Source organism: Zingiber officinale, chromosome 2B (assembly GCF_018446385.1).
Source record: "Zingiber officinale cultivar Zhangliang chromosome 2B, Zo_v1.1, whole genome shotgun sequence".
NCBI lineage: Eukaryota > Viridiplantae > Streptophyta > Magnoliopsida > Zingiberales > Zingiberaceae > Zingiber > Zingiber officinale.
The window spans coordinates 90,043,159-90,104,106 of NC_055989.1; the positions used below are offsets into that span (position 1 = coordinate 90,043,159).

The 60,948-nt window shown below is 39.6% G+C and overlaps 4 protein-coding genes across 6 annotated transcripts; 1 reads left to right on the forward strand and 3 right to left on the reverse strand.

Annotated features, from left to right (window-relative positions):
* Nucleotides 1–5,155: 5,155 nt before the first annotated feature.
* On the reverse strand, nucleotides 5,156–6,347 carry LOC122049273 (transcription factor MYB86-like). The gene is made up of 3 exons (XM_042610679.1): nucleotides 6,104–6,347; nucleotides 5,859–5,988; nucleotides 5,156–5,756 (listed from the first exon to the last, which is right to left on the reverse strand). The coding sequence occupies exons 1-3, from the start codon at nucleotides 6,243–6,245 to the stop codon at nucleotides 5,312–5,314; spliced, it is 717 nt and encodes a 238-aa protein (XP_042466613.1). The 5' UTR covers nucleotides 6,246–6,347; the 3' UTR covers nucleotides 5,156–5,311.
* A 39,363-nt stretch (nucleotides 6,348–45,710) lies between these two features.
* LOC122046299 (guanosine deaminase-like) lies at nucleotides 45,711–50,644 on the forward strand. Its single transcript, XM_042606910.1, has 5 exons — nucleotides 45,711–45,960; nucleotides 46,815–46,874; nucleotides 48,422–48,612; nucleotides 50,108–50,212; nucleotides 50,319–50,644. The coding sequence occupies exons 1-5, from the start codon at nucleotides 45,945–45,947 to the stop codon at nucleotides 50,505–50,507; spliced, it is 561 nt and encodes a 186-aa protein (XP_042462844.1). The 5' UTR covers nucleotides 45,711–45,944; the 3' UTR covers nucleotides 50,508–50,644.
* Nucleotides 50,645–50,819: 175 nt separating this feature from the next.
* Nucleotides 50,820–53,879, reverse strand: LOC122046298 (probable polygalacturonase). Of its 2 annotated transcripts, XM_042606909.1 has the most exons (7): nucleotides 53,563–53,879; nucleotides 53,371–53,480; nucleotides 52,566–52,892; nucleotides 52,348–52,468; nucleotides 52,051–52,225; nucleotides 51,868–51,938; nucleotides 50,820–51,789 (listed from the first exon to the last, which is right to left on the reverse strand). In XM_042606909.1, the coding sequence occupies exons 2-7, from the start codon at nucleotides 53,386–53,388 to the stop codon at nucleotides 51,122–51,124; spliced, it is 1,380 nt and encodes a 459-aa protein (XP_042462843.1). In that variant the 5' UTR covers nucleotides 53,389–53,480; nucleotides 53,563–53,879; the 3' UTR covers nucleotides 50,820–51,121. The 2 variants fall into 2 exon arrangements, with proteins under 2 accessions (XP_042462843.1, XP_042462842.1); XM_042606908.1 differs by having other exon boundaries at nucleotides 53,371–53,879.
* Nucleotides 53,880–57,061: 3,182 nt separating this feature from the next.
* Nucleotides 57,062–60,151, reverse strand: LOC122046300 (protein CHUP1, chloroplastic-like). 2 transcript variants are annotated; one of them, XM_042606911.1, is made up of 8 exons: nucleotides 60,014–60,151; nucleotides 59,062–59,595; nucleotides 58,564–58,929; nucleotides 58,341–58,472; nucleotides 58,027–58,208; nucleotides 57,820–57,931; nucleotides 57,453–57,596; nucleotides 57,062–57,385 (listed from the first exon to the last, which is right to left on the reverse strand). In XM_042606911.1, the coding sequence occupies exons 2-8, from the start codon at nucleotides 59,554–59,556 to the stop codon at nucleotides 57,299–57,301; spliced, it is 1,518 nt and encodes a 505-aa protein (XP_042462845.1). In that variant the 5' UTR covers nucleotides 59,557–59,595; nucleotides 60,014–60,151; the 3' UTR covers nucleotides 57,062–57,298. The 2 variants fall into 2 exon arrangements, 1 of the variants encoding a protein (XP_042462845.1); XR_006130252.1 differs by lacking the exon at nucleotides 60,014–60,151 and having other exon boundaries at nucleotides 57,834–57,931; nucleotides 59,062–59,730.
* Nucleotides 60,152–60,948: the final 797 nt, after the last annotated feature.

The window sequence follows — 60,948 nt, forward strand, 5'->3', positions numbered from 1 at the left end:
TCTATGACACCTTATTCAAGTCATGGAAGTTGATGCACACCTTCCATTTGTTGGCTAGCTTGGAGACCAGCACGACATTAGCGAGCCAGCTGGGAAACTGGATTTCCCGGATATGGCCGACCTCCAATAATTTCTCTATTTCTGCCCGGATGATCAGGTTCTGCTTCGCGTTGAAGTCACTTTTCTTTTGCTTCACGAGTCGGGTGTCTGGTCGGATATGAAGTTCGTGTTGGGCGACGCTCTGCGAGATTTTGGGGAGCTCGTCGGTTGACCATACGAACATGTCATGATTCTGCCTAAAGCAGGTAGACAGCTCTGCCTTTCTCTCGCTCTCCAAATCGGAGACAATGAAGGTGGTCACTTCCGACCAGCTCGGGTGAATCTGGACCTCTTCCTTTTCTTCATAAACCATCGCAGGGGGCTTCTCAATGATGGTGTTCACCTCCAAGCGAGAGTTTTTCTGAGTGGTCCTTGCTTCTGATCTGACCATCTCAACGTAGCATCGCCGAGCGCCCAATTGCTCACCTCTGACTTCTCCCACCTTGTCGTCCACCGGGAACTTAATCTTCTGGCAGTTGGTGGACACTACCGCTCAAAACTCGTTGAGGGTCGGTCAGTCTAATATAACGTTGTAAGCCGATGGTGCGTCTACCACAATGAAGTTTGTGGTCCTTGTCCTCTTTAGGGTCTCCTCGCCAAGTGAGATGGCCAACTTGGTTTGGTCGATCAACAACACTTCGTCACCGGTAGCAGTTCTCTCCAATCGATTTGCAACTAATCGAATGCCTTCTTGTATATGATGTTCACGGAGCTCCCTGTATTAACAAAAGTTCGATGGATTCTATAATTGGCAATTACCACTCGAATGATCAGTGCATTATTGTAAGAAATTTCCACTCCCTCTAAATTTCTAGGGACGAAACTGATTTCGGGTCCTTCAGCTCTCTCCTTGCTGCAGCCAACAGTGTGGATCTCGAGTTGCCGAGCATGCTACTTCCTTGCTCTGTCAGAATCTCCGTCGGTCGGGCCGTCGGCGATCATTCCTATCTCTCCCCGAACAGTGTTACTCTGGTTCTCTTCCTCCCGTGTCGATGTTCTGATCTACTCGGCAGAGGCTCGGGGCGGGGCCTAGGTTATTCCTTTGTAGAGGTTGATGATGGTGTGGCTCAATCGTCCTCCTTCCTTCGCCCTACAAATCGACTTCGGTATTGTCGATCAGGAGGTGGTGATCGACGGCGATATCCATGCGGGGCCAATCTGCTAACTATCGGCGTTAGATCGTAGCAATCACGTGTATTGTGTGTTGCTGACTGGTGGAAGGAGAAGAAGAGTGGTGTCCATTCCTTGCCTTTGGTGGCCTTCAAGCGACCAGCCGCCACATGTTGTACGGCATGCATTCTTGGCTCTTGGTGGGATTGGGCTCCTCCCGATCGAGGCCCCTTGGGGGGTTGATGACTGCTCGGCTATCGCCGTTCAGACGCTCCTGCGGGCTCGGTAGGCATCTCCTTCTTCCTTACCGCCTAGGCTCCTTCCATATTGATATATTCGTTGGCCTTCTTTTATAGGTGGTCAAAATCCCTTGGCGGCCTCCGAATGAGCGACTGGAAGAATTCTCATTTGGTGAGCCCTTGGGTGAAAGCGTTCACCAATATGTCCGAGGAGACCTTCGGGATGTCCATCGCCACCTGATTGAAGCGCTGGATATAGGCCCTCAATGCCTCTCGGGGGCCCCTGCTTCTGCGAGAATAGATTCACGCTCATCTTCTGGTGGCGGCGACTGCTAGCGAAGTGATACAGGAAGGCCACTCGAAAATCTTTGAAGCTGTAAATCGAGCTGCTCGGCAACCGTTTGAACCAACGTTACGCCGATCCAAATAATGTGGTGAGGAAAACCCTGCACTTCACCCCATCCATGTACTGGTGAAGTGTGGACGCGTTATCAAACTTTTGGCCAAATGATCGTCCGGATCGATCACTCCATTATATTCCCTGATCATCAACGGGTTATAATGCTTCGGCAAAGGGTCATCCAAAATCCCCTGCGTGAACTGTTGATTGACCCATTCGGGGGAATCGTCTAACATTGGCGCCTTTCCCTTTCGTGCGTCCCGTACGAGCGCATTATCTGATGAAAATCCCCGGTCTCTATCCGCTTGGCCCCCCTCTTATGATGGAACCTAGGATAGCACTCGATGGAATGGAATCGGCGCATTAGGGGCTTCCCCATAGGTGTCTATCGGCTTTTTGTTTGGCTCCCGAGTGCAAATTTGTTCAGCTCGATCTCCTCGCTCAGCCTAGCGACCTACCGCTGAGGCTACAAGCTCCTGCACTTGGCGTTCGGGCGGTGTCTGTTGGCGCTCGGTTAGCGCCTGTTGTTACTATTGCTCCACTATCATCACCACTCGGGTCTGTATCAGCATGTCGAGATCCTCTTGCGTCAGCGTCACCTTTGTGAATCGTCCAACATCTTCCATCTTCTTGTTCGAATGCAGGTTATGTTCCCACAAACGGTGCCAAAATGATCCTATCCGGAAGCGTGAAGCTGGAACATCGGGGATGTGACGACTCTGCTGACTGGATGAAGACCTCGCTCCTCTCTGCAAAACAAACCAAACCAGGCAAAGGGTCTCTGGCGTTAGCTCTCCGACGCTCAATTAGAAACAGAAGAAGAGAAATTGAAAATAATAGGGACAAAGATAAATCTTACTTTCTTCATACTTAGCATACTCTTTTATACCTTTCTTAATGACCCTCCATCTTCCCCTATTTAACGATATTAATTACTGACAGATGGTATCTTTGTCTCGACTTCTTACATTCATGGAATTAGTATTAATCATCGGCACAAGACTATTTTGTGTTGTCTTCGTTACATTCAATGATAGATGGAATGTTCTCTTTTATTTTCTCTTCTCCTTATTAAGTATCTCAGCTTTTTCCTCTTTTATTATTTTATCGGTTCGTTATTAATACGTGCAATGTCATATCCCAAGCTGGACGAGTGGCCCATGCTCTCTTGCCGACCGAGCTGACCAAACATTGGTTCATCCAGATGGCCGACCGGACAATGGTTCCTCCAATCGGTCGATGTAGCCACTTCCCACTCGGGTCATGCGGACGAGTCTTGCTTAAACCCTGGTATTAATCGCCTTGACTTTGACCTATACCATGGTAATTGATCCGTGGCAGATAGGCTCCTCCTTATCGCCGCATCACTCATGCATGTTTACACCAACATAGGAATGGGATAAGTTACATAGGTTGAGTCAACTCCGTAGATTAGATCTGCTGACCTAGAATGAGATCACGATGACAAAAAGACGAATGCGCTCGCCCCCAGCGCCCCCACCAATCCGTCCCGGGGCCAACACGGAGAAGGTAAATCACGGGAGGCTATTAGTCTTTGAAATAGTGACTAGCACATAAGGGAGGCATTTACTTCGACTTTATCAAGATTCGAACTCCAAATCTCATGTGATAGTATCTTATGTGCTAATCACTAGATCATCCGGAGAGGACTTGGAATGAGATCACGAACCTAAGTATCATGGATCATTAATATTACGTGGGGCTGGCGATGAATGACGTTTGGTTTAAGCGTTATCATGGTTACATCAATGGATCATTAATGTTAGTATTACGAATACTTTCTATCATAGACTTTGACAACACTTACTATTTTAGACAAAAATTTATATTTCACAATTTGATATCGTCCATAACCAAATGAGGATGCAGAACGGAAGACAGTGACTAGTCTAGCAGGGGTTATGGCGTAAAGGATCTAATCATGGAGTTCACATGCTTTGCATCCAATAAGAAGCGAAGCACATGAGACTTGAGCTGCTGCATAAACTTGGTGGTGATACCCAGAACATGCTACCTCCTCCTTGGTTTTTTTTATTATTATTTTTATAATCGAGGTGTTTGAGCTTTGAGCTCAGTTAATCGGCGGTTTTCACTTTAGTTCGGTTATAATTTTTTGACTAGAATATTAAAATGGGATAATATATATATATATATATATATATCAAATCAAAGTTTATTTAAATTTATATTTGTTATAAGTGAAATTCGTAACAGTCAGTTTTTCAAATCCAAAAAAAATATCTTTTAGGGCATTCTCGCCTTATGCGGTGGCTTAGAATATTTTTATTATTATTTTTAGTAATCTATTTGAAGGTTTGTTTAGTTATCCTGAAACCATTTTATTGATGAAGAATATTTTCACCGCCTCTTATTTTTGGGAATGACAAGTTTATTGTTTTTCTATTTCTTAATCTTCTTCTATCGAATCAATATATTTTAAAAGATTATTATAAAATTCATACGTGAATCAAACGAATTCAACAATTTTAACTGTATCATCCATCCAATAAATCTGGCCACACAAGCGAGTCCAATTTCAACAATCAACTTCTCATATTTTGTATTCAGTGGAGGAAAATATCACGTGGTTAAAACGTTTTTTTGTTGCACAATTCTTAGTCTCTTATGATTGAGTCAATGGTCTCCATTACACAGTCATCGTCCCATTTGGTATACAAATTCAGTGGGGAAGATTGTGAACCCCATTGTGTATTTTGTTGACTGGAGCTTAATGGAACTTCCTCCAACACAAACACATGTTCTAGCAATTCATGCCATCCTCTTTTCTTTTCTTTTTTTCTTTTTTTGCATACAATCGATCACGTCCAGACACTTTTTTCTAAATTAAATCGGCAATTGATAAAAATGACCTTTTTAAAAATGAAATCGTGACACACTTACAATTACTTTTAAAAAACATATTCAATTTTTGAATTTCTTTTTTATTTTTCATTTTATCTCTTCCGTCAATTGTTGATGTTGACAATACCAATATGATTTTAATTTTTAAAAAATAACACCAATCAATATTAGTATGATGTTGTAGTTTGAAAATCAATATTATAACAAAGTTATTTTTTAAATACATCAGGCATAAATTAGAAAAAAAAAATTGAGAAATAAATCTCAAAGTTGGATGATAATTTCGTAATTGCAAGTGTATTTTGGTCTGGAATAAAATAAGAACTTCTGCGACTGCTCCAGTAGTTTTCAGATGATTAAAGCAAGAAGTGGACAGGTACATGTTGATAGCTGCATGCAGTTGTCTCTTCACATTATTGCGTCAAGTTGACATTGCCATTCTTCAGAAACAATATTATGAAATAGGAAAGCTGATGCAGACTCAAGATTCTCTTTTGTTCTTAAATCATCACAAAAATAAATAATAATAATGGGAACAAAAATCACAAAAAATAAAAATAAAAATTGTCAGCCTGACAAATTATTCGAAGTTCTTCTGCACATGGAGATTCAGCTGCTGCTGCTCCCTCCCTTGGTCGATCCCGTACATGAATCTGATGGTGCCGTCGAGGTACTCCGACCACTTGAGGTCCTCTGGGTCGCCTCCGGTGTGGATTTCAGCTCCTTCATTCGGCGGCAACGCCGGCCATGGAGCACAGCTCTGCAGCTCCATTGTTCCCGAATACCGGAAAGGCAGAAAGGAAGCATCTCGAGGTAGATTTGCAGTCGGAGTACTGAAAGTGTCGCCGCCGTTGCTTCTGTCGCCGGTGAACCAGTTCGAATTTTCGATCATCGACGGAGTGGCTAGCTCGTCGTCGGGCGGCTTCTCCGCTCGGAGCCTCAGCTTCTTCTTGATGCAGGAGTTCCAGAAGTTCTTGATCTCGTTGTCTGTTCTTCCGGGCAGCCTGGAGGCGATCTGAGACCACCTGAAGGGAGGAAACAAAAAAACAAAAAACAAAAATTCAAAATGTCACAGAATCGATCGACAGATAATTAAATTCGATCAATGTTCTAACTAGATCATCCACCTGTTGCCTAGCAGTTCATGGAGCTCGATTATGAGCCTCTGCTCCTCCTCCGAGAACGTGCCGCGTTTGAGATCAGGCCTGAGGTAGTTTATCCACCTCAACCTGCAGCTCTTCCCGCACCGCTGCAAACCTGAGAAATTGGATCCCCAATGTTTTTTCCCCCTCGATCAATCCATTATTCAAATTAAATTAATTAGGAAGAGCTAGATAGAACTAAGTAGCTACCATGCATGTATGGTGCGTACCTGCTAACTTGGCGACTGAACTCCAACATCCATGGCCATGCTTGGTGATGTGGTCGAAGAGCTTCTCGTCCTCCTCCGGCGACCACAGGCCTTTCCTCAGCTTCTGCTTGTAGCAGCCAGAGTGCCTCCCCTGCATGGCCATGCAATTGGTGATGTGGTCAAATGCATGTGCAGGCCGGTTGGATCATGTAACTGCCTCTCATTTCGACTGGATTTGATTATCCGATGGTGGGGCACTGATCGCTGGCCTTTAGAAAAGGATCTTCCAAGGATCGATCGAGATCTTCCATGACTTCCAAAACAGGCGCTACCATTTTTTCTGACGCAAGAAATTTCACAAGCAGGAAATATAATGCAGTGAAGTACAGTTTAATAAACTAGTAATGCAGTTCAGTTTGATCATGTTACCAAATGGAATAATAAAATTTGTATCATTAGACCCAAGCTTTTCATATAGTCGGTCTCACGATAAAATGTATATAGATAATTAAATTGATATGGGATGTTAAATGAAAATTTAAGCCTGACATGGAAGGTGAATTCAAGATGAGGTGGAGGTCCAACTCAAGAAAAGTTGACGGTTAAAAGATCATCCTTGGGTAGAGATTAACATCTCATCAGTTCTAAGGTCCCCAATTCAAGGACGGTCGGCCTGAGGGTCGGTCTTGCTTGAGGAACGAGCATCTCAATCCTAGGTACAGTCGGATAGGTCTTAATAACCTGACTGAATCTGAACAGCTCGAGATATTACTATAGTAAATAGGAACCAGTCCCTAGTTATGAGGATGATCCATCAAAAGGTTAGTTTTACCCTTTGGGGCTTAGTTTCACATTCTTCAAGAGATGAGCAGCCCTGTATACGACAGGAAGGTCATAAAACTGTTCGGGCTCCAGGGACTTGTTTCTATGATTTTACCCTGAACCATAACAGATGTTCGGGCGTCCATAAGGACAGGGCGGTATTTCACTCAAATCTCTAAAATCGTAACAAATGTTCGGGTGTCCCTAAAGAGAGGACGGTATTTTACTCAGATCTCTAGAACCATAACAGATGTTCGGACGTCCCTAATTAAGGACAGGATGATATTTCACTCAGATCTCCAGCATTACCACATATATATCAGGACAGTGTCAAGTGCTAGCCAGCCTTGTAAAACTCAAGATTTCATTCATTGTTCGCCATAACATTTACCCGGCTAGGACAACTCCCGACCAAGATATGCTTACAAACAACATTGTCAGAGAATCCTAACAACTTGTCAGAGAATAACAACCGTTTCTCAAAGAATATTCTTCTGAGATGATGCAGGTTCAGGGAACCTTCCTCGAAGGTGATTATGCTTCCCCTCAGTCGATATATTATAACCGTATATTCCTTCAACCGTCTCATTGATGGCGTCAGTTATAAAAAGTGTACACACAGGTAGCAGAAGATTCCTTGGACTGGTTATACATCTTCCGGAAAGCATATATTGTTGGTTGCTACTCGGAAAACCTAATGGTTCCACTATACAAAAATTTTGTACAAAGGTCTGAACCTTTTCCTAGCTACCATGTGTTCTTTTAAATTAAACTTGGATCGCCTGCGGAACTTAACACGTTTGATCCAAAGTTTAATCTATTTGTTCTTTTAGGTTTTGACTTGGATCTCCTACGGAACTTAACACGTTCGATCCAAATCACCTAAGTTATTAATTCAATTAAATATTAATTTCCATAATTGGTTCCCAGTACTGACGTGGCGAGGCACATGGCCTTCTTGGATATAGGAGCAACCACCACCGACTAGACAAAACCTTTTAAGGAAAGCTAATATTTAATTTCCTAAAATAACTTTAGGTTAACCGAAAGGAACAATCAAATCACAAGGAAAAGAAAAAACAAAGAACACAACATCGAAAACAAATTCGAAATACTAGAATCGTATGCCTCTTGTATTTGGTATTATTTCCAAAAATAACTAGTATGATGCGGAAAGAAAAAATACTAGTTATACCTTTTAGAAAGACCTCTTGATCTTCTACTGTATTCCTCTTCTAATCCTGGACGTTGTGTGGGCAACGATCTTCCGAGACGAGAACCACCAAACCACCTTCTTCTTCTTTCCTTCAAGTTTCGGCCAAGCAAGACTTTCAAAGGAAGAAGATCCTTTTCCACCAACCAAGCTCCAAGGGATGCAAGCTTTCTCTCCTTCTTCTCCAAGCTAAGATCCGGCCACCACTTGATCTCCAAGAGAAAAGAAGGTTTCGGCCACAAAGATGGAGAGAAGAGAAAGGGAAGGGCCGGCCACACCAAAGAAGAAAAGAGGGAGAAAAATAATAGAATTGTTCACCATGAAGCCTCCTCTACCTCCTCTTTTATAATCCTTGGTCTTGGCAAATAAGGAAAATTTAATAAAAACTTCCTTAATTCTTTTGCCATTAAAAAGGAAAATTTATTTAATTAAAAACAATTTTTATTTTCAATTTACAATGGCCGGCCACACCATAAAATCTCCAAGCAAATAAAATTTTAAACACAAATTAAAACTTCCTTATTTGCTTTCGAAAATTTATAAAAATTTCTCCAATAATTTTTATCCCTTCATGATTGGCTTATAAAAAGGAAATTTAATAAATTAAAATCTTTCTTTTAAACATGTGGATAAAAAGAAAGTTATCTCTAAAAATTAAAATCTCTTTCAATTTACAAATAAGGAAAGATATCAAATCTTTTCTTAATCTTTTGTAGAAACTTATAAAAGAGAATATTTAATTTTTAAACTCTCTTTTAAATCATGAACATATTTAAAAAGGAAAGTTTTCTTAAAATTTAAAATCCACCTTTTAATCAACAAATAAGGAAAGATTTTAAATTTTTAAACTCTCTTTTAAACATGTGGATGATTTACAAATAAGGAAAGTTTTTACTAAAAAATTAAAATCATCCTTTTAATCTACAAATAAGGAAAGAGATTAATCTCTTCTCTTAATCTTTTGTAGAAAGCTATAAAAGGAAATTTTAATTTTTTAAACTCTCTTTTAAAATTCTAGTGGTCGGCCACCTAAGCTTGGGACCCAAGCTTTGGCCGGCCACCAACTTGGCTCAACCATTTGGTCTTCGCCGGCCCTAGCTTGGGTTCCAAGCTAGCTTGGCCGGCCCCATTGAATGGGTAAAAAGGTGGGTATGTGGTGGGTATAAATCTTTATATACAAGAGGCTACAATAGGGACCGAGAGGAGGAATTGGTTTTGGTCTCCCTATGAAATTAAGCATCCCGTGTTCGCCCCGAACACACAACTTAATTTCATCAATAATAATTCATTCCAATAAAGAACTATTATTGAACTACCGCACCAATCCCAAATTATATTTTGGGCTCCTTCTTATTATGAGTGTGTTAGTCTCCCTGTGTTTAAAATAACAAATGTCCACTAATTAAGTAAGTTACTGACAACTCACTTAATTAATATCTAGCTCCAAGAGTAGTACCACTCAACTTCATCGTCACGTCGGACTAAGTCCACCTGCAGGGTTTAACATAACAATCCTTATGAGCTCCTCTTGGGGGCATTCTCAACCTAGATTACTAGGACACAGTTTCCTTCTATAATCAACAACACACACTATAAGTGATATCATTTCCCAACTTATCGGGCTTATTGATTTATCGAACTAAATCTCACCCATTGATAAATTAAAGAAATAAATATCAAATATATGTGCTTGTTATTATATTAGGATTAAGAGCACACACTTCCATAATAACTGAAGTCTTTGTTCCTTTATAAAGTCAGTATAAAAGAAACGACCTCAAATGGTCTTACTCAATACACTCTAAGTGTACTAGTGTAATTATATAGTTAAGATAAACTAATACCTAATTACACTACGACCTTCCTATGGTTTGTTCCTTTCCATCTTGGTCGTGAGCTACTGTTTATAATTTATAAGGTACTGATAACATGATCTTCTGTGTGTGACACCACACACCATGTTATCTATAATATAAATTAATTGAACAATTACATTTATCATAAATGTAGGCATTTGACCAATGTGATTCTTATTTCTAGATAAATGTTTATACCAAAAGCTAGGCTTTTAGTATACATCCTAACAATCTCCCACTTATACTAAAAGACTAAGCTGCTATATCTGCTGCCATACATCTGATTCCCAACCCTTCAACATGCCCATCAAAAAGATCTTGCCTTAAGGGCCTTAGTGAAAAGATCTATAGGTCATCATCTGATGCAATCTAGGCAGCAACAACTTCTCCTCGTTTATACGATTTCTCGTATTGGGTGGTACTTGCGCTCTATTGTGTTTACTTGCCTTATATAGACTCATGGTTTCTTCGAGTTTGCTACTGCACCACTATTATTACAATAAATTTTAATAATTTTTGGACAAACCAGAAATCATATCTAAGTTTATCTTGAGGTTATTAAGTCATTCAGCTTTTATGACTACCTCAGAGGCTTGCCATATACTCAGATTCTATGGTGGAGTCCAGAAAAACACCTATGCTTATCACTCTTCCATAGTTATGACTTTACCTTCTAAAGTAAACACAAAACCCCGAGGTTGACTTACTATTGTCCCTATCCGATTGGAAGTCAAAATCCGTGCAATCCACAGGGACCAAATCAACTGCCTTGTAAGCTAGTATATAATTTCTAGTGCCTCTAAGGTACTTCAATATATGTTTTACTGCAGTGCAATGTCCTTGTCAAGGGTTACTTTGATATCTGCTAACTATGCCCTTTGCAAAACAGATTTTTGATCTCGTGCATAGCATACATTAGGCTTCCGATAGCCGAAGAATAAAGATCTGCCTTCATTTCCTCTATCTCCTTTGATGTCTTCGAAGACATCTCTTTAGATAAAACTACTCCAAGCCCATAAGATAAGAAACCTTTCTTGGAGTTCTGCATGCTTAAAACGAGCAAGGATTTTTTTCGATATATGAAGCTTGGGATAAGTAAAATATTCTTTTCTTGTGATCCCTTATTACTTTGATCCCAAGAATATATACATTCTCCCTAGTCCTTCATATTGAATTGTTCATACCCTTTAGACTTAAAAGCTTCTTGGTTATTTTTCCTTCCAAGTAAGACTCGTAGGTTGGAAAGATTTCCACTACTAATGAACCCAAAAGTTCATCAGCTACCAATGAATCCTACTTAAGTTAATATAACCTAGCCTTAGATGCCAAAGATATAATTTGTTCATTTCCGAAGGTTGCTTTCTCTTAAAGTTAGAAGATGTGTTACTAATTTCCATTTGTTGTATCGTGGGAGTTTTTGGAGTATAAATTGTCAACCAACATACCAGAATAGATAACTTCCCTATTTTTCTTGATAACAACTTTGTTATCAAAATAGACACAATATCTATTCTATAATAGTTTAGAAACTGAAATCAGATTCTTTCTAAACTTAGTATGTAAAGACAATTTCTAATAATCCATATTTTATTCCCATTAGAGAATAAACCTCTCCCACTACAACAGCTGCTACTTTTGCAGTAGTGCCCATGTGGATGGTGTTTTAATTTTCATTTAGTTGTCGGGTTTCCTGGAACCCTGCAATGAATTGCGGACATGATTAATGGCATCTGTATCTACACTCCAGGTTCTGGTAGATAACACCACTAGACATGTTTCAACTAATGAATTAAATACACCTATATTGTTCTTAGTTCTAAGAAGACAGTCTACCTTAATGTCCAAGTCCTATTTCCAATCATTACAATTTGGACTACTAAGTCTTTTCTATAGTATAACAACTAGGGAATTGACAAACATTTTAAATCCTAAGAGTCACAAAAATATTTGGTCAAGATCAACTCCTTAAAATTCCCATGAATTTTGTATGCCACGATAGTGTGGACGTATACAAAATCAAAGAGGAGATTTTATCCATTAATTTTATTATCTCATCAACTTTTCTTTATGATGAATAAAATTAATAGTTGATCTGTCTTTGATCAAGTATTTGGTCAAAACTTTTGAATTTAAAATAACATTGATTCCTCAAACAATATTATTTAAATTCACCAACACCTCAAACACCGTGAATTTTGTATGCCACGATAGTGTGGACCTATACAAAATTAAACATTTGTAAGAGGAGGGGTTTACCCATTAATTATCTTGTCAATAAATCTTTATGACAAATAAAATTACCTCAAACACCGTGAATTTTGTATGTCACGATAGTGTGGACGTATACAAAATCAAACATTTGTAAGAGGAGTTTTTTAATTTTATTATCTTGTCAACCTATTTATTTGACAAATTAATAGTTGGTTTTCTTCGGTCACACAAATAATAGCAGTGACTCTGATGGGGAGGATACTATTAGACGTGCCTAAGTGTTTACCATTACTTGACACTAAGTCCATTAATAAGATTGTGCCCCTTCCGATGGGGAAGATCACACGCTCTTAATTAACTTCCTATAGTCATCCAAAATGGAAGTTTAAGCTAGTGATCCGCAAACAAGCTCATCCGATATGGAGGAAGGCACTCAGAGCCAACGCGCAAGCTTGTTGCATCACTTATAAACCAGTAATGGAGACCGTGGAATTTATTTAAAAATAAATCCCTCTCCCACTTAGTTATTTAAAGTGAGGAATTTTGACTATGCTAGCCTACTTAGCATGCATACTAACAAGCACACAAAACACAACATAAAAAGCAATAAATAGAAAAACTAATTTTCAACTATTATGGCTTTTTATCTATTGCTGTCCTCCGTGTGTCGCCAACGCTAGCTGCTACCATCTTTGGCCACCGCCACCGGGTCTAGTTGTCGCATCCATCTTGCTCCTTGTTCCGCTGCACCTCTGGTCCTCAAAAGGTTCCACGCCTTGCAAGATTCGATCCGCGACATAAATAGAATTTTACATTTTTCGACCCTATATTCCTCAAAGGAATGTACATGTAAACTATATCGAACATAAAATAAAATTGACATCCATCGATCCTATATTCCATAAAAGGAATGTACATGTAACTAGATCAAAAAATAAAATCCTAATAAAACTAAATACAGCTCCTGCTGTATTTTATAATACAATCATGCACACACAATAAAATGCCCTTGACATGTCCAAGGGTCCAATCACACACACAATATCTATAAGCCATAATAATTGGATCCTACATCCACAAAGTTAGCACATCCTACTATTATCCTGCCTAAATTATGTATGACATGTGCATAATTAAACTAATACTAAATACACAGAGGCAAAACCCTAGCTCTGATACCAATTGTTGGTTGCTACTCGGAAAACCTAATGGTTCCACTGTACAAAAATTTTGTACAAAGGTCTGAACCTTTTCCTAGCTATCATGTGTTCTTTTAAATTAAACTTGGATCGCCTGCGGAACTTAACACGTTTGATCCAAAGTTTAATCTATTTGTTCTTTTAGTTTTTGACTTGGATCTCCTGCGGAACTTAACACGTTAGATCCAAATCACCTAAATTATTAATTCCATTAAATATTAATTTCCATAATTGGTTCCCAGTACTGACGTGGCGAGGCACATGACCTTCTTGGATATGGGAGCAACCACCACCGACTAGACAAAACCTTTTAAGGAAAGCTAATATTTAATTTCCTAAAATAACTTTAGGTTAACCGAAAGGAACAATCAAATCACAAGGAAAAGAAAAAATAAAGAACACAACATCGAAAACAAATTCGAAATACTAGAATCGTATGCCTCTTGTATTTGGTATTATTTCCAAAAATAACTAGTATGATACGGAAAGGAAAAATACTAGTTATACCTTTTAGAAAGACCTCTTGATCTTCTACCGTATTCCTCTTCTAATCCTGGACATTGTGTGGGCAACGATCTTCCGAGACGAGAACCACCAAACCACCTTCTTCTTCTTTCCTTCAAGTTTCGGCCAAGCAAGACTTTCAAAGGAAGAAGATCATTTTCCACCAACCAAGCTCCAAGGGATGCAAGCTTTCTCTCTTTCTTCTCCAAGCTAAGATCCGGCCACCACTTGATCTCCAAGAGAAAAGAAGGTTTCGGCCACAAAGATGGAGAGAAGAGAAAGGGAAGGGCCGGCCACACCAAAGAAGAAAAGAGGGAGAAAAATAATAGAGTTGTTCACCATGAAACCATCCTCTCCTCCTTAAGAAGGTGGGTATGTGGTGGGTATAAATCTCTATATACAAGAGGCTACGATAGGGACCGAGAGGAGGAATTGGTTTTGGTCTCCCGATGAAATTAAGCATCCCGTGTTCACCCCGAACACACAACTTAATTTCATCAATAATAATTCATTCCACTAAAGAACTATTATTGAACTACCGCACCAATCCCAAATTACATTTTGGGTTCCTTCTTATTATGAGTGTGTTAGTCTCCCTGTGTTTAAGATAACAAATGTCCACTAATTAAGCAAGTTACTGACAACTCACTTAATTAATATCTAGCTCCAAGAGTAGTACCACTCAACTTCATCATCACGTCGGACTAAGTCCACCTGCAGGGTTTAACATAACAATCCTTATGAGCTCCTCTTGGGGACATTCTCAACCTAGATTACTAGGACATAGTTTCCTTCTATAATCAACAACACACACTATAAGTGATATCATTTCCCAACTTATCGGGCTTATTGATTTATCGAACTAAATCTCACTCATTGATAAATTAAAGAAATAAATATCAAATATATGTGCTTGTTATTATATTAGGATTAAGAGCACACACTTCCATAATAACTGAAGTCTTTGTTCCTTTATAAAGTCAGTATAAAATAAACGACATCAAATGGTCCTACTCAATACACTCTAAGTGTACTAGTGTAATTATATAGTTAAGATAAACTAATACCTAATTACACTACGACCTTCCTATGGTTTGTTCCTTTCCATTTTGGTCATGAGCTACTGTTTATAATTTATAAGGTACTGATAACATGATCCTCTGTGTGTGACACCACACACCATGTTATCTACAATATAAATATATTGAACAATTACATTTATCATAAATGTAGACATTTGACCAATGTGATTCTTATTTCTAGATAAATGTTTATACCAAAAGCTAGGCTTTTAGTATACATCCTAACATATATTCCACTGCGCAACAACTTTTGACATCTGACGTTCTCTATCATCTCATAATTGTGGAGGTCATAGAGGTGATATATAAACAGGGGGCATCTTTGATGGGAAGGTATGCACACTTCATCATTGTACTATGCACGCATCTTGCTATTCATTTCTATTGTTCTACTTCCTGCTCAGGCGATATATTAACTTGAGTGTCGGAGGCCTTCGTTAGGGACTCCTTCCCTAATTTTTGACCACTGACATTTTATTAGCTTGTTTGAGTGTGTGCAAGGAGCCTAGCGTACCAACCAAGGGTCCTTGATTCAATCCGGCGGTCTTTGCTCCGTCAACGATGCAGCTACCTATCAAGCACTCTTTCGGACAAGATCATAAATCATAGGGATTTATTAGAATAAATACTCATGTAAGTACCAATTGTGTTAACCCATGAGGACGAATAATTCTTGATCATGAGAATTATAGAACTTGTTAGGGTACCATTTGCCTCCATAGGTATAATTAATTGACAAAATTATTTATTAAACAATGGTCAATTCCCATGAGATTTATTCTCATAAGGATTAAATGTGGTTGTTTGGTATTATGATTTATTTTCCTTCATTTTGTTGTGAGCCCGATCAAGGACTCTTAGGGTGAATGAAATCACCTTGCTTCATCGTTAGAGTACCATTTGATGCTAAAATATATGCTTATGGCTTCTGCAGTTCCGCACCAATCTAAACGGACTCGCATCGGTTCAAACTTTACTAGCTAATTGAATTCCTCCCTGAATTCGTCGCCGAAGTAATGAGTATTGTATTGCGCCATGATATATTTTTTTTTTTTTGATGCATGAATGAGAAGATTACTTGGATTTAATTAGCACTCAAACATCTTAAATATTACACTAAAATGATCGCTTGATTAATAATTTTAAAAGTAGAATATCGTATGCTGCAATGGCAAGGCATCCACCTAAGCATCCACAGTTTGATCCCAGTTGATCCTGTCCAAAACTCGTAAAGACAAAAAACTGGGGATGTGATTACTGTGTTGATTAGATGCAGACCACGCTCCGATCTGTAAGCATAAGAAACGTCAGTGCCAAGCCAGGGAAGGGGTCTTCAGCGTTGGTCTTCTGACGCTCAAGTCAGTCACTGACACGAAGAAGAAGACGGAACAACAATTGCACAAGCGTAAATAGTGAATAATGCGTACCTTCGTCAATGTACGGACCCCCTTTATATAATACACTGGTGGGCGACGTGTGCACTTTTCAAGGCATGGGCACATTCTCCCATTGGTGGTGGACACATTCTCCCAATTAGTCATAGGTATGTTCTCCAATTGGTCCTAGACACGTTCTCCAATTAGTCTTAGACACGTGGTCATGAATACGTTCTCCAATTGGTCGTAGGCATGTCCTCCAATTTATCATCGTATGATCTGCCTATTGACCATGCCCCGTGTTGGTGGCACTATCTCCCAAAAGGATATCCCGAGATAGGTCAGCGATCCCACTGATCGACCGAGCAAGATAGCCGCTCGGCCTAGTACTCCTCCTCTTGGTCAGCCTTGGTTGTTCTTCTTTATGGTGATTGGATACAGTAGCCTGCCGACTCTTGATCGAACAAGCGCTCCAGTCTTCTAGTGTTCCGCCGCTCCGTACTGAGTGTCTGGCGATCTTACCATACTGTTCTGAGCTAGGCAGGTGGTCAGCACAGCCAAACCTGTTGTCGATCGAACATTGTCTGCCCGACCAGCCCTTGTGGTTGACCTTCACTTGGCCTCCGTAGGTGAGCCCTTTGACACCCTGGCGTTAACCACCTTGACTTTGACCTCCACTTAGGCAGTTGACCCGTACTAGGTGGGGCCCCCTTTATCACTGCATCACAAGCATTCCCCTCAAGTTTAGTCGAAGGAGGCTACAAGTCCGACTGACTAGACAAGTAGGGTCTTCGGTGACCTCCACGTCCGATCGAACCATCTGTGCCCTCAAGTTTTTGATCGGCTTACATATAGGCGTCGTTCAGCTTCATTTTGCTGCCCTGGGTTGGTAGCTGCCGCTCGGGTCATACCTTATAAGGCTGATGGTGAATCGGTCATTCGACTATGTGATAATCAAATATATATGTCGCTCGGCATGGATGACGACTACACTTAGTGAATTTTCTCTTTTTCCTATGCTCTCTCGAATGAGCACCCTATGATAATGACTGACGTCCTCTCAATTTTTGGGAAATCGTGCAAATTCTCGATAATTATGGCTGAGCATGTGGCCATACCTTTTAATTAAGTCTCATTAATGCCTTCCGGTATCCAACTACCGCGTGCCCCACTTTCTGCAGCTACAAGTTTGACGTGATAGGCGGAGCCACTAGATTTATAATCCTCCTTTTGCTCGTCGTCGTCTTCACCGTGCATTGCGCCTTCCTCTTCGAGCAGTCTCTACGATGCTTCTTCTCCCCTTCTTCTTCGGCGACCTTTCTCAGTAAGGTTCTTCTCTCCTTCCTTTGTCGAATCTGTGTTGTTTCTTCCCGATTTCTTTATTTTTGATGGCCAGTTCTTCGCAATTCCCTGTGCCCATCCTTGGGCTCTGGTATACTTCCACCAAGTCTAGGTTTGATGGAGATGACATAGAAAAGATGAAGTCCACATGTCATTTCCCCTTTGCTTATCAAGTTGTTATCCCCTTCGCTTACAACCGGCCACATGAATCGCCAGTCAACTTTTTGACCTTCTTCAAGGACTAGTTTAGTGCAGGCCTCTGGTTTCCCGTTCATCCCTTCTTTTTTATCATCTGTAAATATTTCCATATCTCCCTTCATCAATTAGTGTCGAACTCCTTTGGATTGCTGTACAGGGCAGTAGTTCTCTTCTGCCTGCATGAGATTCCCTTGATGCCTCGGGTCTTCCATTATATCTATTACCCTAAGTTGTCCCAGCTGGGGACCTTCTTGTTCCAGGCGCGAGTGGGCTCGGTCTTCTTTGATAAAATATCGTCCTCCAATAAGCATTGGAGGTAACATTATTTCTTTGTTCGTTTTCTCGAGCGGCCTGACTTCCCGACCACTTGGCAAATGGAAGTGATGAAACAACTGTCGCTCGGGAGATATCGAAGCTGATTGGATTATCTCCAAGTAGCCTCCAACTTGGCCGGTCAGAAGTATCACATTCATTGGCTGCTATTAGAGGGTGTCCTTTACGTGTTCGGCCTGAGCCCGATCCAAACGCGGCTCCGTCCAGCCTAGGTATGCTCTTTCTTCTTTTCATCTTTGAATCTAACTGATTTTGTTTTCTTTTTTACAGTCTGCATCATGTTGAGAGCACATCTTGCTGGCAAGAGCAAATTTGCGGATGCCGAGATCAATGTCGCAAGGGTGGATGAACTGGAGAGTCATGGCCTATAGGTGATCGGTGATAGCAAGGTGTGCGAGGGTGGAGCGAGTCAGAAGGCAACTAGTGGGGCAGTGGCCGCTACAGCTGACCTTCCTCCAAAATGGCCTTTGATGTTTCCATCGCAGTGGCTTCGGAGTCGACAACTTCCGGTGAACCCCTACAATAGCGCAAGAGGCGTCGTGAGGAAGCTACCTCCCGCTCTGCCACATCCGCCCTACAAACATCCACCCGAGCTGGCTCACACCCTACTTCTGAGCGGGGTGAGACATAAATGCCCGCTCTTCCCAAGCAAGGAGCCGTAGTGCTCCATACTTCCTTGTCATCCGACCGGATGTCGTCGCTATCCGGGCTGTCACCGGGGACCATCTGTGCGCCACTGATTACCTACATACCACCTCCATCCTCGTCGGCCACACAAGTGTTCATCATCCGACCGTCCCCAATGCCCAAGTCCACGGGCAAGGTGACTTTGGAGACCTCTGGCCTGAGCGGCTAGAGACAAATAACCGTCATCATCCACCTACCTACTGATGAATGGTGCAGTTCGGGCAACATCGCGTCCCGCACCCCTGAGCACCAAATTCAAATTCAAGGGTCGCTAGCACAAGTATGGACCAATGTCCGGGCCAACGTGGCGGTCATCTCACTGGGGAACTCACGAACAACCATACCTTGATGGCCACTGGGGTACGTATGTTGCCTTTATATTTACTTGCTTTCAGCTGTTAGGTACTTACAATATTATTGTTGTTGTAGTATTGGGTCGAGAGACTGGGTATGTGCCAAAGATTGGCCTTTCTGGAGCATGAAGTCCAACAACTACGTACTCTAAGTGGCCAATCAGAGGTCGCTCAAGCATGCATTAAGCAGCTTACTAGAGATGACATAGAGGACTTAGAGATCAAGAACAAAGTATTGGATCATGACGCGCATGAGAGAGGGGGTGAATCACATGATTTTCAAAATGATTCTTTTTCAATTTTAAAGTCAAAGTATAAGCAGCGGAAAGTAAGTAAGAAAACACCAAAAAAAGAAACACGAACGGTTTTTACTTGGTTCAGAACCTTCGGCGACTCCTACTCCAAGGCCTAGGTCCCGCAGATTTATCAATGGACAATCCACTAAAAATCTCTTTCGGTACCCCCGAAAAGGAGAATCGAGTACAAGAAAAGTTAGGCCAAGTGCAACACACTGCACTTTTCATTTTATAGTAATTAATTACAAAAATAAATATTACCAACACTTCAAAGATAGAAATGGCAGCGCTTTGTGTTGATGTCTATCTGTCAGGAGCGATCGGAACTCCTCGGAGTAGTCGTCAAGCTCAGCAGCTTCGCAGTAGAGTCACAGCCGGAACCGGGAGCAGCCAGAGGCTCAAATGTGCGCGCAGTAGCTTGTATATTGTTGTTGTCTCAATGCACACTCAAGACTGCCTTATAAAAGGCTTGGAGGGTGCCTTCCATAAGCACGGAAGGTGCCTCCAATGAGGCAAAATCAATCCCGATCACTTTGGTGCTTATCCAAGACTTCAGCCAAAATTTATCCAGCGGAAGGCACATTCTATAGCCATGGAAGACGCCTTCTATGAACAGTACCGAGGCACCTTTCATAGCTATGGAAGGCGCCTTCGGGAACTGTTCACCCGAAGACAGATTTGCTTTCTTGCTTGCTTTCTTGCCCGGCAAATATGTGCTTCAAGACAAGTGTTAGCACAAATATAGACAAATAATCAAATGAGTAATTAGTTCATGTCCTCCCAGGACCAGGAACTAGTCAAGGTCTCAGCTTAGGGATCCCAAATAGACCTAAACTGGATCGATGTATACTATCCCTCAACTGGGACGCATCCTCACAGTCACTCTCCTCCAGTGACTTACCTTTACTTACCTTTTGCCAAACATCCAGTCACCCCGTCCACTAGTCTGGACTTCGTGTCAGCTATTCGATCAGCCCGTCGACCTAGACTTCGTGCCAGCTATCTGGTCGACCCGTTGACCTAGTTGAACTTCGTACCAACTATCTGGTCGACCCATTGACCTAGCTGGATTTCTCCTGCACACTTAGTCAGATTGTTATATCACAATGAACCTAACTTAACTTACTTTGTCATTCATCAAACCTGAGTTAAATCATCAGTGCTAACTGCACCAACACAAAGAGGCTCATATCCTGGCTCAGAAATTGAAGGAGACGAAGGCAGCTCTGAATGCCGAGCGGGATACCCGATCGGCTAAGCAAGCAGTGGCGCAAGAGCAACTGGCCGCTAAAGATGCCGAGCTGGCTTCTATGAAGGTCGAGTTGGGGGCCTCCCGAATGTCCTTGAAAGTTTATCAAGGCGTAGAGTCTAGCCGATTCGAGATTCTAAAGAGGGATTACCTCCAATTGAACCCCTTCAATGACCGACTCACCGACCGGGCATTCCGCCTCTTCAACCTCGCCATTGATGGGATGCTCAACCAGCTGAAAGGGGGTGGCTATATCCCAACCTCAGTGACCAATAAGGTCTTTAGTCGAGACAAGCTAACCAAGTCGCTGCTCGATGACGTGCTGGATTAGCTTGAGTGATCCCCGCCCACTGCGAAGCTCGCCTCCTTTTGTAGCATCTCTTGCTACCTTGTAGAACATTTTCTAAGTGTTAATACATGATCGCCCATTCAGCAAATCTTTGTTTGGTTTCTTTCTACATTATTCTCTTATGCATCGTCGTTCGGCATTTCTTTCCTTTGTTGGGTTTTGCACTTGTTAATGAATGCATTGTCGTTCGGCTCGAGTAGAACCATGAACCATTTATCATTTTTTGAAAAATTTCTATGCATGGTTCCATGCCCTCCCTATCGTCGATGTAATTGACCGCTATGTTGTCGGAGTAATCACTCTAGTCTTACCGAATGACCTCATTTTAGCGAAGAACTGTTGCTTCTAGGAGTAGCATATTTCCTTGTCAGCCTTATTCTTGGCTTATTTACTCATCGATCGGATTTATTTATCATAAACTTGGTTTTAGAGCTACCGCTTGGTCGATATTCGTCGTAGACTCGGGTTTATAGCTGCCGCTCAGCTATTAATGTAGACTAAGGTTTAAAGTTATCGCTCGACTGTTAACGTAGACTAGGATTTATAGTCGTCACTCGACTGTTGATGAAGATAAGGGTATATAGTCACCGCTCGACTATTGACGAAGATAAGGGTTTATAGTCGCCGCTCGACTGTTGATGTAGTCTGGGGTTTAAAGTTGTCACTTGACTGTTGACGTATACTAGAGTTTATAGTTGTCACTCGACTATTGATGAAGCCCAGAGTTTATAATCGTCACTCGACTATTGACGTAAACAGGGGTTTATAATCGTCGCTCAACTATTAGTGAAGGCTAAGGTTTATAGTCGCCTCTCGATTGTTAGTAAAGACTAGGATTTATAGTCGTTGCTCGACTGTTGGTGAAGATTGGGGTTTATAGTCGCTGCTCAACTGTTGGTGAAGACTAGGATTTATAGTCGCCGCTCAACTGTTAATTTGGCCGAACGACACAAGAGTTTTGGATACTTGTGAATTTTATTCATCGTTCACCTGCGTTTATAGGACATACTCTGATACAATAGTATTTGGATTTAACCACGCACCTCTCACCCGACCCTATATGGCTGGAGATGGTTCGTGCTCCAAGGCCGCTCGAGCTTTCTCCCATCCTCGTCCTGCAGATAGTAGACTCCCGAGCGGAGCTTCTGAATGACTTTAAAAGGTCCTCCACATGGAGTATCCAATTTGGTGGCGTCGTCGACCGGATTCACTCTTTTCCAAACTAGATTGTCGACCTAAAATGACCTTGGGATCATCCTCCGATTGTAGTTTCGCTTCATGCATTGTCTGTACGCTATCAACCAGACAGTAACCTTATCCCGCGCTTCGTCCACCAAGTTAAGCTCCATGAGTCTCCGCTTGGCATTCCCCTCATCGTAGAGCTGCACCCGATCAGACTCTACTCCGACCTCCACTAGAACCATCACTTTTCCTCCATACACCAGATGAAATGATGTGATGTCAGTCACCTCTCTTGGTGTGGTGTGATTGGGCCACAAGACGTTGGGGAGTTCATCGACCTAGCTTCTTCCAACGTGGTCAAGTCGATCCCGTAACCCTCTAAGGATCTCTTGGTTGGTGACTTCCACCTGTCCGTTGCTCTGAGGGTAGACCACTGAGGTGAAAGCCTGCACAATGCTATAGCCCTCGCACCACTCCTTGAGTCTCCATCCGGTGAAGTGCCCCTTGTTATCCAAGACGAGCTGGCGAGGGATGCCGAACTGACATAGGATATTCTACCATATGAATTTGATGGCCATGTGTTCAGTTATCTTGGCTATCGGCTCAGCCTTCACCCACTTTGAAAAGTAGTCTACAACGACGAGCAGAAATCTTCGCTGATCGATCGCCATTGGAAATGGTCCAATGATATTCATACCCCATTAGTCGAACGGACGAGATACGATAGATGCCTTCATCTCCTCTGCTAGTCGATGTTAGATGTTGTAATATTTTTGACATGATAGGTAGGTGGTAATTGTCCGAACGGTATCATCTTGCAGTGTGGGATAAAAATATCCTGCCAACAGGATCTTTCGGGCCAGCGATCTACCGCCCGGGTGACTTCTACAGGAGCCCTGATGCACTTCTTGAAGGATGTACTCGACATCATCCGATCTGACACACTTAAGCAACGGCCTTGAGAATGCTTTTTTATACAACTAGTCTCTAATCATAATGAATCGTCCGACCCTTCTTTTTCAATAGGCCAGCTTCTTCCTAATTGGCTGGAATGCTACTCGATCAGAGGAACTCTATCAATCAGCTCCTCCAGTCACTCGGGAAGTTTATTTCATCCATCTTGTTGATGTGCGCCATCAATGAGACTTGCTCGATCAGCTGCTCTATTGCGATCAGTGACAATGAACTAGCTAACTTAGCCAACTCATCTGCGATTTGGTTGTCTAAGCAGGCGATCTTCTGTATAACAACTTCTTGAAAGTTTGCCTTCAACTTCTCAAAAACTTCTGCATATAGCCTAAGTTGGGAGCTGCTTATTTCGAACATCCCCAATAGCTACTGAGCGACCAACTGAGAATCCGAGTGGATGATAACTTTTACAGTTTCGACGTGTCGAGCCGCCTTCAAGCTGACTATTAATGCCTCCTACTCGGCTTCATTGTTTGTAGCCCGATAGTCTAGTCGCACGGATAGTCGCATCCTATCCTCCCAAGGCGAAATCAAGAGAATGTCAATCCTACTACCTTACCGAGTAAATGATCCGTCTACGTATATTTTTCAAGTAGCGTATGGCTCGTCGTTCTGGACCTCAGTGACAAAGTCTGCTAAGACCTGAGCCTTGATCGTCGTCCTAGGCTGATATTGTATGTTGAACTCACTCAGCTCGATTGTCCATTTGATCAGCTGTCCGAATGCATCTAAGTTAAGAAGGACTATTCCCAAGGCACTGTTGGTCATCATGACGATCGGATGTGAAAGGAAGTACGAACGGAGTCTCCGAGCGACAAGTATTAACGCGTACGCCAATTTTTCAAGACAAGTATAGCGGGACTCTGCATTTTTTAATATATGACTCGAAAAATATACAAGCTATTGCTCAGAGCCATTCTGGCGTACTAACACCAAGCCAACCGTTTACTCGATGGATGACAAGTAAATCATTAGTAGCTCGCCAGCAATGGGCTTGGCTAATACAGACAAGGAGGTAAGGTACTTCTTGAGCTCTTTTAGGGCTTTGTCGCATTCTATATCCCACTAGAACTTAGTCACTCGGCGCAAGATCTTGAAGAGCGGATGACTCCAGTCGGACGATTTAGAGATGAACCTTGATAGCGCGGTGATCCGTCTGGTCAGCCGTTGGGTCTCCTTCAAGTTGTGGGGTGGAGGCATGTCTTGCAGTGCCTTCACCTTGCTTGTATTCGCCTCGATTCTTTGTTATTTGAAGATGTATCCAAGGAAGCGGCCACTCCTTGCTCCAAACAGGCACTTGGTAGGGTTCAGCTTTATACCATACACCCTCAAAACATGGCAAGTTTCTTCGATGTCTGCACAAAGGTCAGCAACTCGAAGAGATTTTATTAATATGTCATCAACATATACCTCCATGTTGTGGTCGATCTGGAGTCAGAACACCTTGTTCATCAGTATTTGGTAGGTGGTGTCGGCATTCTTCAATCCGAATGACATGATATTGTAGCAATAAGTACCATCAGTAATGATGAAGCTGGCCTTCTCTTGATCCTCCCAAGTGAGCGGCACTTGGTGGTAACCTTGATATGCATCGAGCATGTAGATCAACTCGCAACCCGCCATGGAGTCCACCATTTGGTCTATCATGAGTAGGGGATAGAAGTCCTTCAGACAAGCCTTGTCTAGATCATGAAAGTCGATGCAGACTCGTCATTTGTTGCCCGACTTGGAGACCAGCATGACGTTGCGAGCCAGTTTGGAAACTGAAACTCGTGGATGTGACCAACTTCAAGAAGTTTTTCTATCTCTACCTGAATAATTTGGTTCTGATCTGCACTGAAGTCCCTCTTCTTCTGTTTCACAGACCGAGAGTCCGGTCAGACGTAAAGCTCGTGTTGAGTTACACTTGGTGAAATACCCGAGAGCTCGTGGGTCGACCAGGTGAACACATCGTAATTTCGCCTAAGGCAAGTGGGCCTTCTTTTCCTCTGTCAGGTCGGCAGAGATGAAGGTGGTGGTCTCCGATCGGTTGGGATGAATATGGACTTCCTCCTTTTCCTTGTAGACCAGCGTGGGAGATTCTTCCCTGATGACATTCACTTCCAAGCGAGGGGCCTTCCACATGGCTCTTGCTTCGGACTTGACAATCTTGACGTAGCATCGTCGAACGGCTAGCTGATCGCCTTTCACTTCGCCCACCTTGTTATCCACAGGAAACTTAATCTTTTGGCAGAAAGTAGACACCATCGCTCGGAACTCGTTAAGGGCAGGTTGGCCCAATATAACATTATAGGTGGACAATGCGTCCACCACAATAAAGTGTGTGGTCTTTGTCCTCTTGAGTAGCTCCTCTCTAAGCGAAATGGCTAGTCGAATCTGGCCGACTGGCAATGCTTCATTGTCTATAAACTCATAGAGTGGGGTTGTCATTGGCTGTAAATCGTTTCAATCAATTTGTAGCTAGTCGAATGTCTTCTTGAATATAATATTCACCTGTATCAATAAAGGTTCGATGAATAGTATAATTAGCTATTACCGCTCGGATGATCAGGGCATCATCATGAGGAATCTCCACTCCTCTAGGTCTCGGGGGCCGAAATTGATCTCAGGCCCCTCGGCTTTTTCCTTACTACATCCGACAGCATGTATTTCTAAGCGTTGGGCGTGCAACTTCCTCGCTCGGTTTGTGTTATCGTCGGTCGGCCCATCAACGATCATTCCAATCTCTCCCAGAGCGGCGTTGTTTTAGTTCTCCTCCTCCCAAGCTGAGGTCCTAGTCCGCTCAGTAGAAGCTCGGGCAGGACTTGTGTTGTTTCTCCTTTAAAGTTGATGATGATGCCGCTCAGATGCCACTCGATCGTCATCTCGTCACCCCACTAATCAATGACTCTTATGTCGATCTGGTGATGGTGATCGACGACGATATCCTCGAGGAGTTGGCCGGCTTGCGATTGGCATCAGATCGTAGCAATCGCGTGTGTTGTGCGTTGTCGACCAATGGAATGAGCAAAACATTGGCGTACATAACTTTCCGTTCACCGCCTTTGGGCGACTGGCTGCCATATGTTGTACGACCTACGTTCTGGGCTCTTGATGTTTTCTGTGCTCCTCATGCTTGGGGCCCCTTGGGTGGTTGATGGTGCTTGGTGGTCGCCACTCAAGCGCTCCTGCAGACTCGGCCGACACCTCCTTTCTTCTTGCTGGTTGGGCCTCTTACACGTTTATGTACTCCGTGGCCCTCAACAGATGGTCGAAGTCCTTCGGTGCCTCCAAATGAGTGAGCGGAAGAACACTCTTCGGTGAGCCCTTGGGCGAAGGTGTTCACCAATATTTCCGAGGAGCCCAATGGAATATCTATGGCCAGCTAGTTGAAGCGCTTAATGTAGACCCTCAGTGCCTCCTTAGGCCCTTGTTTCAAGGAAAATAAGTTAACCCTCGTCTTCTGGTTGCAGCGACTGCTGGTAAAGTGGTGTAAGAATGTTGCTCGGAAGTCTTTGAAGCTATGAATCGAGTCAATCGGCATTCGTCTGAACTAGCACTGCGTTGATCCAGAAAGTATAGTGAGGAAGACCCGACACTTCACCCCGTCAGTGTACTGATGAAGTGTGGCCACATTATCAAACTGGGCCAGGTAGTTTTTCGGATCGTTCATTCCGTTATACTCACCTATCGTCAACAGAGTGTAGTGCTTTGGCATAGGGTTATCCAAGATTCCTTGAGAAAACTGTTGATTGATCCACTCTGGCGAATCATCATTCCTTGGTGCTTTCCCTTTATGTGTGTCCTGAATGGGCACGTCGTTTGAGGAGGATCCCCGTTCCTTATCCGCTTGGCCTAGCTCTTCTACTAAAGTGTGAAACAGTGCTCGATGGAAGGGGATCAACGCCTTGGCCACGTCTCCGTATGTACCGGCCAACTTCTTACTCTGTCTCCGAATAGATACATGATCCGCTCAGTCTTTATATCCGGCTGGTAATATAAAAGATTATCGTATCCACAGGGACTGGAATAAGCACTAGAAATGTCTCAATGCGAATTATCTAAACAACTATCCAATCGTTTCAAAAGCAAAGTAAAGGTAAACAAATCTAATATTAGAGATCAACAAACAAGAGTTTAGTGTTTTGGGTTATGATAAAGGGAGATTCTAGGAGTTTCGGTTTCTTTGTAAGATTTCTTGAATGTAAATGGTTCACCAATTCTTATTCCTCAATTGCCAAACATGTAGAAAGTTGCCGGCTCCCTCTTGCAATAGACAACCGGCTAAGGACTGAGAAATGTATCTAAATAGGATTAATTAGACATGAACCTACGTTGTCCTTACACAGAAGCGCACCTATTACTATGCCTTCCTCGGATATCAACATAGAAGCCCACAACTTATTAATCTATAAGGATACAAGAAGCTAATCATAGAATCCATCCTACTCTCTTGAATATTCCTATTTCCTCTTCAAGATTATCTCTCAAACGTCCTTACACGGGCTTGCACCATCACGTGGATCCCTCGGATGATCGAGTGAGAGTTTATCCTTACCAAGTCCATAAGAAATCCAAACAATCAATCAAGAATGAGAATTAAGCACAAACCACCATCAATCATTCAAGATCTAATTGATACAAGCAAGATAATGTTATTGAAACAAGAAAATGGCAAATCCATAAGAGATTACATCAATCCATCATACAAATACTCCCTTAATCCTAGAATACAAGATCTACTCCATGAATCGAGGAAGAAAACCCGAAAGAATAGAGATTACAAGCATTCCTTGAATCCCCAATCCAAGAAAACAAGAAGAGGGGAAAAGAGAAAACTTATCTACGAAGAAGCCTTGTCTTCGGATCCAATCCTCGCTCCGGAGTCGAAATCGTCGAGATCTCCCTAAGAATCGCCCAGAAATCCTCCCAAGAATGGGAGGAAACCACCAAATCTTGCTTTCTCCCAAAGGGAGAGACCTTTCAATTCATGAAGAAGGTTTAAATAGAGGAGGGAATCGGGCCCACATGGCCCCGGCCGTGTGAGATTCACACGCCATGTCCTCTTCCCTTCCTGTCCACACGGCCAGAACCCTTCTCGCTCTGGAAATGATACACGGCCGTGGTGCACACGGCCACACCGCTGGTCTCGAAGTCTCACACTACTGTAGATCCACACGCCATGTAAGGCTTCGCCTGTTGGTTTAACCTGACACGGCCGTGCGAGGTTCACACGGCCATGTCATCTTCCTCTTCTGTTGGTGTCAAACTCCACACGGCCCGAGCTCCATCCCAGTGCATGGCCGTGTGAGGTACACGGCCCGGTGCTTTCTCCCTTCGTTTCCTCCAATGCATGCCCAAAGATGTAGATTCTTCACCAAATCGACTCCTGTGTACAGAAAATGCACAAAAAGCAGATCTCCGAACCAAAAGAGTAAATATGCTAAAAGGAAAGCTGGAAGTATAAAAATGCATAGATCAAGCATGCTCAAAGTATGTAAATGTGCGTAAAAACATGCATAAAAGAGTTATAATCTACGCACATCAAAGCTCCTGTACATAGCGATCAGCCAGCGCCTGTTGCTATTGTTGCTCCACTATTTTTGTCGCTCGGGCTTGAATCAGCGTATCCAACTCCTCCTTTGTTAAAGTAACCATGGCAAGTCGTCTAGTGCCCTCCATCTTCATGTTTTGGATTCAGGCTATGTTCCCACAGACGATGCCAATATGATCCTGTCCGAAAATCATGGAGAAGGAAAGCTGGAGATGTGGTTGCTACGTTAATTGGATATAGACCACACTTCAATCTGCAAGCACAAGAAACGTCAGTGCCGAGCCAGGGAAGGGGTCCCCGGCGTTGGCCCTCCGATGCTCAAGTTAGTCACCGGCATGAAGAAGAAGAAGACGGAACAATAGTAGCACAAGCGTAAACAGTGAATAATGTGTACCTCTATCAGTATACAGACCCCCTTTATATAATGCCTTGGTGGGCGACGTGCATACTTTTCGAGGTGTGGGCACCTTCTCCAATTAGTCACAGACACATTCCCCCAATTGGTCATGGACAGGTTCTCCAATTGGTCCTGGACACGTGTGTTAGGACCGAAAAGTAGCTAGAGGGGGGGGGGTGAATAGCTTCGCGTTTGCTCGTCGTGCTTCGTTGCTTGTTTCTTCAAAGTGATGCGCAGCGGAATACAAAGAAACAAACTACAACAATGCTAACAATAGGATTTTACTTGGTATCCACCTCACAAGAGGTGACTAGTCCAAGGATCCACGCACACACACACACACCTCCACTAATAAACACTCATTTTCGGTAACTACCGAAGGCGGAGAAGCCCTACAAGACTCTCAATACAAGTAGAAGAAAGGGTAGTAAAGAATAAGCAAAAGCTTACAAGAGATGCAGTAAAAACCCTAACTTCTTCTTCTTCTCGTTGCAACTCGCCTCTTGACTTGGATGAACCTCCAAGAACCTTCAAGAACTGGCAGTGAGGAGCTTAGAGAGTGCTGGGGAGGAGCTGTGATGAATCTGGAATGAATCGGTGAAGTCTTGCCGAAGGAAATGAACGCCTGCGGCTTAAATCGACGCTAACGGTCAAATCCCGATCGATTGGAATGCTCCCAATCGATCGGGGAGGCTTTGGATCGATCCATGGATCGATCCGAGTCTCTGCTTCGAAACATCGATCGATCCAGCGCTTATCGCTGAACAGCGTCCCAATCGATCCATCGATCGATTGGGACCTTTGGATCGATCCACCGATCGATCCAGAGGGGTTCTGTGCGCGGGGACTCACCGGATCGATCGGTGGATCGATCCAGATCTTCTGGATCGATCCACTGATCGATCCAGATCTGCTGGATCGATCCACGGATCAATCCAAACCTGCTGGATCAATCCACGGATCAATCCAAACCTGCTGGATCAATCGGCTGATCAATCCAGATCTTGGTTTTTGCCCAAAACCAAGCCCAAAGCCCCCTAAACCAACATCTAGTCAACCATGACTTGTTGGTACATAAGACCTAGCATCCGGTCACCCTTGACCAGCTAGGACTCTCTCACCAAGTGTCTGGTCAATCCCTTTGACCCACTTGGACTTTTCTCTTCTTACCAAGTATCCGGTCACTCCCTAAGACCTACTTGGACTTTTCTTCCTCGTGCCAAGTATCCGGTCAATCCCTTTGACCTACTTGGACTCTCACCAGATGTCTGGTCAACCTTGACCCATCTGGATTTCTCTTTCCTGGCTTCACTCACCAGGACTTTCCCAATTGCCTAGCTTCACTCACTAGGTCTTTCACCTGGCTTCACTCACCAGGATTTTCCTCCTGCCTAACATCCCAGTTAAGACTTCCCAGTCAAGTATCCGGTCATCCTTGACCTACTTGACTCTTCTTCAATCAACCTTGCATTGTCAAACATCGAAATCCAAACCAAGACTCAAGTTTGGTCAACCAGGTCAACCTTGACCTGAGGAATGTTGCACCAACAATCTCCCCCTTTTTGATGTTTGACAATACCAACACTATCACTTACAATACCACATGTAAGTTAGGCTAACCCATAGCCTAAACCTTCTTCATGCCACTAGGTAATGAATGCATAAGTTAAGCCCTTCATTCTCCCCCTAAGAGGGCAAACTCCCTCTAGGTGATAAAAGCCTAACTTACTCCCTTTCATTCTCCCCCTATTGGCACACATCAAACCATGTCCCATTTTTGGGCACACATCAACAGATTCACTTGTTGAAAACTCTCCCCCTGAAGAGTTGCTCATCGTCGTTCACAACTTCACTCGTTGTGATCAGCATGATAATGAAGGTCCCATACCCTTCATTAACCTTAACCCTACATTCTCCCCCAATGTAGGAAAATGTCCATCCTTGAGCATTATCCACTTGAAACCACTTGAACAATGAGGATATCCACTCCCCATTAAAGTTCAAACGCTCAACCTTGAGCATGTTCTTAACGGAAGGTTAACCACCTTCCAAGGTTCATGAAAAATAAATTTTATGTCTTTAAAGAGTCCCTCCCCATAAAGACATGGTGGTAACTTCTGTCATTGCACCAACAATGACTTGGAATCCCCAAAACTTTAGGAAACCCAATTTTAGAAGTTTTAAGGTTCAAATATTCAAAATTTGAAACAAACCTCAGCCTAAACTTCAACTTAGCCTTCCTTAACCAATCCATCCTTGTTTTCCACACGAAGACATCCCTTTTTATGTATACAAATGTATTTTCAGGGGTTTGGAATGGTTACCTAGACTAAAATAGGTTCAAAATGCTGAAAATAAGCTTTCCCAGCCAAAATCAGCATCTTCAATTGATTGGAGTTGGGCTCCAATCGATTGAACCCTGCTGTATCGATCCACTGATCGATTCAATTTTCTTGGATCGATCGGCTGATCGATCCAGCGAGCTTCTGCTCGCGAGAAATGCCTTCTCAATCGATCGGCTGATCGATTGAGGCACTCCAATCGATCCACTGATCGATTGGAGGCCTGAAATTGCTGAAATTCAATTTCAGCCAATTTCAGAAACTCTTAGAAAATTCTACAAAATTTCAAAAATCATAAAAATTTGTGTAGACATTATTTAGGGTATAATTTATCATGGAAAAATAGTTTTCTATGAAAATACATCATATTTTCAAAGATTGACACAAACTTGAGAACTTGCAAAAACTTTAGTGTTTTCTTCAAGTTTGTGTCTAACTATTCAATGGTGATTACTATCAAAAGATAGCCTTCACCAAGGTTTTCCAAAATCATTTTAAAAATATTTTCAAAACCAATATCCCACCATGTTCCTTGGGCTTAATGCACATGACTTGTACATTAACTTTCCCAATGATGGGAAAACACATAACTATGTGTTTTGATGAACTTAAAACTCAAGGAAATGCACTAACTCAGCATGTTGAGTTTTGTTCGTCTTCCTAACATCTCACTTGTATCTATTGTGCATAAAACATATACAAGTCATCTTATAAGTCTTTGTGAGATGTTAATTTTGGTTTTGCTCTAACCTAGGGTTCATGCATATTTATCTAGGCATCTTGTGGATATTGACCATCCACCTAGGATGTCATTTGGTATGCCACTTGATGATAACTGCCATTTGTCCTTAATTTTAAGGAAATAACATAATGCATGATAATGTTATGGCATACATCAAAAAGAAATAATTTTCAGAAGAAAATTTCCTATAACTACATGATGTATGTATGTCATGACATGGTATTTTTGAGTTTTTCATAATAAGTCATGAATGCACAAATAAAACATGATGTCATGGCATATAATGGGCAACCAAACATGGAAAGATTTTGCATAATTAAAATATACCTAGATTATCTATCTAAGTATCCTTAACCCTTAGCTAATCCTAAAGTATAAACCCTAGATTGCCCAATTTCCTTAAGAAAATGTCAAAACTCAACTTGACATTTCTTTAATCTCTTGAATTAATTATGCCAATTAAAAATTTAAAACATTCCTCAAATATTGGCATATTTCATTTTCCCATAAGAGTAATCACTTTAAATTAAGACTTAGATTTGCCTTAAATTCCTAAGACAATACCAAAGTCCCAATTTGGTATTTCTTAACACTTGATTTCTTGTGCCATTTAAAGTCATCTCAAATTTCTTCCTTTATAGCACATTTTACTCTTTCCAAGAGTAACAATAAATCCATTTCATTTTCAAAGGTTAACAAAAACCTTGAAAATGCTCCTTGAGTGTCAATTTCTTCAAAGTTGGGTTAACTACCCTTCTTCTCAGAGTTGACACTCTCTAACCCATCTATGGGATAGAGAAAATGCTCCTAGGAACCCAAAACCTATTGGTGCTCCTTGGATGCTCTAGGTATTCACTAGGGATAACTTCCCTAGATACCTTCCTAGTGACCTTGTGTGGTTTCTTAGAAGTCTTGGTCACTTTCTCTAAATCAACTCTAGGGATTGCTTCCCTTGTAACCTTCTTTGTGACTTTCTTAGACTTCTTAGAAGTCTTAGTCACATTTGTTGCAAAAATACTCTTAGGGATAACTTCCCTTGTATTTTTGGCTTGACCACTAGACCTAGGGTTGGTTCCATAACTATATGGAACCCTATGGTAAGAGATTACATCCTTCTCAGCCTTTGGTTTGTATCCCAAACCCCTATGGCCATTAGATGACCTTTGTGCTCCTAGACCTAGGCTATGCTCATTTTGCCCTTTTAGGATATTTTCCATCCTTTTTAGGGTCTTTTCCATTTTATCAAGCCTTGACCTCAAGACTTGATTTTCTATCACTAAGTCCTTAGTTTTTGGTTTTCCATTAAATTTATGAGCATTTTTATTTCTAGGCTTGTAGCTAAGGTCCTTAGTGTGATTGCCTAGATTTTTATCTACCTTCCTAATCCTAGGTGTGGTAGTTTTAGCATGGTAAGCTACATTATTTTCCTTAATTTTACCATGCTCTCTATTCTTATGGTAAATAGCATTAAAATGATATAAGTTAGAACTAGCATGCTTTTTACCATAATGTAAAGGGATCGGCTCAATAAAAGTTACCTTCCTTTTTACCTTAGAGGCTCCCCCTTGACTTGAACTTCCTCCTTGAGCCTTGACCATCTTCTTCCCCTTGGGGCATTGATTTTGGTAATGCCCTTTTTGTTGACATAAGAAGCACACAATGTGCTCCTTGCTCTTCTTTGTCCCGGGGGTGGTCTCCTTGGGCTTCTCCTTGCCCTTTTGTGTCACTTGACCCTTCTTCTTGGCCAAGTTGGGACACTTGCTCTTGTAATGCCCACTTTCCCTACACTCAAAACATATTATATGATTTTTATTTTTAATTGAAACATTTATACCTTCTTGTGTAGGGATGACACTTTCTCCTTTGGATCCGAAGGTAGAAGCTTCCTCTTGATCCGAAGATGATATTCCTCCATTTGATTTTGCTTGACTTGTGGAGGTGGAAGCTTCTTCATCCTCTTCTTCTCTTGACCCGGATGTGGAGGATTCTTCTTGCTCTTGTTCCGGTGTCAATGAAGATTGCTCCCCCTCAATCCTAGAGGTGGAGGCTTCACCTTCTTCTTCATCTTCATCCTCTTGTACATGAAATAAGGAATATACTCCTTCCTTGCTCTTTTGATTGCTCTCCTTTGAGGATGAAGCTTCTTGGACCTCCTCTTCGGAGGTTGAGCATCTCTCAACCTCGGAGTCCTCCTCTTCTTGGTTTTGATCCATTGAGTCGTCCTCTTTGGATTCTCCTTGATTTGGTACAGTGGAGGGGATCTCATGAATCCTTGCCAATTTGCTCCAAAGCTCCTTGGCATCTTCAAACTCTCCAATTTGCTCCAGGATGTTGCTTGGCAATAAATTGACCAAAAGCTTGGTCACTTTGTCATTGGCCTCACATCTTTGGATTTGGTCCTGGCTCCACTTGCTCCTCTTGAGTACTTTGCCCTTGGAATTTGTGGGAGCTTCAAAACCTTCCATGAGAGCAAACCATTGCTCTATCTCCACCATTAAGAAGTTTTCGATCCTTGATTTCCAAAGATCGAAGCTTGTAGATGTGTATGGTGGAGGCACCCTCGTGTCGAATCCGAGTCCATCTCGGAATTCCATTTGAAGTTGAGCTTCTTGTGATGAAGTCTTCGACTTGTAGAATTGCTCCAACTTCTTCACCCTCTAGCTTTGCTTGTTTTGTTTGCCCCTTCCGGCGATGATTCCGGTGAAGAGCGGCCTTGCTCTGATACCACTTGTTAGGACCGAAAAGTAGCTAGAGGGGGGGGGGGGGTTGAATAGCTTCGCGTTTGCTCGTCGTGCTTCGTTGCTTGTTTCTTCAAAGTGATGCGCAGCGGAATACAAAGAAATAAACTACAACAATGCTAACAATAGGATTTTACTTGGTATCCACCTCACAAGAGGTGACTAGTCCAAGGATCCACGCACACACACACACACCTCCACTAATAAACACTCATTTTCGGTAACTACCGAAGGCGGAGAAGCCCTACAAGACTCTCAATACAAGTAGAAGAAAGGGTAGTAAAGAATAAGCAAAAGCTTACAAGAGATGCAGTAAAAACCCTAACTTCTTCTTCTTCTCGTTGCAACTCGCCTCTTGACTTGGATGAACCTCCAAGAACCTTCAAGAACCGGCGGTGAGGAGCTTAGAGAGTGGGGAGGAGCCGTGATGAACTGGAATGAATCGGTGAAGTCCTGCCGAAGGAAATGAACGCCGCGGCTTAAATCGACGCTAACGGTTAATCCCGATCGATTGGAATGCTCCCAATCGATCGGAGCTTAATTGATGATCCTGATCGATCCAGTCTTACTGAATCGATTATCCAGATCGATCCAGTAACATTCTGTTCAATCGCAAGAAATAATTTAAGTGATTAACCTGATCGCTTAAGCTTCGAACAGAACCATTCTGTTCGAAGCAAAGGCACCGTAAGCGATTACCCTAATCACTTATAGTGTCCTAATCGATTAGAAAGTCTTTCTCACGATTCCAAGCTTAAGCGATTACCCTAGTAACTTAAACTATGGTAATCGATCAGCCTAATCGATTATCTAATTCTAACTTCCAAACCTAAGTCTAGAGTTCTTTTACCCATTATCTAGTCACCCATGACCTATTGAGACTTCTCGTTGCCTAGCATTGAGTCAACCTTGATCTGTTGGGACTTCTTCACCAAGTGTCTAGTCAATCCTTTGACCCACTTGGACTTTTCTATTTGTGCCAAGTATTCGATCAATTCTTTGACCTACTTGGACTTCTCATCTCGTGTCAAGTGTCTGGTCAGTCTTGACCCACTTGAACTTCTAAACACCAGATGTCCGGTCAACCTTGACCCACCTAGATTTTTGCATGTCTGGTTTCACTCACTAGGACTTTCTCACTGCCTATCTTCACTTATTAGAGTCTTTCACTCGGCTTCACTCATGAGGATTTTTCTCCTGCCTAGCTTCACTCACTAGGTCTTTCACCTGGCTTCACTCACCAGGATTTTCCTCCTGCCTAACATCCCAGTTGGGACTTCCCAGTCAAGTATCCGGTCATCCTTGACCTACTTGACTCTTCTTCAATCAACCTTGCATTGTCAAACATCGAAATCCAAACCAAGACTCAAGCTTGGTCAACCAGGTCAACCTTGACCTGAGGAATGTTGCACCAACAACGTGGTCATGGACACGTTCTCCAATTGGCCGTGGGCACTGTTGGAATCCCCGTGATAATTTTGATGTGATCAACTAGGTTAAGTTAGGTCCTATTGTGTTTGACCCTTGTGTCTAAGTGTGCAGGAGTTTAGGAACACAAGAAGTCGAGCGGAAGACGCAGCTTGCAAGAAGGATGGCACGGGAAGGAAGCTGACAAGCTCGGTGCATCCGAGGGACGAGGTGCTGCGGAAGAGTACATCGGTGGACGAGAAGGACGTGCGTGATGTTCCAAGGGACGAGAAGCCGAAGCGGAAACCTGCTCGAGGAGAAGGCCGAAAAATGGGTCTGGGTGACCCCTATTTCGGATGTTCGTGATCACCCAAGCAATCGGAGCAGCAGAAGAGAGAAAGGAGGCTGGAATTGCTACTGGTGGCGCCTTCAAAGTGAATTGAAGGCACCCCCGCACCTTCACTATGGAAAGCGCCTTCGATGAACAGTACGAAGGCGCCTTCCAAACCTATGGAAGGCGCCTTTGACCAAGATAATATTGTCGTTGCCAAATGATAAAGCTTTATCCTTTGGTACCTCGTTGGAAGCCTTCCAGCCCTATGGAAAGCGCCTTCAACCTACAGATAAGATTTTCAAGGGGTTATAAAAAGACCCCATGATGTAGGAAATAGACAACAACTCTGGTAATCATTTCCTAACAACTGTCTGAGCTTTTCAACGAGTATAAGAGGTTTCTCCGCCTTCAACGAAGGAAATTTTCTTTTAGTGCTTTCATTGGTCTTGGATTAACAACCACCTAGGTTGTAACCAAGTAAATCTGGTGTCTCATCTTTAAGTGGTTATTTTCATTTATTATTATAGTTGCTTTTAATTAGAGTTGAAAGAACAGGAAAGGTTTTATTTATTTTTTCAAACAATTCACCCCCTCTTGTTGGCCCCGCTACGCCAACAGGCACGTCATCCGATTTGTCATCGTACGATCCGCTTGTTGACCATGCCCCGTGTCAATGAGATTATCTCCCAAAAGGATATCCCGAGAGAGGTCAGCGATCCCGCTGATCGACCAAGCGAGATAGTCGCTTGGCCCAATACTCCTCCGCTTGGTCGACCTCAACTGTTCTTCTTTTGCGGCGATTGGGTATAGTAGGCTGCCAACTCCTGATCAGACAAGCGCTCAGGTCTCCTGGTGTTCTGCCACTCTGTACTGAGCATCTGGCAATCTTACTATACTGTTCCGAGCTAGGCGGGTGGTCAGCTCAGCCAAGTCCATTGTCAATCAGACATTGTATGCTCGACCGACCCTTATGGTCAATCTCCACTCGGCTTCGGTAGGTGAGTACTTTAACACCCTAGCATTGATCATCTTATCTTTGACTTACATCTAAACAGTTGACTTATACTAAATGGGACCCTCTTTATCACCACATCACCGGCTATAATAAATTTATAAAAAAATTTCCTCTTCAATAAATACATACGTAGTTGCAAGATAAATTTGAAGAATAATTCATTTGATCCCCTCGCCTGTTTAATGTATGAAACAGAGCATATAATGGACAAGGACAAGCTCTTAAATCAATAGGAATCTTTTAACATTATTTTATTAGCCAAGTGCATGACGAGATAAGTCCAAAATAATAATTATTTCAAATTAGAGAAATTATAATTTATTTCTCGTCATCAATGATCGGGTTCATGTGATCGCAATTATTAACTTGATTAAACAAATTGTAAGTGTAAAATCTTGTGGAGGATCGCATCATTGTGTCCCGTTAATGGATTCTGGATTTCTATATATATATATATATATATTTAATGGATTCTGGATTTCTATATATATATATATATATATATATATATATATGATTTCGTATCAAATTGGGCCCTCCGTTAGAGGAGCAACGCAAGACTTCGATGAAAGAGAAACACGGGTGAGTGAAAGACAGAATTAATCATGGAATCGGTTGAAATTAAAAGTTTAGCTTCATTAATTAGAAATTTATTTTTTTATTAAAATATTAATTATTTCAGTTAAATTGATTCGATCTTAATTTTAAATTTTAAAATTTAATTAAATCAATTAAACTGAATTTGATCGGAATTAAAAGTTTAAAATTACTAATTTCATAATTTGTGGCCCGTCTTTTCCCGTCTCGATTTAATTAAAAGTACATTTTCAATCTATTTACTTGATGTTGTATCAGTTTAATTCGTTTGATTTTTAATAAAAGTTTTATTGGTTCCTTAAGGTTAAAAAAAAATTATTTATTTAATTTTGATTTAAACAATTTAATCGGTGTCGGTTATTAATCGATTGCTATGGAAAAAAATAAAAATGTATTTTTATTATTCAATATTTTTATAAAAAATTTATTAGAAATAAATGTTAAATTATATATATTTATTTGATTATTACCTTTTATATTTAGAGTTTAGAATTTTTTATATAAAAGTTTAGAATTTTTTAACTTAAGTATATAAGATTTTATATTATGTATTTCTTAGTATTAATTTTAGATTCAATAATATAGTTAATTTTTTACTTTTCTTAATTTCTACATAGTATCATGGTAGTTCTCCTTAATTTTCTATATAGTATCATAACAGTTCTCCTTCTTTGACCTAATTTTTTTTACCACCCTCTTTTACGGCCACCTGTTGTTGTTGCTGTTGATTTCGACGTCATCTTTTTTCTACTGATTTCGACGTCGCGCCCTATGCCACCAACGTCGACATTTTTTTTTTACCGATTTCGATGTCGACGCCCTGTCCTGTCGATTTCGACACAAACGCTCTTTTCTGCTAATTTCGACGTCGACGTCCTATACTACTAATTTCGGTGCTGACGCTCTATTTTTATCGATTTCGGTGTCGACGCCTTGTGTTGCCAATTTTGGCACTGACGTTCTTTTCTAATAATTTTGACACTGACGCTTTGTGCTATCGATTTCTACGTTTGACATCCTATTCTATCTCAGATTCTTTGTGTGACCACGAGTTGTTCTGACACCAATTTTTATGGATCATAAAGATGTGTATCCTTACAGTTTGGTTATTCGAGCATTATTCATTCTGTCATCATGCCTGGTCATGCAAATGCTTCATGAAAATCTGATCCATATATGTTAAAGCAGTTTCAACATTTCAGCTTCCTCTCATATAGGTAGATTTTTATCCTTATGGATTTTAGACTCTAGTGTCTCCCATCATATGTCATCTAATTTATTATATTTTGTTTCTTTTTCTCTCTGATCATCTATATCTATTGTGACTGCTGATGGTACTCCTATGTCATTAGTAGGTGTCAGTTTAATTGTTACGTCTTGTTTATCTCTTACTGATGTTTATTATATTCCGAGTCTTACTTTAAATCTTGTTTCTGTTAGTCAATTATATGAGTCTGAATACCTAGTCTCTTTTTCTTTATCTAATTGTTATGTTCAAGATCCGCAATCTCAGAAGCTAATTGGGACAGACCATAGGCAAGGAGGACTCTATGTTTTAAATCAACTCAAAATACCAGAAGTTGTAACTTCGAGTGTAGATTTATTCATCTTTTCATCTGAGTCATTCATCTTCTGATTTTTTATTTATGACACTGTCGTTTAAGTCATGTTTCAGTTTCTCGTTTGTAATTTTTAGCTTCTACAAGAGTATTAGGACCTTTAAAAAGTTTTGATATTCCTTATTGTAGTGGTACAAACTAGTCAAATTTTCTGTCTTAGTATTTTCTAAAAGTCTTTCTTTTTCTTCTGCTCCATTTGATCTTATCCATTCTAATGTGTAGGGACTCTCTCCTATTCTTACAAAAGGGAGGTCAATATATTATGTTTCATTTATTGATGATTGCACTCGTTACTCTTGGGTATATCTTATGAAACACAAGTCTGATTATCTTACCATTTTCAACAACTTTAAAACTCTTGTGAAAACTCAACATTCTAGTGCCATAAAGTATTTTCGTTATGATTTGGGGGTGAATACTCTTCGAATTATTTTTCACATTTACTTACTTTTGATGGTACTATTCATCAAATCTCTTATACAGATACTCCTGAACAGAATGATGTGGCTAAACGAAAACATTAGCATCTTGTTGAAATATTTCGTTCATTTTTATAATCTACCAGTGTTCTTAGTATATTTTGGGGGGAAACAATTCTTACTGTTACTCACGTGATTAATAGAATTCTAACCTTACATAATTCAGGCTAGTCACTTTTTGAAAAATTGTATGGGCATGCTCCTCTCTATTTCTCTTTGTGTGTTTTTAGTTGTACTTACTTTGTCCTTTGTCTACATGTCGAGCATAATAAATTAACCTCTCAGTCTGCTCTTTATGTCTTTTTGGATTATGGTGTTAGTCAAAAAGGATATTATTACTTTGATCTCATTAGTCAAAAATTATATGTCTCTCGTCATGTTGTGTTTCTTAAACATATTCTATTTTTTTTATTTCAACTAGTTCACATAATATGACAAAGTTAGATCTACTTTGCATTGATTCTTTTAATATCGACACTAAGGAAGCTTCATCCACAACTACTACTGGTAGCTTAACTGAATCTGATACTTTGGTTTTCGAGATATCCATTTCACATACTCCTTATACCATTATCCAATTATCTCCTGAGAATGCAAATGATTCTTCTCACCACCGTCGTCAATCCATTCATGTTTGTAAGTCTACTAAACTACCAGATTTTGCTTACTCTTTTTATTCTCATTCTTTTGTTTCATTTGTTGCATCTATTCATTATCTTTCTAAGTCAATATCCTATAAAGAAGTTATTTGTAACCTACTTTAGCATAGTGCTATAGTTGAAGAATTAACTGCTTTGCATTAAATTCATACATAAGATTTGGTTTCATTGTCACTAGGAAAATATACTATTGGTTCTCGTTGGGTATATAAGATCAATACTAAATCTGATGGATCTATCGAACAATACAAAGCTCGTCTTGTTGCTAAAGGTTATTTTAAGGAGTATGACATAGATTATAAGGAAACATTTGCTCCTGTTGTAAAAATGACGACTGTTCGTACTCTGATTGTTATTACTTCTATTTGTTAATAGAGAATATTTCAGATGGATGTCAAAATATATTTCTAAATAGAGATCTTCATAAAGAAGTTTATATGACACCTACTCCTGGTATTTCACACCAACCTGGTGAAGTTTGTAGGCTTCGTAAAGCACTTTATGGTCTCAAACAAGCACCTCGTTCTTGGTTTGAGAAATTCTCTACAGTGATTACTTTCCTTGGCTTTTATCCTAGTAATCATGATTCAGCATTGTTTGTTAGATAAACGAATGCAGATCGTATTCTTTTATCAGTATATGTTGATGACATGATTATTACTGATAATAATTCTAATAGAATTGCTTCCTTAAAGTCTGAGTTGACTCATTGTTTTGCTATAAAAGACTTGGGTATACTACGCTACTTTCTAGGCATTGAGGTTGTTTATTCCCCGAAATGTTATCTTTTATCCCAATCAAAGTATATGTCTGATATGTTTGAGTGTGCTCGTCTTACTGATAATAGAGTCGTTGATACTCCTATAGAGACTAATGCTCGATATTCTCAATCTGATGGCTCACCTTTGTTGAATCCTAGTTTGTACAGAACTATTATTGGAAGCTTAGTTTATCTCACCGTAACTCGTCCAGATATTACATATGTTATTCATGTGATTAGTCAATTTGTTGCTGCACCAATTACAGTTCATTGAGTTGTTGTTCTTCGTATTCTCAAGTATCTTCGGGGCACTCAATTTCAAAGCCTTTTATTTCTTTCTACTTCATCTCTTGAGCTGCGTGCATATTCTGATGTGGATTGGGCTGGTGATCCTACGGATCGTAAATCTACCACTAGCTTCTGCATTTTGCTTGGTGATTCCCTCATTTCTTAGAAGAGTATGAAGCAAGATGTTATTTCTAGATCTTCCACTGAAGCTAAGTATTGTGTCATGACCTTAACTATTTGTGAGATAGTTTGGTTACGTTGATTGCTTGTAGATATGGGTATCTCTCTTCATCAACCTATTCCGTTATATTGTGATAATGTCAAATTATACGCAATTCGGTTTTTTATGAGTGGACGAAATATATTAAAATTGATTGTCACATTACTTGTCACCATCTTTAGATTGACATCATCACATTGTCTTTTGTTCTTTTAAAGCTACAGATTGCTGATATATTTACCAAGTTATATTCCGCTTTATACTTTCGTTTCTTATCTGACAAACTCTCAATGCTTCTAGCTGTAGCATCGTGAATTTGAGGGAAGATATTAGATTATATATATTTATTTGTTTATACCTTTTAAAATAATTTTATCTTTTTCCCTTTTATATTTAAAGTTTAAAATTTTTTAACTTAATTATATAAGGCTTTATATTCTGTATTTTTTATATCAATTTTAAATTCATTAATTTTCCTCTTTTCTTAATTTCTACAATGAACACTAGCATTTAGCGGTGGAAATGGGCCGTGCTTAAGTTAAACACAATATGGGCTTTATCAGCCCATTTAAGTGCTTTGTAGGTCTAGGTCTAATCAGGACATGCTTGATCGTAGCTTGTGACGTTAACATTGCCTGCAGTTGATAAAATACTTAAGAAATAGCAAGCGAACGCTTCACCTTCTCCTAATTTTTAGTTTCCTAAAATTAAAAAAAATATTACGATATTTAAACTCAAAATATGTTAATAAATCAAAATAAAATATAAAGTACGATTATATTTTAACTCAAGATAAAAAAAAATGTAAAATTTTCATATATGTTTCATAAACCATGAGTTAAGGCTATTAGAACATAAGGCAAATAAGTCAAATGAGATGACTTTCAAGGTGTCTAGGTAAAAATAAATAAATAAGTAAATAACAATAGACCTTTAATATTTTTTAAAGTAGTTTTAAATTTTTTTTTCACCCTTTTTTAGACTTAGCAGGCGGATTTAAAATTTGTTGAAGGAAAATTAAAATATTAATTTATAAAAAAGATTTTTATAGAAAATTTAATTTTATGGCTATACAAAATTATTAGTTAATTTTTTATATTCATGATTGATAAATTATTTTTTCAATTGATAAAATTATTAAATTATTTAATCTTTATTAAGATATTATTTAAGATTTTATTAATTTTAATTTTTTTAAAAATTCTCAGGGTTGAAGTTATACTAACAATTATGATTTATTAATATTCTATAAGTTATCGTTGAATTAGGAAAAGAATTTTAATTTTAATTTTTAAATTTAAATTTATTATTTTTTTAAAACTTTTAGTTTAGAAATAAATCTAAACAACAATAATATTAGATTATAGGTCATGTGTTAAAAAGTTTATAAGATTTACATATTTTATTTTTAAAAATCATCATCAAGTAATTTTAATGTTCCTACATCATATATAAAATTAAAATTATTTTCATATATTTAAAATGGCTCAAATTTACTTTCAAATAAAGAAATAACATGATTAATTAATATAATTAATTAATAATATAATTAAAGTAATTATTTTTTAAAAATTCCTCTTGTCCGTAAATTATGGACCAAGGGATGACTCTTTTTTTTTTAGACCCTTGATTTGGATGAACCTTATTTATTTAAAGATGGAGTTCATCCAAATCAAAGATCCTCATACAATGAACGATCCCTTGATCCGTAATTTACGGACAAGAGAATTCTTATTGTTTTACTTTACATTGTTTGGATTAAAAAAAATCTCTAATTCATATTTCATCAAGGTAGAAGAAGAGAGAAATATGAAAGGGCACGGAACACTAATGAAAGAAGAAAAAGTTACGAGATCACCGACAACTAGAATTTGCTAGAGATATTAAAAAGTAAAAAATAGTTAATTAGGTTCTATACAATAAGACATATAATTAAATGATCTAGTAGTGTTTTCTGATTGCAAAATACGGTGGAAAAAAATAAAATAATGATAATAATAATAATAAATAAATAAATACATCAATTAAAAATGAATTGTACTATAATATAATTTCATATAAAATTGAAAAATGCAATTAACTTGAAAATAAAAGATAAGTGTTTGGACACATGAATTAATTGAGAATTTTACAGTGGATCATCGAACAAAATATAAAATAGAGTAGGCATGAATTCATTAATTTGTATAAAATCTATTCACAAATTATTATTATTTATATATTTTTAGTACACTCAAAATCAAATAGAACTAACTTGCCTTTTAAAATCAGTTTTGTTTCTTTTAATTAGGTGAAAAGGTGAAATTTATAGCCACCACAGTTATCTCAGAAAGATTAAATTAATTAGAAAATTAAAATTAATCAAGTAATTTTTTTTTTTAAGATCTTAGGTTCAAATACTTCTCATGATTTATTTATATATATTTTATCGTGAGATCGATGATATCATTTTTTATTCCGATTATAATAATCCCGATCAATCTCATAAAAGTTTACAAAGTTCCATGAGGCAACTACAAAGTTGCTCGCTCTAAGTCTACTATAAATTCGTTAGAGTCTATCCTGTTTCTTCTTTACTTCCATTATTTTTGGATCCCAGACAACCCCAAAAATTATTACTCTCTTTCTCCAGTCTACCCCTAAATTTATTACTCTCTTTTAATCTACACCATCAAGTAATATAATTTTGATACTTTATATAATTATTATTATATTTTAAATTTTATATCAAAATTATTTTTGTTATAACATAGGATGGCAATTATTTAAAAGAATAAATTTCATAAGTACATCGATATCAACTTTTAATTTTAGACTATAAATAAAAAAAATAAAAGTAAAAAAATATTAAATTTTTACTTCCAATTTTGAATAAAAATTACCCAAGTTAAAATAAAAATTAATATTTACAAATACTCAAAAAATATTTTTATATAGCAAAAATCTAAGAAACACATAGTAAAAGCTCTAGCAAGCCATCTCTAAATGTACTGTGAATTCATCGAAGTCTACCCGGTTTCTTCTTTACGTTTTTTTTTCCCGTGGATTCCTTTCCTTTTCGGGAGAAAATCTACCTCTAAATCTATCACTCTCCTTCTTCAATCTACACCCTCAAGTAATTTTATTTGCTTGAGCACGGGCAGACCTCAATATACGAGTGACTTGGATGTTACTGGTCCCATCTCTATCCAAAACATAAATAATAAACAATAAATAATAAATAATAAACAATAAATAATAAATAATAAATAATAAAAAGGGAAGCGTTACTACTTGGTTCTCCCTTGCACACCTCTTCCACTGAGCTCTCCTCCCCCCGTTCTTCTTGCCTTTTCTGCCTTCCTTTCTGGCTATCGCTGTCCTTTGATTTTTGCTAATTGAGTTAAATTCCTACCATTTGCCCGTCTGTGTTCGACCTACCAGGCTCTCTCTATATATACAAACACAACGCGCTCTCTGTTAGCCCTGCGTCTAAAGATTTGAAGAGAGGCTCGGTTTCCCATTCTAGCTTCATGGAAGAAGCGCAAGGTACGGCTGAATCATGCTCTCTTTCTTCCGACTACCTTAGCCCCATGGGCAGGTGTTGGATTCGTCTGAAATTTCAATCTTTTATCTTTCTTCGTCTTTCTCGTTTTGTCGCAAATTGCAAGTTGCCTCATTGGGCATCCCGCCGCGGGATTTTCCCCGTAAAGTCGCCGCCTTTACGTGAGAGAGTTCGATCTTGACGCTTTGCTATTGCCCGCTTGCATCGTCTGTCGAATTCGTCGGTTTTTGTTGAATTTCACAATCCGTCCGTTTTACCGCTCCAAGGATTTGGGAATAGTCTTACAAATTACAATCGATCTTCGTTGTACAAAAGTATCTTTTTCCTCCGGTTTCCTCTTCTCCTTGAAAATTAACCTGGTAATTGGTATTCCTGTTTTTTTTTCCCCTGTTATCTATGGAGCAATTTAGGTTGTTTTTTGCTGTAATGTTAGTTCTAACTTGGTTTTTAATTTTTATTTCGCTTTCTGAGATTTGAGCTTTTGGTAGCATAACATATTCAGTGATGTATTTCCCATGGCGTGTTTCAGGTCACCAAGCTTTCCACTTCTCTTGTTTTCATGTCCAGTATAATCTACAATATAGTAGTTTTCAATGACCAAGTTTTTTACCTTGTACCATTTGTTGGTTGTTGGTTGAATATCTTCGTATAAAGTTTGGTACAATTACTTAATTGATTAGGTGTGAAATTGATTGATTCTTATCTGTGGTGTATGGTGACTTTCAGGGGACTGCATTTTTCTGCCTACCATTTCCACCATAGATCTTTTGTATAATTACTTTTCATAATGGCACGGGTTTCTTGTTGCTTACTTTCTTCATTTGCTTTGTGCTTGCAGTGGTGGAGTCAAAGAATGGGACCATCTCTGTGGCTTCTGCATTTTCAGGTCATCATGAAGGTAATTGAGCAGCATCTTCCCCTTTCTGTAGTAAAACGGAGGACAATGGAAATGGAGTGCTCTCCTTGTTTTCTTTGATTTTTCTGGTTTCTTTTGACAAAATACATTTTATAATTTTAACCGGAAAAGAGCAACCATAGAGAAGCTGAAGAGATGCCTTTAAACTGGATTATAAGAGAAATGAAGAGCTACGATAAAGGAAGAATCAATAGGAGTTGCCAGAGAATCAATCTCTACAGGCGAAGACTCTGATGTTAATTAATGAAAAGATAGTGGATCAAATGAAAATGAAATTAGAGGGTAAAATAATTGACCAACGAATTTAGGAATAAATATATTCATGTTTTTTTTTACTTAGTTTTTTCCTTTTTTTTTTTTTTTGCAAGATGCATTTTTTAAAGAGGAATTATGGAGAATTGACTGATTCATTAGATTGGATTAAATAGAGATTACTGAGAGGTATTATAAGGAGGAATCAACTCTGAGTTTAGAGAGAATTGATCTCTACAAGAGGAGAATCTAATGCTAATTAATAACACGAAGGTGAGGGAAAGAATAAAAAAAATAGAAATAAAACTAGAGAATAAACTAGGAAACTAAAGAATTTAGGATTAAATCATTGCAGAAAGTGCCTTCGGCAACACAAGCTTTGCGGAGGATGCAGTGAAGGGAGGTAGAGGAGAGAGAGGTAGTTGTAAGGAGATCCTCGAGGTCCATGAGGGTGGTGTAGGAGAAGGTGCAAATGTTGGTGATCATAGGAGTTGAGATTGGTGTATTTGACTATCTCTTCCATATCATGAGGAAGAGGAAGATGCAACAAGGGGAGGCGGACGGGGGAGGATGGGAGTCATTGTAGAGGAGGGCCTTGAGGTCCATTATGGTGGGGTAGGAGAAGATGCAATTGTCAGCACTGGTAGGAGTTGAGAGACTGAGTGGTATTCAGTCTCTACCGCCACATGGCAAGGAAGAAGTATTAGGTTTGATATTTCCTTTTGATACCTTTCTGTACCAGCAACAAAAATTGAAGATGAGAAATGGAGGTGATGAGAATTAATAGATAGGAACTTAAGAGAGTTTGTTAAAAAAGACAATGGAAAAAGGATAAAATATTTCCTAATTAAAAACTTTGTAGTTCAATTTTTGTATCTAGAGTTGGTGAAATAAAATTGCAGTTGTTACCGTGTTTTTATAAAATTTGTGTGTAAGAATTGACAATAATCATATATAAAGGTTTACAATGATCATAAACTTCTAGATAAATTTAGTAGATTTAATTGATCATATTATTTGATCTAACATTTTTTAAGATTTTATATAGTATATTAGTTTAGCAGTTTATGATTTAGTGTGCATCGTATATGTGTTTATCTAGTTCCATTTATGCATGTTGATCATTTCTTCTTTTGGTTATACGATATGTAACATGCATGGAAAGATCTTAGTTAGCTGCATTTTCTTTTCAATTTCTTTTCATTGCCTTTCTTTTTTCTGAATCCTTTTTTCTTACTCCATTCTTTTTGGTGTATTATTTATATTATTGCAAGCAGTTGTTAAAGATAGAGATCACAAATTTTTATCAAAAGCTGTTGAAGAGGCATATCATGGAATTGAATGTGGTGATGGAGGCCCTTTTGGTGCAGTTGTTGTTTGTAACGATGAGGTAGTGGTAAGTTGCCATAACATGGTGCTCAAGCACTCCGATCCTACTGCTCATGCTGAGGTCACTGCAATAAGGGAGGTAAGGATGTTAGATAGTTAAAACTGTACTAATCTTTCAAACTACCTCTGCATCCTTGGCAAAGTTTGAGTCACATATTCAGGTGCATCTTATCCAATTCTGTATTTTCCTTATATTTTGTGTAAGAAGCTAAATAGCTCATTGAGATACCTAAATGGTATGACAGAAGTGTCAACAGTATTGAATATCTGAAAACAGTGAGCAATTTCTAGTACTTGATAGTGTTCAATTTGGTTATGTTGACATGCTACTATGTATGATTTGCTCAGTTTGTAGGTTATACTTTGATTTGTTATGTTTACTTTAATTTGTCACTTCTTTTTAATTGATATACAAGCAAGTTTTTCTTAAGTTTATATACATGGATTGAAACTTGATTTTTGATTAAGGACTAATGGGTCTTGATACATGGAGCTTTTAGAAGTTCTTGATCATCAGCTGATCAACCTTTTTCCTTGAATGGCATTCTTGAGCAAAAGAAATATCTAGCTAATCATACGTGGCATACTTAGAGTTTCTTTTATGTGACTACTGAGGCATGTTTTGCGGCAATCTCAAAGCATCGGAGTAGCTTGAATGGTATACATAATGAACAAAAATAACAATAAAAAAGTAAAGCACCATTTAATTTCTTTATTTTTATTTGAAATAACCTCCCTGTAGCATTATTCATATCGTCACTGTCCTAGCATTCTATTTTGTCAGATTAGCTAGTGCATTATTCATAACTTCTCTGTAGCTTGAATGATACACTATAGAAAGAATTTGGCGAACATATTGTCTAAATGATATGCACATATACATAAATTTGATAAATGACCTTTGTGAAGTAACATTTGGATTACGACCAAACAATGGTATCTTTTGGGTTATGATCATAGTAAAATCATTTGTTATAGCATAAATGGGTGAGCATCTATTAGCTTGTGTTTAATGGTTGGTTTTCTCGCTTATGTGGGTTATGACAATTGGTATCAAACCAGAGCTAATCTTGGGCACAATAAGGTGTTGGAAAAGGCTGCTTAAGTAATGGAAGCTGTGACACTCAGCCTCCGCAAATTGCCAATTAAGATAATTGTGGGCTATGAGTTGGACTTCAACCTTGACGGGATGTCAAATCTCGAGCGGGGAAGATTTTAATGTATTAGTTTAGTCCTTTGGGCTAATCAATTAGGTTTATAAACATGAATGAGTGTACTACTTTAAGATTGAGCTCAAACATTCTATTTCGGTCAAATTAATTGATTAGTTTCTCATCTATGTGGGTTGTGGATTACGGGTTGTGATGAGACCATCATCCTTGAGTGCTTGCTCAGCACACCTTTCTTGTATTCTACTTGGATCACAATTCTAAGTAATTTGAAATAGCCAAGTCACGATGATTGTCTCTGTATCGTTGGATATAAGAACTCTTGTCTGGTAATTTAACAACAAGCATAAGTGAATCCCAAACAACTCTTAAAGTTGTTTTTCACACCTTCTATCATTATTTCAGGCCTGCAAAAAGCTTGGGAAGATAGAACTTTCAGATTGTGAGATTTATGCTTCCTGTGAGCCTTGTCCGATGTGCTTTGGAGCAATTCATCTTTCACGACTTAAGGTGGTCATTGGTCTTCCGATTTCTTTCGACTTTTGTATCTTGTAATTTTTTTGCCCATTTTTTTATTTTTTTTACTCAGCTGGTTTTGGTTGAACTCCAAATGCAGAGGCTGGTCTATGGAGCAAAAGCAGAAGCTGCAATAGCAATTGGATTTGATGATTTCATTGCTGATGCTCTGAGAGGCACTGGATTCTACCAGAAGGCTCATCTCGAGATCAAGCGAGCTGATGGCAATGGAGCCATAATTGCTGAACAAGTATTCGAGAAAACCAAGGAAAAATTTCAGATGTATTGAATCTGTCTGCTCCATTGTTGCCTGAATGATCTTCTATATGCAAAATAATCAACAAACTTTGTGAGCACTGATTGGCTTCATCTATTAATCAACTGATATTCACATCAATGAATTTCCATTTGCTTTTTGTTTGTTTATTTGTTTTAGTGATGTTGCTCTCTTGCATGCCTCTAGTGAAAGTTCCATAGTTGTTGGTCAAGTTATTTGTTCACTATATTTATCTGTTTCAATTTAGTTGAATGAATACTTTGCTGGTCGAGTAAAAGCTTGTATCAAACTTTATCCAGTAGAATCTCGATCATTCTGTCAGAGTAACAAAGTCAATTAGGATGTTTTGTAATTAGAATCATCCAACAAAACCAGCCATAATGAACAAACAAAGGCAAGAAACATGCGAAAAATTTGCCATGTTTACATCACTCATTCACGCGTATATAATCAAACAATTGAAACAAGTAGCGGCTTCCTCTCCGGCAAGGTCTTCACATGCTCTTTCAACTATTTCGATCGAAACAACATCACCAAGCTCCGCCGGAAGCTAAACACAAACATGTTGGTACATAAAACAAAAACAATCCCTTGTATCAGACACTGTAAACGATTGCTTGCTGAACTCAAAGAATTTGCACCAGATTCTTATGATCTAAATGCTCTGATGTGTAACAAAGTGATGCTTGATAAGGTTTGTAGAGTGCTTCGCATGGTTCTGGAGAAACTGAGTTAGAAAAGCCTTCGATATAAGAACAGTTCCATGGAGACTTTGAACTCACATAGAGGTGCACTTTCGATAAGCAAATGTTGCTAAAGTTAGCCCCTTGAATACCCTGTAAGAGGCCAGCATACTTAATATCTGTTCCTTCAATGTCTTCTATGGTGATCATGTCAATAGTCGGAAGAGCATTTGGATCATATTCGTCGTCCGGGTGGTCACCGTGTTGTCCGGTTATACCGATGGCTGTCTCGACATTGTTCATGACAATGTTGGTAATGTGAATGTACTTGACATATCCTCCGCGCCCGGGTGATGTTTTTATTCTGATTCCATACAAGGAGTTGAACAAAGAGATGTCGTCTGCCTGCACATTTGAAATGCCGCCCGACATCTCACTGCCAATGGCAATGCCTGCGCCAGAGTGAGCTGCTCCAACGATATGTCGAATGCTGATGTTGGCACTTGGATGAGCAAAGGCAATGCCATACTCATCCCATCCACTTTTGATGACGATGAGATCAGTGCCGGTGTCGATGTAACAGTCCTCAATGCAGACATTATTGCAAGAATCTGGAATTGTTAAACATAATGACACGAATAGTCGAAAATGATTATCATCAGTATCAGTTCATAGGCTGTTCAATTTACCTGGATCGATCCCATCTGTGTTCGGCGAATCTGATGGTGCAAGGATTGTGATATTCTGGATGAGAACTTGGCTGTTAATCCAGTAAAAATAGTCTCAAGCCTCCCCTACAATCGTAAACCTCCATTCGCGGCACATCTAAAGAGCTAACAAGAGGAACAATTCAAATTCTAGGAGTGACAAACCTGCAATATACAGGGTGGATGGCCCAAAATGGTGAACCAATGAAGGTGAGATTTGAGATGATCACTCCGGTCGAATACATCAGTTCTACGAGATGCGGTCGCGTGTAATCGAGAGTGTGGTTCCTAAACCAGTCCCACCAAACACTGCCTTGCCCATTAACAGTCCCATTGCCACCTGCAAGCCAATTCATACTCGAATCAGCTTAACAATTCGAATGAATTTGTTGTGAAATATCCAAATCACAACTTCACTAAGAATATCTCATAGGACAAACTTCATTCATAGTATATGCTCACCTGTAATGATCACATCAGTCAAGTTAGATCCATGAATGAGGCTCTGATGCCTTGCACCGCGAAACTCCCTACCGCGGCCGTAGGAAGGCAATGGATCGATGATCGGCCAATCAACGGGGTCCTGTTCAAAGGCAATGTGAGTAAATCTAATCCCAAAAACATCAAGCACAATGTTACATATAGGCATAAGCAAATTTGCATCACAAGATTAAGCTCACCGTGGACCCGATTATTACTGCATCCTCGTGCAGCGAGAGAGTCAGATGGCTGATGAGACTAAAACTCCCCGTCAGCCACTTTCCGGCAGGCACAAATAGTTGCGCGCCGCCCTTATCTGCAAATGAATGAAGGTAGAAGATAGCATTCTGAAATGCTTTGGTGTTCAGTGTGACACCATCCCCCACGGCACCAAACTCCGTCACGGTGACACTGTGAGGTCGATCCGCGGTGCTCGATGCCATCTCCTTGCAGTACGAGCTGGCCATTGCAACTGTTGGCCATGAGGACTGGCCAACTGTTGCAAGAACCACAAGAATTCTTAACACCTGAATGAGAATTTTACAAGTCAAACACAACATCTCAAAATCTACTTGGATTTTCCATTCCTGAGTTTCAAGAACATAGCAATTAGCCAAAGAATGGCAATGCACCATAGGACTAGATAGATTGAAAGGCTATAAACAAAGAAGATAAATTCCCATGGAGATTAAATAACCAGAGAATGCCAATCCATAGCACACACTAACTGGCCACAAACTTATCTGATAACTTGGATTTTTACTGGCAAGGACTGTAAGCTTCAATTGGCATTTTGTATCAAGAAACCGAGGTAAGGGATAGATCCGATCTACTGAATTGAAAATTATTTTGATCCAATCCTCTGCCCATTAAATCACAGCAAAAGAAGATTTTTTTTTTTTTTTTTTTTTTGACAAAACTAACCACAATGTAGCACTCAGCAATCAACCTAGAGACATGAAGAGCAGAAGAGTTCCAAGAACAAAGCAAGGGCAAGAGAACTACCACAGCACTGCTCTTCATAAGGCCAAGCTCTGATCTCCACGAACACCAAGAGAAGATCAAATAGAAGAAGCTTTAACACGATCTAAACGACGTGGAAGATGAACACCAACCTAAAGGCACAGAAATTGGGAGCGAGCAAGAAAGAAGGAACAACGGAAAAAAAAAAAAAAAATAATGACACTGCGTCCTTGCCCACTATCTTTTGTCTTCTTCAGCTCGAATGGTGCAGACCAGGTTGGTAGTAGAGTCATGGAGGGCAGAAAGCACCATGGAATGAAATCAATCAATCCATCCCTTCAATGAGTGCTTGGAGGCTGATTGGGCATTCTCAGAGCGTTCAGCCTCCTCAACTCAGGCAGGAATTGGTGTGGAAGCGGAAACGGCAAAAACTGAGGGAAAGGGAAGCGTGCAGGCAACAGAGCAGTGGAGAGAGAAGGGAAGTGTAGTGAAGTGAAGTGAAGTGACGTGAAGAGTCAGCAGTTGCACATGGTTGGTCTTCTTCGTTTGTCTCTTGGGATTCCATTTCGACGAAGGAATACCCGTGAAGAACGGGATTGAAAAGACGTCATGAAGGGCATCTTTTGTCATCTTGTCTAGCAGACTAGCCGTCAGTGTTAGCTTGCAAACACTGGATTTTGGACCTTTGGGTGCCTCAAGCTTTTTGATTCCCTTTTCTGTTTGTAATTATTATTATCTATTTATTTATTTTTGCAGCAAAGAGTGAGTTTGAATCTTTATGAAAACTCTTACTTCAATTGATTGAATCAGATCAATCCAAGAAAATATAAAAAGAAGAAAGTTGACATTTCACAGATTACTCTCGTTGATTTAAATTTTAATTGAATGCTCAGTCACCTGAACATTGCCTTTTACATTGCAGTAAGAATTATAAATTAATGCATAAATATATCTTATTGAGAACATTAATCACATAAACGAATTCTTCAACTTCTGATTCTATTGGTTAAATTCCCTGCGTGAGTTCGCATCAATGAAGAGTCCCGAGCGTAAAGAAAGCGTGGGTATTGGAAAAAGTGAAATATTGTGTGTTGGAAAAGAACGGAAGGTCCACAAAGGAGACAGGAGAAGAAGAAAAAAGTACAGAAAAAAATAAAGGGAGCGTTTCTCTGCTCTATTGAACAGCACAGTCACTCAAGCTTAGGATCCAATGTCTAATTAAGAAATGCTATTTCAACTCTTTTTTTATTCTTCCTTTGTTTTTTTTTGCAATTTAAGTGATCAATATTAGCTCCAAAATATTTTATTGCATTATAATTCAAAACCTTATGAGTGTGTCCATTTACATTACAAATGCATTTGTTTATTTAAGAGACAATGGGTTGTGAATATTTTTAGCACAGTAGAGTGAGTATTGCATTCAAATTGAACCAAATTAATTAAATATTTTTTTAATAAATTGAATCGGTCTAAATTTATTATTAAAATTAAATAAATCGAATCAATATAAAATTGATTAATTTAATTGGTTATTGAGATATTATATGATATATTGTATGATATATAGACAATCGACTGTGTCATTCAATTATATATTTTTTTTAACTGTCATGGCTCACGAATCTAAATCAATATTAGCTCATCAATTGACCGTTGACAATTTAATTTAATCAGTTTAATCAAATTTTAAATTTTATAATCGAGACCGAAATAATTAGATTTTTTATAAAAAAAAAATCCAAATTCAATTTATTCAATCAAATTTTTTATTTAATTGAGATCTTACTTGACCGGTTTGGCTCCACAAAAATTTTTCACCGACTACTAGAGTAAATCTGAAATCGCTCGCAGTGGGTGATCCATCAACCCAGCGTTCGTAGATCACCTTATGCTGATTAATTTTGAGGGTGATCTCGTTCAATCCCACGAAAGTTTTCCACTAGCCACTAAAATAAATTGGAAAATGTTCATAGTGGACGATCATCAATCCAACATTCTTAGGCTAATCATCCATTAAAAAAATTATCTATTAATTTATCAAAAATTATGATTTAATTGTTATATATTTAAAAAAAATTTAAGGTGGCGTTTGGTTATCTAAGAATCAGAATATAAATGAGTATCATAGTATTATAGAATAAGAATAAGTATGAGTTTAGATATCATTCTTAAAAATAATGTTTGGTTAGTTGAATATTTTTAATCGGAATGAACTTAAATTTTATTTTTTACCCTTAGAATAAAATAAGAGAAAAAATTAGATGTGAGAGAAAGTTGAATAAGAGAGAAAAATATGATGAGAGAGAAAGCACGATGGAAAAATGAAAAGAGAGAAAGTGTGATGAGAGAAAATGAAGAAAGAGAGTGTGTTGGGAGAGAATAAAGGGAGGGAAAGTGTGATGAGATAAAATGAGGAGAGAAAGTATGGTAGGAGAGATTGAGGAGAGAGAAAGTAAGATGACAAAATGAGGAAAAAGTGTGTAACGGAAGAGAAAGTGTGATAAAAAAATGAAGAGAGAGAAAATGAGAAGAGGATGTATGATGAGAGAATACAGGGAGAAAATGATAGATAATGTGTGATGAGAGAAAATGAGAAAAGAGAAAGTATGAGAAGAAAGAATGTATGATGAGAGAGAACAAAGAGAGAGAAAATGAAATGAAAGAAAAATTGAATAAATATATTAAGAGTATTTTTATCTAAAACTTAATTTTCATTTTCATTCTCATCAAATGTGTAGATCCGTTATATTAACGATCACCCTAGTGCTGATCCTACGGATATGAAGGGGAGGTACATACAGGTACGCAGATGTCAGACGCATGGTGGGGTAAATCTCAGGTCGTCAGTTCTTGAGAATCGACCCCTGACCATTACGCCAGAGATGTCATGCGTCTATCGTCTATGCTACATCCTGGGGGCATTCCCATTCCAATCAAAACCCAAAGGAAGAGGTGAATTTTATCAATACCTAAGTTTTTAGATTTCATATCAAAATCTTGATTTCATTCCCATCAACCAAATACAAAATTTAAGACTAAATTCATTCCTTATTTTTAAACCCTTAAATTAAATGTCACTTACAAAATTTAAGAATAAATTCATTCCCTTATTTCTAACCCCTTAAATTAAACGCCTCCTAACAAAGAGTTGTGTGCCGTACCAGCCACCAGGGGCAACCCTAAAATGTTTTTGAAAATGTTTTTGAGCCGCATGAATGAGGCTTTCGAGGACTGTTCAACCTGCAACAAATAGCTGTTGCACTCATGAAAAAGTAGCTGGTTTCCCTTACAGGAATCACGCTGGCTCTCCTCCCTCACGCCCATGCTGACATTTGCCACAGCCACATGGCTGCCAGTTTGTTTTTAAGATCAGAGTTGCAGCCGCATGACTCCAATCGTAAGTAGGTTCAGTTAGAGGAACACTGAAAAAGCGAGCAGTGCGATCAGTGATTTGGCTTCATTGTGGAGACGAAAGCTCTCGAGCATGCCACCACCAGATTTCTGAGCTTCTCGGTGTGGCCTCATAAATGGCTGCCACCGTAAAGCTAGAAATCAGAGAGCTTTAAATGAGAAAGTTTAAGTGGCAGCAAACAAGATCTAGGAAAAGGACGATGGCATTCTGCAGATTACAAACTGGGGCTGGGAGTGATTCCATTGAGGAGGCTTCTTGGTCAATGCTCCTGTCGCCACTCATGTGCCATGAACAGCAGCATCATGGAACTGAACTCTACTATGAAAAAACAATGCCTACTGCAAATTTGAATTTTATTCAGTATTGGTTTACAAATACATTCTATAGTAAGAAAAGCCTCGAGAGATTCTCAAGTCATCTTTTCAAAATTCCTCTTTCCTTTTATTCAATTCCGAGCTTATTTACGGCTCTCTATGTCCACAGAAAAACCATGTTATCAACTTTCATGGGTCTCCTCACAGAATCAGCTTCCATTGACTGTCATAGCATGGATGTGATCTATTGTGATCTTCTACTCTGTGATTCAACCCTTTTCTTCAAGTCCTCAATGGTGATCATCAGCTCAGAGTCGAGCACTCCGGCAAACTGCGGTGAAATCAGGCACTACATTACTAAGATTTGAGAGTAGAAGTTTAGATTTTATTTTACTTGCCTGGTGTGTTCTATAAGCAAATTTCACCCCTTGAAGAAGAAGTGCCTCTTGTGCAGATTGCCGCTCGGAGTGCTGAAATACTTTGAGCTCCATTGTCGCTCTACTCAAATAGAGTCTCGCAAGCTTCACAGAGCTCTGCTTCATCTGTAATTGTTGTAAATGAATTCATTCTCAAGAAAATGGCAGCTACATGATTTGCATTCAGTTAAGTCCTTAGTTCCTAATTGATATTGAGTTAATAAAGATAATATGCTCATAGAGATCATCAGTGTACAACTAAAATATTGTGTTCAAATACCATGTTAAATTTGGTTATCTGTGAGCAATTTTCTATCCTTTCTTTGAAAGAAAAACATCATGTCTGTACCTGGTTAACCATACCAGAATCTAGCATCCAATCAGTTGGAATTTTGCACTCCTTGTACAGCATCATATTTGCATTCCTCAACTTGATCAATCTATCAACGCCTTGCTCGAACCTTGCACCATCATGGGCATCAGCATGGATACTATTTCTTATGAAATATAGTTTGTCGAAACCGGAACGAGAAATTGATCATGAGACACAACTCACTTATCTAGTAAGTTTGATATCTTCTTTAGTGCCACCTCACATGATAAGGAAGAATCATCCTTTAAAGAATGAACATGGGCTTCAAGTTGTTTGAGACCACGGAATTCAACAGCAGCTTCACGCAATGCATCAGCTCTCTTCTCAGGCCAATCGAAATGCTTCAGCACAGCTCTCTCATCAGCCTGCTTGGAAGATCATAGAGAAGGCATTTGATAAGCAACATGTTCATCCGTGATCCAAAACTTTCTGGTTCACCAGGAAGAATCTAACTGAAAGATGGACTTAAGGATGATCACATTCATTACAAGCATTACCAGGGTGGAGAGTTCTCCATCAAGCCAATCAACAAAAGCTAGGACATCTTCCATACTGGTGAAAGATGACCAGAGCACCTTCTGTATAAGATGTTTGATGAGCGGCCCTTTTGTTTCCACATCTGCTTTGATCTGTACAAGAAGATACAAGAGCATGAACATTATTTAATTAATGAAGAATCAAAAGTTGGTGACTCTAATAAAAATAAAATATAGGATCTACCGCTAATAGATGAGCTGATCGATGTTGAAGTTCTCCAACAATTCCTCTATGTGCAAAACCAGAGATAGGACTGGCAGAACCCCCATTGCTTGCCGAACCTTGCTTTGTCAGTGAATGGTATAGTTGGACTAGAGCAGAAGCCTTGCTCACTGTGGCTCTTCCTGAAGCACTGTGAGGAAGAGAATGAGGCGGCGGCGGCGGCAGTGGAGGTGGCCCATGGGAAGAACCTTTGGAAGGTGACAAAGTTGGAATAGGCATCTTAATCACTACATTTTGTTGAACTTCCTCCATTTCTGCAGAATTCTTTGAGTTTTTCTGAACAAGCTCTAATAGATCTCTGAACTTAGATTTGCCATCCAATTCCACCTAAAATCAAGTCGTTTGGTTTACTAATTAAATAAAAATATTCTTGCTATTTAAAAAAGTTTGTTTGTTCCCACAAAAAGAAGACAAATTAGTTCTCCATGATTTGACATGGAAAGGAGCAAAGTTGCATACCTGATCATTCTTCTCCATCATCTTGATATTTGCTTCAGCTGCAATAAGATCTTGCTCCAGCTTCTTGTTCTGTGACTCCAACTCAACATTCTTCACCTGCAACTTCTCTATCTCAGTCTTCAATTCGGTCACTTCCTGCTGTAACTCCCTCACCAATTTCTCACTCTCACCAAGTCTACTCTCCAATTCCTTGATCTTTCCATTGACTCCATCCGCAGACCCCTTGCAACTGGCGTCTTCCCTCCTCCCCAAGCGAGCAAACTGCTCCACCACTTTTGGGGCACTTAAACCATTAGTGGCTGGCCTGAGCTTGTTGTTGAACTGAGGAGATCTTCTTCTAGCCAAGTTTGCGGTGCTCGCATCCAAGGCAGTAGATTTTGGCCTCGCCTTCAACCCTGGAGAGGTCCCATGATCTGTATCTGTTATTGGAGGATCCTTCGCTCTTGAGACAACTCTGGTTCTGGCTGCATGTGGAACTCGGAGCTCTTGCTTCATAGCTTTGCTTGATCAAGCACTGTCGCCTCAAAATTGTAGCTGTGAAAAACACTTTTTCCGGATTACATCTTTATTATCACCGTGCTAGATAAGGAAGGAGGAAGAAAGGTTTCATGAGCAAATCAAGGCTGTAGCCCGCCAGTTGACTCAATAATGTAGTCAACGCGTTAGGTTCTACGCCCAAACATTAATTTTAAATTGATCCCCCACAGCCATTTTCTTCAGCGACATATACCAAAATTTATTTGGCATGCAATAATATTTAACATTGTTCATCCACATGCATACTTGCTCTTCACCCACTCACAAGAAAAAGAATGAATGCATGTAACCTAACCCAACAAATTCCATGCTCAGGTGTATTAAAGAGAAAAAGGAACTGGAATTAATGCATGCAATCAAATTCCTATGCCATGATCTATCTGTTTCTCAAGTATTTGACATTTGAAGAACATACCTGCATACAAGAAGAACAGCAAAAACTTGCCCTGCTGATCTCTGCTGCACAGCACAATGCATCAAGAGACGAATTATAGAAATGAGAGGCATTGCTGAGGCTTTTGGTTTGGAAGATGTCGCTTTCGACGATTGCAACTTGCAAACCTCCTCGTCCTTCTCCCTCTCTTCATCACCCAACCACCCCACCCAAACCTGCATCCTCGGATTGGATTCCATGGCCGCACCTTCAAACTTTTGAGTTATTTGGACTAGAATTTGGATTGTCGATACTTAAAATAAAGAACATCTTAAAAGAAATGGTGGGTCACTAAGTAATTTAAAGTTGGCATCAACTGGTCTATGGGTTCCAGTTAATGCCATAGACCCCTTAGATTTTGTTGGCTTGAATTGGAAGATGAACCAAGAAGTAGCTTCTACTCTTAGCATTGGTTTATTTTGTGCTTGAACCAGGTGCAGTGGGTATCCAGATGCCATAAACAATTTTACAATTGTGCATTTATAATTCACATCCTTAAAAATTAAGAATTTGAACCGAAAATGTCTTTCAATACTAATTTGTACTTCCAATTGCAGTACCAGAGGCTACCAAATCAGCAAGACAATGCAGTACCACAAGTCAACATAAATATATCTGAATCCTAAACACTTTAATTATAGTCCATGATACGACGTGTTGTGAATGACGTCACCAGTCAAAATCAAGATAAGATGATACTCAAAGTTAAGGTGGAGTGGCAGTCAGTATGTACATGTTGGTGCAGTCAGTATTAATCATCAAACTCAGGTGTTTTGATGTATGACAAGTGGTTAAAGTTAGTTGTTGTGTTCTAAGTTATTTACCAAATATGTAAGACAAAAAGACTTGATAGAACCTGACACCAGACTGAAATCCAGTTAGGTCTAGAGAACCTGATAACTGATAGGAAGTCTAGA

Bases quoted from the DNA above. Each gene is read 5' to 3' on its own strand.
- LOC122049273 (XM_042610679.1), bottom strand. From the start codon at position 6,245: ATGGCCATGCAGGGGAGGCACTCTGGCTGCTACAAGCAGAAGCTGAGG. The intron at 5,989-6,103 runs GTACGCACCATA...CCAATTTCTCAG, and splicing joins TTCAGTCGCCAAGTTAGCAG to GTTTGCAGCGGTGCGGGAAG. The intron at 5,757-5,858 runs GTGGATGATCTA...TCCTCCCTTCAG, and splicing joins CATGAACTGCTAGGCAACAG to GTGGTCTCAGATCGCCTCCA.
- LOC122046299 (XM_042606910.1), top strand. The intron at 46,875-48,421 runs GTAATTGAGCAG...TATTGCAAGCAG, and splicing joins ATTTTCAGGTCATCATGAAG to TTGTTAAAGATAGAGATCAC. The intron at 50,213-50,318 runs GTGGTCATTGGT...CTCCAAATGCAG, and splicing joins TTCATCTTTCACGACTTAAG to AGGCTGGTCTATGGAGCAAA.
- LOC122046298 (XM_042606909.1), bottom strand. The intron at 52,226-52,347 runs GTGAGCATATAC...ATTGGCTTGCAG, and splicing joins GACTGATGTGATCATTACAG to GTGGCAATGGGACTGTTAAT. The intron at 51,939-52,050 runs GTTTGTCACTCC...CTGGATTAACAG, and splicing joins ATCCACCCTGTATATTGCAG to CCAAGTTCTCATCCAGAATA.
- LOC122046300 (XM_042606911.1), bottom strand. From the start codon at position 59,556: ATGAAGCAAGAGCTCCGAGTTCCACATGCAGCCAGAACCAGAGTTGTC. The intron at 58,930-59,061 runs GTATGCAACTTT...ACTTGATTTTAG, and splicing joins TGATGGAGAAGAATGATCAG to GTGGAATTGGATGGCAAATC. The intron at 58,473-58,563 runs GTAGATCCTATA...CTTCTTGTACAG, and splicing joins GATCAGCTCATCTATTAGCG to ATCAAAGCAGATGTGGAAAC.